The sequence below is a fragment of the Haematobia irritans genome, chromosome 2, assembly GCF_050003625.1.
Source record: "Haematobia irritans isolate KBUSLIRL chromosome 2, ASM5000362v1, whole genome shotgun sequence".
NCBI lineage: Eukaryota > Metazoa > Arthropoda > Insecta > Diptera > Muscidae > Haematobia > Haematobia irritans.
Genome location: NC_134398.1, coordinates 203216853 through 203288941, shown reverse-complemented (window position 1 = coordinate 203288941; position 72089 = coordinate 203216853). Strand labels below are relative to the sequence as shown.

Genomic DNA, 72089 nt, shown 5'->3' with positions numbered 1-72089 from the left:
AAAATATAGAATTTCTATAGAAATGAAGTAGTGCTAATGTTTTCTCTAGAAATAACAATTTTATTTCTATAGAAATAAAATTGTCGGAATTTGTAAAAAATCAAAAAAAAAATAAAATAATAAATAAAATTTTGCAAAATAAATTTCTATTGAAATAAAATTTTAAATAATTCTATATAAATATAATTGTCGGAATTTGTTTAGAAATAAAAATAGAAACAGAAATAAAATTTTGCAATATTTTTCTACAGAAATAAAATTTTGCAATTATTTTGTATATAAAAACCAATTTTTGCAAAAATTTTTATCGAAATTTTGCAAAAAACTGTTATAGAAATAAAATTTTTCAAAAATTTTCTATAGAAATAAAATTTTGCAAAAATTTTTTTTAGAAATAACATTTTCCAAATTAATTCTATAGAAATAATTTGTCAAAATTTTGCTTCATTTGTTAAAAAAAATAAACATTTTCAAAAAAATAAAATTTTGCAAAAATTTTGTATAGAAACTAAATTTTGAAAAAAATTTTTATAGAAATTACATTTTCGTTTGAAATTAAATTTTGCAAAAAAACTGCTATAGAAATAAAATTTTTCAAAAATATAGAATTTCTTTAGAAATAAAATAGTGTAAATAATTTCTATTGGAATAAAATTCAAAATAATTCTATATAAATATAATTGTCTGCATTTGTTTAGAAATAAAAATAGAAACATAAATAAAATTTTGAATTTTTTTTATATAAAAATCAATTTTTGCAAAAATTTTTATCGAAATTTAATTTTCCTTTGAAATTAAATTTTGCAAAAAATTTTTAATAGAAATAATATTTTTCAAAAATTTTCTATAGAAATAAAATTTTGCAAAAAAATTTTATAGAAATAACGTTTTCCAAATTAATTCTATAGAAATAATTGTTCAAAATTTTGCTTCATTTGTTAAATAAAATATACTTTTTCAAAAAAAAAAAAAATTAAATTATGCAAAATTTGTCTATAGAAATACAATTTTGAAAACATTTTCTATAGAAATAGAATTTGCAATAATTTTCCATAGAAATAAAATTTTGGAAAATTTTTCTATATAAATAAAATTTTGCAAGAATTTTCTAGAGAAATAAAATTTTGCAAGAATTTTTTATAGAAATAAAATTTTGCAAAAAATTTCCATAGAATTAAAATTTTGGAAAAATTTTCTTTAGAAATAAAAGTTTGTAAGAATTTTCTATAGAAATAAAATTGTACCAAAAATTTTCTATATAAATAAAATTTTGTAAAAATTTTCCACAGAAATAAAACTTTGGAAAAATTTTCTATAGAAATAAAAGTTTGCAAGAAATTTCTAGAGAAACAAATTTTTGTAAAAATTTTCTATAGAAATAAAATTTTGCAAAAATTTCTGTAGAAATAAAATGTTGACAAAATTTTCTATAGATATAAAATTTTGACAAAATATTTCTACAGCGATTAAAATTTTTTACAAAATTTATATATTTGTATAACATTTTTCGGTAACTTTCTGTAGAGGTAAAATTTTGCAAAAATTTTCTTAGAAATATAATTGTGAACAAATTCTATAGAAATAAAATTTTGTACAAATTTCCTATAGAAATAAAATTTTTCACAAATTTTCTGCTTTCTGTAGAAGTAAAATTTTAAAAAAATTTTCTATACAGATAAAATTGTGGCAAAATTTTTTATAGTGATAAAAGTTTCTATAGAAATAAAATGGTAAAAAGAAGCCCAAAACATATTTTTTTACATCGAAACATATGAAACACAAACTTTTTGGTCAATGTGCCTGTGGCGTTTGTTGAAAAATGGCCATTTATTTAGTATAGCCCTCATATAAACCGGTCTTCATATTTGATTTATTGAGAATTCGAGACTTGTATTCTCACGAAAATTTGTTTTCAATTGAATTTTTATGCCATCTTATGTAAACCGAATTTATGGCCATGTTTACCTGGTCATAAACAAAAATGAACTCTTAAAAAACAATTAAAATTTTGTTCATGTCGCTTAGCGAAAACTAAATACCATTTAGTTTTAATTAAAAATAAAATAAATAAAGCTGTCAAATAGTAAAAGATTTTGTCATGTTATAAAATCATTTTCACAGCTGCCTTTAAGGCTTGTAAAAAAAGCACAATCATTTGTGACAATCAACAACTGTTACATCACCAGGCCGCCATAACTATGGCCAAATGGCCACCGTATACGCATTTAGCTGACCAAGTGGTTCGTTCCACTAAGCATTTGTGAAGCACCACCAGCAGCCTGTCTATCAACTGTAGATGCTATGTGGGGCCATGGACATCTTTCTTAATTAGGAGCCGTTTCTTACTTTGTCAAAAAAATTAGACGGAACTTGTTTTTCCAATAAATAGCTGGTTTACAAACATAAAGTCGTAAAGGTGGTTCTATGGAGGGGTATGTATCACTGGTCGTGGTCGATACCATGAATTTATAGTTGGATGGATTAGTTAAAGTTTAATTTATTTTTTTATTTATTTACTTTTTTTTGCAACACCTTGTTTACGACTCGGACGTTTTATTTTTATTGCCTACTATTGCGCAATTGATTTCATCAAAAGCATCCACATTTGGGCTCAAAATAGATTCCAGTTTCTTATGGCCATTCACTAGTCTCTCTGCAATGTTTATTGGGGGCGGGGGGTTGTCATCAATTTAATCGGTAAATGTTGATGCGTTTTGTTTTCTTTCTTGGCGACCAATATTTTCATCAGGTTTTACAAAGCCAGTTGTGCGTCGACAACTACGACTTCGTACCAAAACTCTTTCATGCGAGTAAACAAGAAAAAAACGGTTATGCGAAAATATGATGAAAAATTATTTCCATGCTGCATAATTTTTATGGGAAATGTATGAGCTTATTTATAACGCATTAATGCCAAAGTCATCTCCAAAAACTGGTAAAGAAATGTAAAAATTTTCCATAGGAAATATGTCAAGCAGTTTTTTCATAGAATTTATCTTTTCAATGTTGTAAAACTAGAAAAACAATTTTTCGAAAATATTGTAACATGTTCTAATTTCACACATATTTTTACTTGGCATTTACACATTTATATTAATTTATATATACCAGAGATAATTCATGTTAAATACTCATTAGATTGTTAAGTAACCACAGCTATGCTAGTTATCATTTACATTAGCAAAGCCATTTACTCTTGCGCTTTAATTAGCGCTATGTTAAGCTCAATAAGATTTGAATAAAACTCCTGATACAAATGATGAGTATTTACCTCTTGCTCTTATATTACTCTCACTCGTGTTAACTTGTTTCACATGATAAATTACATTTACCAGAAATCATTCATGTTAAAGACTCATTAGAATGTTAAGTAATCACAACTATGCTAGTGATCATTTACTGCAGCAAACGCATTTACTCTCATGCTCTTTTGCTCTAATTAGCGCTCTATGTTAAATCTTTAGTAAGTTCAATAAGATTTGAATAAGCTCAATAAGATTTGAATAAAATTCGTGATACAAATGATGAATATTTACCTCTTGCTCTTCTATTATATTACTCTCACTCGTGTTAACTTGTTTCAAATGAAAAATTACATTTACCAGAGATCATTTATGTTATATACTCATTAGTTATGCTAGTGATCATTTACTGCAGCAAGCGCATTTACCCTCTTGCTCTTATTAGCGCTATGTGTAAAGTTTAGTAAGCGTAATTCGATTTTAATACAAATCGTATTCTAATCGAAACAAAATTTCGCCATCAAGAGGTCTATCTATCCATCCCTTTATCTCTTTATCCAAGTAAGAGTAGAATTTTATGACTTTCCAACAAATTTTTTAACAAGATTTTCTAATACATATATACGATGACTTTATAAAACTAATTTCCTTCTTCTTATGTTTTCAGGTAATTTTTTTAAACAAATAAAACGTGAGTAAAAATAGTTTAACTTAGAAATAATATTTTAGATTTTGTCTGGAATTTATTTTCAATGACACAGTTGGAAGTTCTTCCTAAGTCAATATTTTTGAAGTGTATCCAAAGTAATTCACTTCACAACAAACTGTGTCCCTTCTTCTAGAAAAATATAATTTCTTTCAAAGTCTTTTAGACTTTTTAGAAAAAATTTAAAATTATGCAAACATTTTGTAAAGAAATACAATTTTGACAAAATTTTCCAAAGAAATAAAATTTTGACAACATTTTCTATAGAAATAAAATTTGGCACAAATTTTCTGTAGAAATAACAATTTGACAAAATTTTCTATAGAAATAAAATTGTTCGTTTTGTTTGTTATTGTTGGCCTCTCTTCAATCGTTATTGTTGTTTTTGATCTCAGCTTAAAGCCATGCATTGACTAAACTACAAGTGTAGCTTAACCAACAGAGGAAAAGTAAGCTTGTCAAATTTATTTGGGCAAAGCCCTATAGACTGCAAGATGGTTGGATGGACGCACGTTCCGGAATTACCACATTCCTCATCAGCATCCTCTACTTGCAGCAAAACTATCAACCAATTATCAGAATAAATTCGGGTAATTCACTCAACCCAAAGTGAACTACACTTGAACCTTCCGAAAAAGGGGTTTGATAGTCGGCTACTGCCTAAACCAAATTTGCAAGCATATTTCTTTTCCTTTGCCAAACTCAAATCATCGATTTGAATGTAAATGGCTGGGTTTGTTTTTGAGCGTGCTTCCTCTATCTTCATTCGTTTTGTTTGTTATTGTTGGCTTCTCTGTAATCGTTATCGTTGTTTTTGATCTCAGCTTAAAGCCATGCATTGTCTAAACTACAAGTGTAGCTTAATTTTGCAAAAATTTTTCATAGAAATAAAATGTTTAAAAAATTTTCTATACAAATAAGAATTTGACAAAATTTTCTATAGAAAAAACATTTTGGCAAATTTTTCAAAACAAAAAAAATTATCAAAATTTTCTATAGGAATAAAAAGTTGACAAAGTTTTGTAAGAAAAAAAATTGGAAAAATTTTCTATAGAAATAAATTTTTTTAAAAATTTTCTATAGAAATAAAATTTTGCAAAATTTTCTATAGAACAAATTTTTTCAAAAATTTTTGTATAGAAATAAAATTTTGAAAAAATTTTCTATAGAAATAAAATTTTGCAAAACTTTTCTATAGAAATAAAATTTTGACAAAAATTTTCTATAGAAATAAAATTTGGGCAAAATTTTCTATAAAAATACAATTGTGCAAACATTTGCTATAGAAATAAAATTTTGCAAAAATTTTCTATAGAAATAAAAATTTGACAAAATTTTTTATAGAAATAAATTTTTGACAACATTTTCTATAGAAATAAAATTTTGACAAAATTTTCTATAGAAATAAAATTTTGAAAAATTTTTTGTATAGAAATACAATTTTGACAAAAAATTTCTATAGAAATAAAACTTTGAAAAAATTTTCTATAGAAATAAAATTTTGAAAAATTTTTTGTATAGAAATACAATTTTGACAAAAAATTTCTATAGAAATAAAACTTTGAAAAAATTTTCTATAGAAATAAAATTTTGCAAAAATTTTCTATAGAAATAAAAATTTGACAAAATTTTTTATAGAAATAAAATTTTGACAACATTTCCAGTGGGAAAAAAATTTGCCAAATTTTTTTTTATAGAAATAACATTTTGGCAAACTTTTCAATAGAAATAAAATTTTATAAAAATTTTCTATAGGAATAAAAAGTTGGCAAAGTTTTCTATGGAAAAACGTTTTGCAGAAATTTTCTATAAAAATAAAATTTTGCAAAAATTTTCTATAGAAATAAAATTTTAATAAAATTTCCTATAGAAATAAATTTTTGACATTTCCCATGGAAATAAAATTTTTAATAAATTTCCCACTAAAATAAAATTTTGACATAATTTTCTTTAAAAATAAAATTTTGACAAAATTGTCTATAGAAATAAAATACAATCCACAAAAATTGTATCAAAAGCTTCAAACTTAGATTTTTTAAAATTTGGTAGAGTTTTGATAATTTTTTTTTTAATGTTGGTAGATTATTTTTAACACGAAGGGCTATTATACCCAGCTTTACTTAAGCAAATTCAAATCGAGAATAACATGCAATTGATATATCTCTCAATTTGGGAATAAAATTGAGAGACACAAAATTAACACTGCATTTGTGAGAGAGTAACATTTAGTTGATCTATCTCACCTATGTTAACAAGGGATATAACATAAATACTTAATAACATTTATAAGGAGAAGATTAAGATGAACTAAAGATATTAATACTGTCAATGGTTTTGACTTTAGTACTCTTATTAATAAAGTAGTCATAATAAATAAATAAATAATAATAAAACTCTTAAGTTGAATCCTTTACGATTTGTAGGATTTCTTTGCCGTATAATATTTGTTATTATAATATTGTTAAGTTAAACTGTTAGACCCATACCTCAGCTGTGGTGGTTTTTCCCCAACCTCGAAAAATAGAAAAACTTCTCTCACAATTTCCCCTATACACCAACAGTCATTAGGTCAAAGGAGTAGAACTTAAACTAAAATTTATTCAATCAACCCCATTAGGGGTAGACAACAAGCTTTTTTTAGGAGTTCAAATGGAAAATGCTCAGAGTTCTTTCTTAGCTTTGGTTTCAACCCCAATTTTGGTATTTGGGAAATAGGATTACAGCAAATGCAAGCAAGCAAGCCAGCGAGTTAAGAAACAAATGGCATTTGAAATTAAAGGACAAAAGAAAAACCCCCAAGTCTTAACGCCACCCTCGAATGAAACCAAAAGACCACCACCATAATCATAAACAGCCCCCTAAATATGGAAGAAAACATTTCGTTAGATTCTTGTAAACGATTTCAAGGAAAATTCTCTGTCTTTCTTTATACCAAGGAAGGGGCTTGACAAAATAAAAGAAATTTAGAATGCTCGATGATTCTTTTGTTCTCCTGTTAAACGAGTGGAAGAAAAAAACAAAGAGTTTAAAAAAGGAAACACATTTTGGTTTTAGGCTTCAAGGTTTCAATTATTTTTTATCGTTTAAAGTTAAAAAGAAGTAGGGAATTGATAACCACTTTTGTTTCCACTCAAGAAACTTTAACTTTTCTTTCTTCCCCCGATAATTTTCCATGGAAGTATTTTGATTTGCTTTCTCCCTTATACACTTGACCTGTCTATGCCTTGTTTAACAAAAGGACCAAAACTCTCAAGTGTCATCAGTCGTCATATTATTTTTGTTTGCCATGTTTGTTCACTCAAGCTTCGAGTTTGGAGAATTTCTCATCTCATGTCAGCCATTTTGCAATGGAGCCAATTTCAAATAGGATATCAGAAATATTTAACAGCAGCTCTCACATATATGTAAATCCTAGAAATCTGAGAAATTTCCAATGATTTTTTGGTCCCTGCATTATGGGGAAGCAAGTGTGATGCAATGCATATGCATTGTTGTTGGCGAAGCCTTCTTTGCTTATACCAAAAACACACACACTCATACATTTACATGTTGCAACCAGAATATGCAATAGGTTGCTCTTTTTTTCAATGTTATCCATATTATAACCTCCCTCCCTTACTCTCACTCTCTGCCTTTGTTATTGGTTTTATGGGGATTTTTAGTTTACCATCATTGCTCTCATTAGTAGTCAGAGTAGCCGAGTAATACTATCACTGAGAAAATAGGTCAAGGTTTTTCTTTTGCAGCTCTTGAGTACTCTCAACTAGAGGTGTGCACGTGACACGAAATTGTCGTGACTCACGAAAATTTTCGTGACTCACGCGTGAGTCGTGAGTCACGCTCATGGCAACGGCGTGAGTGTGCGTGAGCGTGATTAACAAACCAAAATGTCGTGCGTGAGCGTGAGTCACGTAAATATTATTTTCGTGAGTGTGCGTGAGTAAAGATTTACGCTCACGAAAATATTGCCGCTCACCAACATAAAACGCTTAAGAGTTAAATTCATTTACAATTTTAGTGACACCTGGGATGTTAAGAGTGTAATAACGCTCTCGATTTTAATAGTGTTCATGTTTTCATACACGTCGCTAAGGTAAATTACTCAAAAAGTTTTTCGTGAGTCACGACATTTTTCGTGAGTCACGATATTTTTCGTGAGTCACGGTATTTTTCGTGAGTCACGACATTTTCGTGCGTGAGTGTGCGTGAGTACAAATTTTCTTTTCGTGAGTGTGCGTGAGCATGAGTCCTACCAAACAATATCGTGCGTGAGTGTGCGTGAGTAAGATTTTTCCGTCGTGAGTGTGCGTGAGCGTGAGTAAAATATTACTCACGTGCACACCTCTACTCTCAACTGTCCTGCCACACACCTACTAGGTCAGAGACTAAAAATAGGCTCCTGGCCTGATTATGAATTGCGTATTGTTATATCGGATATTATAAACAAAAGTGTTGTAGTTAGAGCTCTATATATAGAACACGTGGTTAGGGTCAAACAGAGTGTAGTTGTAGGGTCAGTGAGATGGAAAATACATAGTATACTCACCATTTTAACAGGTTGCATATATCCAACTATCTGCGATACCTATTAATAGCGATGATAATAGAAACAAGGCACATAAAATAAAAATAAAATTTCCATTTGTAATAAAATGTTGCAGATTTTTGTTTTATTTAACTCATTTTACAACCAAGCCGAAATGGCCATATACGGTTACAGGGATACTCAAAATAAAGAATTACATTAAATTTACTTAAAAAAAATTATAAAAATAATTAGGACTACAATCAAGGACTGCAAAAAGTTGACATATAATTACACCTTAATACTAAGTATATATTTTACTACTATATGTAGACTACATTACAAAAACAATTTGATATATAAATATAAAAATTTAGGAATTGATTACTACTCTCATAGAATTAAAATTAAAAAAAAAAAACATTGAAATAATAATTTGCACGATATAGGAAGAATAAGAGAAACAGGACTAATGCAATAAAATTTTCTGTAAAACTAAAAAACAAATCTACAAAAACAACATTTTCTAAAGAAATAAAATTTTCTTGTAAATTTCCTATATAAAGTGAAAGTTTTAGAAAATTGTCTATGGAAATACAATTTTTTCAAAATTTTCTAAATATATATTTTCTATAATGTTTCTATAGAAATAAAATTTTCCAAAAATATCTTTATAGAAATAAAGTGTTTCAGAAATTGTTCTCGAGAAAATAAATTTAAAAAAATCTAAAGAAATTAAAAAAAAAATATTTTCAAAATTTTTCTATAGAAAGAAAAAATTCTACATTTTTCAACAATTTTCTAAAAAATAAAAATTTTCTAAAAAATATTTTGAAAATTAGTTTTTTTTACTTAAATGTGCATAAATTTTCTAACAAAAATGCCGAAAAGAAAGTTTTATAGAAATCAAATATTCTATAGAAATAAAATGTTGCAGATGATTTCCTATAGAAATAAAATTTTTCAAAATTTTCTAATTAAATAACATGTTACAGAAAATTTTATATATAAAAAAATGTCCAAAAAAGTTCTATAGAAATAATTTTTTTTTCAAAAATCTGCTATAGAAAAGATGGAGAAATTTTTATAGAAACAAAATTTTCTAAAGAAATAAAATTTTCTCTATATATAAATAGAAATAATATTTTATAAAATAATTTATAGAAATCAATTTTTCCAAAAATTATCTAAGGAATTAAAATATTGTAGTTGTAGGGTTAGTGAGATGTAAAATGCCTACTAGACTTATCAGGCCGCATACTACCAATTATTTGAGACACCTATTAATAGTAAATAAAATAAACCAAAAATTGTCCATATACAATTAAATTGTTGCAGACATTTTTCCATAAATATAAGAATTTCGCAAAAATTGTCTATTTTAATAATTTATTTTTGCTACATTATTTAAGGTGGAGCTCAATTACATATTGGCCAAATTTTGTTTTTGTTTTTATGACTCTTTGTCAATAATTACTACATGCATTGTCATGTTATTAAACTCATGGCCTCCCCTATTCTCTTAGGAAAATTTTCTATTTTTTGTTTGAATAATATCAGCGAAATATTTCGAACAAGGTTTAATCGATTGTTTGCCTATAGACAATATTGGTGTCTTGTCATATCGTCATTATTTCCTTGTGTTGTTTTTCTGTTTTTATTGTATTTTGGCAAACATCTTCTATTACAGAGTAGGCGACATCGTAACCATGCACCAATAATACCAATATATTTATTCAAAATACACTGATGAAAATTTTTATATAGAAATAAAATGTTGACAACATTTTCTATAGGAACAAATTTTTGACAAAATTACTAAGAAATAAAATTATGATAAAATTCTCTATATAAATAAAATTTTTACAAAATTTTCTATAGAAATGAAATTTTGACAAATATTTCTATAGAAATAAAATTTTGACAAAATTTTCTATAGAAATAAAATTTTGACAACACTTTCAATAGAAATAACATTTTGACAAAATTTTCCATAGATATAAAATTTTGACAAAATTTTCTATAGAAATGAATTTTTGACAACATTTTCTATAGAAATAATATATTGAAAAAAATTTGTATAGAAATAAAATTTTGACAAAATTTTTTATAGAAATAAAATTTTGACAAAAATTTCTATAGATATAAAATTTTGACAAAATTTTCTATAGAAATAACATTTTTACAAAATTTTCTATAGAAATACAATTTTGACAAAATTTTCTATAGAAATAAAATTTTGACAAAATTTTCTATAGAAATAAAATTTTGACAAAATTTTCTATAGAAATAAATATTTTGACAAAATTTTCTATAGATATAAAAATTTTGACAAAATTTCCTATAGATATAAAATTTTGACAAAATTTTCTATAGAAATAAAATGTTTACAAAATTTTCTATAGAAATAAAATTTTGACAAAATTTTCTATAGATATAAAATTGTGACAAAATTTTTTATAGAAATGCAATTGTGACAAAACTTTCTATTGATATAAGATTTTGAGAAAATTTTCTATAGATATAAAATTTTGAGAAAATTTTCTATTAAAAAAATTTTTGACAAAATATTCTATAGAAATAAAATTTTGACTAAATTTTCTGTAGAAATAAAATTTTGACAAAATTTTCTATAGAAATAAAATTTTGACAAAATTTTCTATAGAAATAAAATTTTGACAAAATTTTCTATAGAAATAAATATTTTGACAAAATTTTCTATAGATATAAAAATTTTGACAAAATTTCCTATAGATATAAAATTTTGACAAAATTTTTTATAGAAATAAAATGTTTACAAAATTTTCTATAGAAATAAAATTTTGACAAAATTTTCTATAGATATAAAATTGTGACAAAATTTTTTATAGAAATGCAATTGTGACAAAACTTTCTATTGATATAAGATTTTGAGAAAATTTTCTATAGATATAAAATTTTGAGAAAATTTTCTATTAAAAAAATTTTTGACAAAATATTCTATAGATATAAAATTTTGACTAAATTTTCTGTAGAAATAAAATTTTGACAAAATTTTCTATAGAAATAAAATTTTGACAAAATTTTCTATAGAAATAAAATGTTGACAAAAAATTTCTATAGAAATAAAAATTTTGACAAAATTTTCTATAGATATAAAAATTTTGACAAAATTTTCTATAGATATAAAATTTTGACAAAATTTTCTATAGAAATAAAATTTTTACAAAATTTTCTATAGAAATAAAATTTTGACAAAATTTTCTATATAAATAAAATTTTGATAAAATTTTCTATAGAAATAAAATTTTTAAAAAATTTTTTATAGATATAAAATTGTGACTAACTTTTTTATAGAAATGAAATTTTGACAAAATTTTCTATAGATATAAAATTGTGACAAAATTTTTTATAGAAATGCAATTTTGACAAAACTTTCTATTGATATAAAATTTTGAAAAAATTTTCTAAAGAAATAAAATTTTTACAAAATTTTCTATAGAAATAAAATTTTGACAAAATTTTCTATAGAAATAAAATTTTTAAAAAATTTTTTATAGATATAAAATTGTGACTAACTTTTTTATAGAAATGAAATTTTGACAAAATTTTCTATAGAAATAAAATTTTGACAAAATTTTCTATAGATATAAAATTTTGACAAAATTTTCTATAGATATAAAGTTTTTACAAAATTTTCTATGGATATAAAATTTTGACAAAATTTTCTATGGATATAAAATTTTGACAAAATTTTCTATAGATATAAAATTTTGACAAAATTTTCTATAGATATAAAATTGTGACAAAATTTTTTATAGAAATGAAATTTTGGCAAAATTTTCTATAGATATAAAATTTCGAGAAAATTTTCTATAGATATAAAATTTTGACAAAATTTTCTATTGATATAAAATTTTGACAAAATTTTCTATAGATATAAAATTTTGACAAAATTTTCTATTGATATAACATTTTTAAAAAATTTTCTATAGATATAAAATTGTGACAAAATTTTTTATAGAAATGAAATTTTGACAAAACTTTCTATTGATATAAAATTTTGACTAAATTTTCTATAGAAATAAAATTTTGACAAAATTGTCTATAGAAATAAAATTTTGACAAAATTTTCTATAGAAATAAAATTTTGATAACATTTTCTATAGAAATAAAATTTTGACAAAATTTTCTATAGATATAAAATTTTGATAAAATTTTCTATAGAAATAAAATTTTTAAAAAATTTTCTATAGATATAAAATTTTGACAAAATTTTCTATAGATATAAAATTGTGACAAAATTTTTTATAGAAATGAAATTTTGACAAAACTTTCTATTGATATAAAATTTTGACAAAAAAATTCTATAGAAAAAAATGTTGACAAAACTGCCTATAGAAGTAAAATTTTGACAATATTTTATATATAAATAAAATTTTGACAACATTTTCTATAGAAATAAAATTTTGACAAAATTATCTACAGAAATGAAATTTTGACAAAATTTTCTATAGAAATAAAATTTTTACAAAATTTTCTATAGATATAAAATTTTTACAAAATTTGCTATAGATATAAAATTGTGACAAAATTTTCTATGAAAATAAAATTTTAACAAAATTTTTTACAGAAATAAAATTTTGACAAAATTTTCTATAGAAATAAAATTTTGACAAAATTTTCTATAGAAATAAAATTTTGACTAAATTTTCTATAGAAATAAAATTTTGACAAAATTTTCTATAGAAATAAAATTTTGACAAAACTGTCTATAGAAGTAAAATTCTGACAAAATTTTCTGCAGAAATAAAATTTTGACAAAATTTTCTATAGAAGTTAAATTTTGACAAAATTTTCTATAGAAATAAAATTTTGACAAAATTTTCGATAGATATAAAATTTTGACAAAATTTTCTATAGAAATAAAATCAGTTTCAAATATAATTTTTAAAGAATCTGATATAGATACTCTCTAAAGAAGATTTTCTCTAACTGTTTACAAATATACCACCTCCACTCCAATGACGCATATCCCATCAACAACGAATTTCAGGGAGGCGCATTTTGAGCATGAATCTATTGTCAATTTTGAGCTCATTGTTTGTTTAGTGACAAAATACACGATTTACGTTTTTATTGGCAATATAAATAGGTTCTCTGGGGGAAAACAATTTCCACATGGGTTTTCCGTCCAAATACTGCCATAGAAATTCTTCTTGTTCTTCTTTAACTAACTAACTGAGCTCTAGTTCATGTTGTTAGGCATCTGAGCTAAATCGACCAAGCAACCGACCTTCTTACATTATTAATTTGTCGTGTTTTTAATATTTTTTTTTATGTTGTAGGTTGTATTTTATCTTCAGTTTTAACACACATTGGCCCGAAAGCATTTCCCCGCACTTTTCATGGGGGTTTTCGAAGGACCCAACCAAAATTTACCGCCATGTCTTTTGGTTTTGTTTGAGGATGATTAGTGGCAGACAGACATGTTCATGGGAATGAGATACCCTAGAAACCACAAAGAATGAATTAATGACAACATGTTGCCTTATGAGTTGAAAATTGTGGTGGCTTGGATGATGGTAGCACACTGTGCAGCAGATTTGGAAATGATGGAAAATGTCAACCAAAATCTATAAAAGAGAAAGATTCGGTGAGGTACATTTTCAACCATAAACGGAATCAGGACAGAGCTGTAACGTAGGTAGTGCTTCAGTATAATACAAAAAAGTCCCCCAACATGGCAAAAAGGTGGCACAAAAGTGTAACAAAAATTCATCTAGTGGCTCTACACTGAAAAAAGAGGAAAATTTGGCACTAAACTGGAACAACAGAGTTGTAGATTTGTGGCTATAAGGCGAAGAAGGAAACTAATCTAAAAACTATTTTTTTGTAAATTTTCTATAGAAATAAAATTTTGAAAAAATTTTCTATGGAAATAAAATTTTGGCAAAATTTTCTATAGAAATAAATTTTTGAAAAAATTTTCTATAGAAATAAAATTTTGACAAAATTTTCTATAGAAATAAATTTTTCACAAAATTTTATATAGAAATAAATTTTTTACAAAATTTTCTATAGAAATAAAATTTTGACAACGATTTCTATAGAAATAAAATTTTGAAAAAATTTTCTATAGAAATAAGATTTTGCAAACATTTTCTATAGAAATAAAATTTTGCAAAAATTTTCTATAGAAATAAAATTTTGTCGAAATTTTCTATAGAAATAAAATTTTTCAAAAATTTTCTATAGAAATACAATTTTTAAAAAATTTTCTATAGAAATAAAATTTTGCAAAAATTTTCTATACACAGAAAAAAATTTCACGAAAATTTTTCCAATTAAAATTTTAATTGAGTTTAAAAAATTTTTCAATTACAAATTTAATTGATTCAAAAAATTTTTTAATTGAAACAAAAATTAATAGTATCAATTGGATCAATTTATTGTTTAATTGACCTTCAATTAATTTTTTAATTGATATTATCATTTCTGTGATTGAAGACATTTCAATTAAAAAATCAATTGGATCAATTAATTTCGTGATTGAATCAGAAAAAAATTTTTTGTGTGTAGAAATAAAATTTTGTCGAAATTTTCTATAGAAATAAAATTTTTCAAAAATGTTCTATATAAATAAAATTTTTAAAAAATTTTCTATAGAAATACAATTTTTACAAAATTTTTTATAGAGATAAAATTTTGACAAAATTGTCTATAGAAATAAAATTTTGACAACATTTCCTGTATAAAAAGAAATTTACAAAATTTTTTATAGAAATTAAGTTTTGCAAAAATTTTCTATAGAAATAAAATTTTGACAAAATTTACTATAGATATAAAATTTTAACAAAATTAGAAATAAATTTATTATAAACTAAAATTATGACAAAATTCTATATGGAAATAAAACTTTGACAAAATTTGATAAAAATAAAAAAAAGCATCTATATATTTTACAAAAGTTGCTATAGAAATAATATTTTGACAAAATTTTTCTACAGAAATAAAATGTTGACAAAATTTTTCTATAGAAATAAAATTTTGACAAAATTTTATACTGAAATAAAATTTTTATAAAATTTTCGATAGATATAAAATTTTGACAAATTTTTCGATAGATATAAAATTCTGAAAAAATTTTCGATAGATATAAAATTGTGACAAAATTTTCTATAAAAAAAAAACAATAATTTCTCATTTAATTTTTAAAGAATCTCCAAAGAAGATTTTCTCTGACTGTTTACAAATAATTGATCAAAATTAAAATTTTGAGAAAATTTTCTACAGAAATAAAATGTTTACAAAATTTTCTTAGAAATGAAATTTTGACAAAATTTTTATAGAAATAAAATTTTTCGAAAATTTTCTGTAGAAATAAAATTTTTCGAAAATTTTCTATATAAATAATTTTTTTTCTATATAATAATTTTTTTTGATAAAAATCAAAAAAAAAAAATCATCTATAGGAGTAATATTTTTACAAAAGTTGCTATAGAAATAATATTTTGACAAAATTTTTCTACAGAAATAAAATGTTGACAAAATTTTTCTATAGAAATAAAATTTTGACAAAATTTTATACTGAAATAAAATTTTCATAAAATTTTCGATAGATATAAAATTTTGACAAATTTTTCGATAGATATAAAATTTTGACAAAATTTTCGATAGATATAAAATTGTGACAAAATTTTCTATAAAAAAATAATTTTACATTTAATTTTTAAAGAATCTCCAAAGAAGATTTTCTCTGCCTGTTAACAAATAATTGATCAAAATTAAAATTTTGAGAAAATTGTCTATAGAAATAAAATGTTTACAAAAATTTCTTAGAAATGAAATTTTGACAAACTTTTTATAGAAATAAAATTTTGACAAAATTTTCTATGGAAATAAAATTTTGGCAAAATTTTCTATAGAAATAAATTTTTGAAAAAATTTTCTATAGAAATAAAATTTTGCAACAATTTTCTATAGAAATAAAATACTGACAAAACTTCGTATAGAAATAAAATTTTGACAAAATTTTCTATAGAAATAAATTTTCCACAAAATTTTCTATAGAAATAAATTTTTTACAAAATTTTCTATAGAAATAAAATTTTGACAACGATTTCTATAGAAATAAGATTTTTCAAACATTTTCTATAGAAATAAAATTTTGCAAAAATTTTCTATAGAAATAAAATTTTGCAAAAATTTTCTACAGAAATAAAATTTTGTCAAAATTTTCTATAGAAATAAAATTTTTCAAAAATTTTCTATAGAAATACAATTTTTAAAAAATTTTCTATAGAAATACAATTTTTACAAAATTTTCTATAGAAATACAATTTTTACAAATTTTTTTTATAGAGATAAAATTTACAAAATTTTTTATAGAAATTAAGTTTTGCAAAAATTTTCTATAGAAATAAAATATTGCAAAAATTTTCTGTAGAAATAAAATTTTGACAAAATTTACTATAGATATAAAATTTTGACAAAATTAGAAAAAAAAATATTATAAAATATAATTACAACAAACTTCTCTATAGAAATTAAATTTTGACAAAATTCTCTATAGAAATAAAATTTTGACAAAATTTTATATAGAAATAAAATTTTGACAAAATTTTCGATAGATATAAAATTTTGACAAATTTTTCGATAGATATAAAATTTTGACAAAATTTTCGATAGATATAAAATTGTGACAAAATTTTCTATAAAAAAAAATAATTTCACATTTAATTTTTAAAGAATCTCCAAAGAAGATTTTCTCTGACTGTTAACAAATAATTGATCAAAATTAAAATTTTGAGAAAATTGTCTATAGAAATAAAATGTTTACAAAATTTTCTTAGAAATGAAATTTTGACAAACTTTTTATAGAAATAAAATTTTTCGAAAATTTTCTATAGAAATAAAATTTTTCGAAAATTTTCTATAGAAATAAAATTTTTCGAAAATTTTCTATATAAATAATTTTTTTTCGAAAATTTTCTATAGAAATGAAATTTTGTCAAAATTTTCTATATATGCGGTTGTCACTGTGTACAACATTACCACTTTTCATGTATGGGTAGCATTGCACAAGCAAATTTACACCCATACACAATTAACCGTGAAGCTCACCACAGAACCGTTGCTGCTATTTGTCTTCTGTGGCACTTTATCTTATGGCATAATTATTTTCCCAACTATATTTTGAGTTGTGGCGAGGCGGTGTCAAACAAACAATCAAGCCGCCGACATAGCCACATCATAGCATCGTGGATAATGTCATAAATTTACAAATGTATCCAAATTTAAATGTGGTTTTATTTTTAATATTGTCACCTATTTTATTTTTATCAGTTACACTTTAAGCTATAAAGCTGCCTTTTTTAAGCGAAAACGGTAAACATAAAATGAAGCGACATCACGGTGCTGTTGATGGTTAGTGGTAAATGTTTGCAAAGTATCTGACTTGTGAGTTTATAGGATTGCAAACAGTTAGCCGTTTTCCCCTCATAGAGGAAGAGGAGAAATGTTTGTTGACAAACATGTTTTTTGTTTGATTTGCTTGCTTAACATTTACTTTTTCGAAGGCTTCTTTCAACATTTGAGTAATTGAGGTTGCAGTTTTTGTGAAAAAAGTAGGCTTTTTCCGATCTTCAAATTCAAATAATCAGTACTTTAGAAAACCGAGAACTGATAATTAGTCCAAAAGGAGAGAAACTCCCTGTAAATATGGATATCTTGTTAGTGTATCTTATTATGGCGCCCGAGCAGGTGGTTTTTTTCCAATACGAATTATCCTTGAAAATCCCATATGTAGAGGTAATCGGTTCATAGGTTGTATTGTAAAAGGTATTATCTGGGTATATCGAATTTTTCACTTTGTAAGTGAAGTCTCTGCATCTGGCGCCCGAGCAGATACCTGTTTGTAATAAATTTTTGTTTATTTGTTTTGACAACCAACTCTCACCTTCTTTTATTGTTGGCCAAACAAATTTCCACCAGGTGGTATGAGCTTTGTTCGTCCAGGAGACTCAAGAATAATGCACCGATATGGACCAATTTTTGCATGAAAGACAGAAATCAGATCTGGGGATCAGTTTCTATTATGGCTATACCTAACAGTGTTGCGCTAAAATATACAAGATGGCCGATGCGTAAATAAACACAATAGAGCACAATAGTTTATTCTTTTGTTTTTAATTTTAATGTCGAAAATTTGGAAGAAATTTTTATATAGAAATAAATTTTTGACAAAATGTTCTATAGGAATAAAATGTCGACGAACATTTTCTATGGACATATAATTTTAACAATATTTTCTATAGAAATATAATTTTGTCAAAATTTTCTATAGAAATCAAATTTTGACAAAATTTTCTATAGAAATTAAATTTTGACAAAATTTTATATAGAAATAAAATTTTGAGAAAATTTTATATAGATATAAAATTTTGACAAAATTTTCCACAGAAATAAAATTTTGACAAAACTGTCTATAGAAGTAAAATTTTGACAATATTTTATATATAAATAAAATTTTGACAAAATTTTCTATTGAAATAAAATTTTGACAAAATTTTCTATTGAAATCAAATTTTGACAAAATTTTCTATTGAAATAAAATTTTTACAAAATTTTCTATAGAAATAAAATTTTGACAAAATTTTCTATAGATATAAAATTATGACAACATTTTCTATAGGAATAAAATTTTTGACAAAATTTTCTATAGAAATAAAATTTTTGACAAAATTTTCTATAGAAATAAAATTTTTGACAAAATTTTCTATAGAAATAAAATTTTGACAAAATTTTCTATAGGAATAGAATTTTGACAAAATTTTATATAGAAATAAAATTTTGAGAAAACTTTCTATAGAAATAAAAATTTTTCAAAGTTTTTTATAGAAACAAAATTTTGACAAAATTTTCTATAGAAATAAAATTTTTGAAAAAAATTTCTATATAAATAAACTATATATTTTCTATAGACATAAAATTTTTCCAAGATTGTCTATAGAAATAAAATTTTGAAAGAATTTTCTATAGAAATACAATTTTTCCACAATTTTCTATAGAAATAAAATTTTGACAAAATTCTCTATAGAAATGAAATTTTGACAAAACTTTCTTAGAAATAAAATTTTGACAAAATTTTCTATAGAAATAAAATGTTTCCAAAATTTTCAATAGAAATAAAATTTTGACAAAATTTTCTATAGAAATAAAATTTTGACAAAATTTTCTATAACAACAAAATTTGGACAAAATTTTCTATAGAAATAAAATTTTTCCACAATTTTCTATAGAAATAAAATTTTGACAAAATTTTCTATAGAAATAAAATTTTGACAAAATTTTCTATAGAAATAAAATTTTGACAAACTTTTCTATAGAAATAAAATTTTGACAAAATTTTCTATAGAAATTAAATTTTGACAATTTTTTTTTATAGAAATAAAATTTTGTCAAAATTTTTTATAGAAATAAAAGTTTGTCAAAGTTTTTTATAGAAACAAAATTTTGACAAAATTTTCTATAGAAATAAAATTAAAAAAAAAATTCTATATAAATAAACTTCTAATTATATTTTCTATAGGAATAAAATTTTGAAAGAATTTTCTATAGAAATAAAATTTTTCCAAGATTGTCTATAGAAATAAAATTTTGCAAAAATTTTCTATAGGAATACAATTTTGAAAGAATTTTCTATAGAAATAAAATTTTGACAAAATTTTCTATAGAAATAAAAATTTGTCAAAAATTTCTAAGAAATAAAGTTTTGCAAATTGTTTTTTATAGAAATAAAATTTTGACAAAATTTTCTATTGAAATAAAATTTTGACAAAATTTGTTATAGAAATAAAATTTTAACAAAATTTTCTACTGAAATAAAAATTTGACAAAATTTTCTATAGAAAGAAAATTTTGACATAATTTTGTATAGAAATAAAATTTTGACAAAACTTTCTATAGAAATAAGATTTTGACAAAATTTTCTATAGAAATAAAATTTTGACATAATTTTCTATAGAAATAAAATTTTGACATAATTTTCTATATAAATAAAATTTTGACATAATTTTCTATAGAAATAAAATGTTGACAAAATTTTCTACAGGAATAAAATTTTGACAAAAAACTAATACGAAAAGGAATTGTGTCCTAAAAAATATCCTTACTCCAATTCTCCGCTTTATCGGCTATGAATCAATCAATCTTTGGAACCGGGCAACAGTGTGTTGGAAAGATAGTAATCTGACGTTGGTTGCAATACACATCAGCCACAATGTACATGGACTAATATGTTCAATAACTCACTACCTTTCCCAATTTTTTTTTATATAACATAGGACCCCCCTAATTAGGACCCAGCATATTATGGCTACAATTATCTTTGATCTTCTTCTAATTGTCTCTAAAGAATTCACTCATTTGTGTTATCCCTCAAAACAAAAAATTCCAATTGCCTTATATATTCTTTTAGAAAATAATACTTCATACAAACAAGTTGAAATGCGACTTTTTAGGTTTCACAATATTTTGTGACATAATTTCTTGGTTTCTACATTACTTTTCTCCTCGACAAAAAATGTTCCAAAAAGCAATGCTTTCAACAACCAGCTTAATTGAAAGAAAAACTAGGTTCTTTTTTCCATAAAAAAAATAACAAAACCATATACACTTGAATGAATGATACTTTACTTTTATTTTTTCCCCTCTGTGCCCATTTATGGCGCCTTAAAGTGAAGTAAAAAATAGCAAGGATGATTCCAATAATCAGTGCATTGCTATATGTCCTTCAAATGCTCTTCTAATGAGGTAGAGGCATATTCACATGCAATCCTAGCATTTGTTAGCTGGGTCAACAAAGTTTAATGTGTGGGGTAGGTGAGGTGTGAATACGAGTGTTTGTGTGTGTGTGTATTTGTATTAAAGACCTAAAGTGAAAGTGAAAATGCATTCTCATTCATTCATGAAGAAAATTGATTTCATAAGTGTTACAACAACAATAACATTGACTAAACACATTCCTCGACATACTACGAAAGGAAAGGAGAAAAAACGAATCATTGACACACGACTAACTAACTGACTAACCTAGAGAGAGAGAGAGAAGCGAGCAAGCCAACCAGTGTTGCCAATTTGGTGCTTTTAGCACCAAATTTAGTGCTTTTTGATTTCTAAAAAGCACCAAATTGTCTTTTTGGTGCCTTTTCAAAAAAAGCACCAACTTGGTGCTTTCTGGCATTTTCATTTAGTGCTTTTGGTGCTTTTTTTATTTTGAACAGTATTAAGTAATTGATACAAAAATTTTGATTAGACTTTCAAGAGCTGAAGACACTCAAATTTATTGCCAAATATAGAGTTTGATTGTTATGAAGTTGGTATTGATTATTTTTTAATTAATATTGTTATTTAGGATTTCTGTAGGAAAGTCGAATGATGAGTGCCGAATTTTTGAATTTGGTAAAGATGTCATTAAAAACGTTTGTATTAACTCCTTCCATATATTAATATTTTGAAAGTAGAAAAACATCACTGATCAAAATGAATTGGACGAAAGCATTAAAACTGATGAAGGTGTATACTCGAATAGCGGTTCATAATGGTGAGTACTAAGTTTGAGTTTTGCCGCTAAAGTGAAAACTATATCAGTAAAAATGGGCATAAAATTATGCTGCACATTTTATTATAACTTGATGGGGAATAGCCAAAAGGAAATTTTCACAAAGTTTGCATTCCTTAAAATCATTTATTAGAGAAAAGTAATTGTGAAAAAATGACTATTTTATATTTTAGCGGCTAAACTCGGTCTTAGTACCCACCTTGAAATTCACTTCACAAAAGTTCTATAATACATCTTCGGAAGTTTTTTTTTTTTTTAGTAGAGCATTTAACTTTCGATTTTGTGGTGGAAGGTGGTATGTTAGAATTTGAAATATTTTTTTTTGGTGCTTTTTGGCCTTGAGGAGTTGGCAACACTGAAGCCAACACTGAGTGCAGTGGCAACAACAACAACAATAAGGAAACTGATTAACCGATTATGGTGTCGTTTTCAACACACACATGAACCATTTTACAGAACTCACAAACACGAATATGTAGTTTTCGTTGTTTCCCGTACTAGCTTTCTGCAAACTATAAATCACTCGCTTTTGTTGTATATACGAATATGTGCCTTCAAACGAAATGTAGGTCACCAACGATGATTTTGCCTCTCCTTTTAGCAAAACTATAGTTTTTGCATAATACCCACCCATCCCCAATTACCCATCTTCCTAATTCTGTGTGTGCTGTATGAACTGGAAATTATGGTTTCACAGCAGAGTGTGAAAAGGGTCTAAAAACAAGGTAATGTTCTTTATTTTGCAAAAAAAAGAGAGGAAAAGAAGCACAATAGTTTTTTTTTCGAGATTTTCCACTCGATGTTAAATTGAAAGGAAAAAACAAACTGCGTACTTTGATAGAAGTGGAAGTAGTTAGATGATGATAAGTACTTGGAATTTATGCAATAGAAGAGGAAGAAAGAAAAAAAAAACACAGAAAAAATACATGCCACATGTTGCATTTTTTATACATATCTCTAATATTCTACTGCCTTTCAGCCGGCCTCCCAATAGCCTTGGTGAGATGATATTAGAGGTGGTCTTTGGTATGATAGCCATTGTTCGATGCTACCTTGTACGCTTTGGATATTGTACTCTTTTTTCGCCAAGATTGACAGTGGGATAATCATGTTTTATTGAAAATTGAAGACAAAAAAATTAAACTATAAAACAAATTATAGGAAGTCCAAAGATTGATTTTTTAAACTAAATTACTACATTTCATCAATCGACAAGGGATCTTAGACAGGGACGCCACTCGAGCCACAAACAATATACCAAAATTTGGAGAACATTTTGCCAAAAAACTACCACATAAGAAATCTTTAGTTATTTCTATAGAAAATTTATTCAAAATTTTATTTCTATAGAAAATTTTTGTGATAATTTTATTTCTATAGAAAATTTTGTAAAAATTTTATTTCTATAGAAAATTTTGTAAAAATTTTATTTCTACAGAAAATGTTGTAAAAATTTTATTTGTATAGAAAATTTTGTCAAAATCATATTTCAATAGAAAATTTTACCAAAATTTCACTTCCATTAAAAAGTTTTACAAAATTTTATTTCTATAGCAAATGTTGTCAAAATTGTATTTCTATAGAAAGTATAGTCAAAATTTTATTTTTATAGAAAATTTTGTCAACATTTTATTTCTATAGAAAATTTTATCAAAATCATATTTCAATAGAAAATTTTACCAAAATTTTACTTCCCTACAAAATTTTGTCAAAATTTTATTTCTATAGAAAATTTAGTCAAAGAAAATTTTGTCAAAAATTTATTTCTATAGAAAATTTTGTCAAAATCATATTTCAATAGAAAATTTTACCAAAATTTTACTTCCATAAAAAATTTTGTCAAAATTTTATTTCTATAGAAAATGTTGTGAAAATTGTATTCTATAGAAAATTTAGTCAATTTTTTTTTCTATAGACAATTTTTGTCAAAATCATATTTCAATAGAAAATTTTACCAAAATTTTACTTCCATAAAAAATGTCAAAATTTTATTTCTATAGAAAATTTAGTCAAAATTTTATTTCTATAGAAAATTTTTTAAAATTTTATTTCTATAGAAAATTTTTTAAAATTTTATTTCTTATATTTCATGTTAGCCTGATACCGAAACAGGCAATTGACGTCCAAATGCATTATATCTAATTATACAATTATTTTTCGAGCTTTATGGACAGATATGGATTAAGGAACCTGGTTAATAGAGCCATTGTATCTGGCGTTTTCTTTTCAATGGCTCTATTAACCAGGTTCCTTAATCTATATCTGTCCATAAAGCTCGAAAAATAATTGTATAATTAGATAAAATTTTATTTCTATAGAAAATTTTGTCAAAATTTTATTTCTATAGAAAATTTTGTCAACATTTTATTTCTATAAACAATTTTGTTAAAATTTTATTTCATTTAGTCAAAATTTTATTTCTATACAAAATTTGTTAAAATTTTATTTCTATAGACAATTTTGTCAAAATTTTATTTGTACAGGAAATTTTGTCAAAATTTTATTTCTATAGAAAATTTTGTCAAAATTGTATTTCTATAGAAAATTTTGACAAAATTTTATTTCTATAGAAAATTTTGTCAAAATTCTATGTCTATAGAAAATATTTTCAAAATTTTATTTCTATGGAAAACTTAGTCAAAATTTTATTTCTATAGACAATTTTGTAAAATTTGTGTATCTATAGACAATTTTGTAAAATTTGTATATCTATAGAAAATTTTGTTAAAATTTTATTTCTATAGAAAATTTTGTCAAAATTTCATTTCCATAGAAAATTTTGTCAAAATTTTATTTCTATAGAAAATTTGTCAAAATGTTATTTCTATAGAAAATTTGGTCACAATTTTATTTCCATAGAAAATTTTGTCAAAATTTTATTTCTATAGAAAATTTATTCAAAATTTTATTTCTATAGAAAATTTTGTCAAACATTTTTTTTGTCAAAAATTTATTTTCATAGAAAATTTTGCCAAAATGTTTTTCTATAGAAAATTTTGTCAAAATTTTATTTCTATAGAAAATTTTGTCAAAATTTTATATCTACAGAAAATTTTGTCAAAATTTTATTTCTATAGAAAAAATTGTCAAAATTTTATTTCTATATAATAATAAAGGAAACTGAAAATTTTGTCAAAATTTTATTTCTATAGAAATTTTTTGTCAAAATTTTATTTCTATAGAAAAGTTTGTAAAAATTTTATTTCTATAGAAAATTTTGTCAAAATCGTATTTCAATAGAACATTTTACCAAAATTTTATTTCTATAGAAAATTTTGTCAAAATCATATTTCAATAGAAAATTTTACCAAAATTTTACTTCCACAAAAATTTTGTCAAAATTTTTCATCCATAAAAAATTTTGTAAAAATTTTATTTCTATAGAAAATGTTGTCAAAATTGTATTTCTATAGAAAATTTTTGTCCAAATTTTATTTCTATAGAAAATTTTATCAAAATCATATTTCTATCTAAATTTTGTCAAAATTTTACTTCCATAAAAAATTTTGTCAAAATTTTATTTGTATCGAATATTTTGTCAAAATTTTATTTGTATAGAATATTTTGTCAAAATTTTATTTGTATAGAATATTTTGTCAAAATTTTATTTCCATAGAAAATTTTGTCAAAATTTTATTTCCATAGAAAATTTTGTCAAAATTTTATTTCTATAGAAAATTTTGTCAAAATTTTATTTCTATGGAAAATTTTGTCAAAAATTTATTTCTATAGAAAATTTTGTCAAAATTTTATTTCTATAGAAAATTTTGACAAAATTTTATTTCTATAGAAAATTTTGTCAAAATTTTATTTCTATAGAAAATTTGTCAAAATTTTATTTCTATAGAAAATTTTGTCAAAATTTTATTTCTATAGAAAATTTTGTCAAAATTTTATTTCTATAGAAAATTTTGTCGAAATGTTATTTCAATGGAAAATTTTGTCAAAATTTTATTTCTATACAAAATTTTGCCAAAATTTTATTTACATAAAAAATTTTATAAAATTTTTTTTCCATAGATAACTTTGTCAATTTTTTCCATAGAAAATTTTGTCAAAATTTCATTTCTATAGAAAATATTGTCAAAGTTTTATTTCTATAGAAAAATTTGTCAAAATTTTATTTCCATAGAAAATTTTGTCAAAATTGTATTTCGACAATATCAAAATTTGGGTTTATTGAGGTTTTTCATGGAGAGTTTGATTTTTAGGTTCGTCCCGAATAAATATGGCCAAAATAAATTTTCATAAATTATTTTTTTTGGGGTGGTCACGAATTACGTCCGTTTCGTTCTAGGGCGCATTCCGTATAAAATGTTGAATTTTCGAGGATTTTTATCGAAATTTTAATTATTTAGGAGTGGTCACGAATTAACGTCCTATTCGATTTAGAACGCATTTCTTATAGAATTTGAAATTTTCGAGGATTCTCATACAAAATTTAATTTTTTGACGGGTAGCCACTAATTTACTCTTTTTTCCCCTCTAGGCGCATATTTTTGGCCAAACTACGTTTTTCTTATAAAAGCGTATATATAAAATTTCATAGAATTTTTATTTTTTGAGGTTTAGTCTGGAATTAACATACTTTTCGCTCTAGGACCCATATTTAAGGAGATATGACAAAAATAAATTTTTCATATAAAAATTTTGGACAAAATAACATAAAGTTTTTTTCACAACTTAATCTGTGAGCTATCTAAAAAAAATGAAAGCAAAAATTATGAAATTTCTTATAATTAAAATTGCATTATCCCTCATATTAGGTCAATATTTTTTTCAGTGTAGATTTAAATTTTATCCAAAATATCTTTGTTTTAATGAATCATTGTCCTTGACACAGAACCAATACCAAAAGTGAAGGATTCAAATCTTTGAAGTATTTCAAAAAAAAAAAAAAAATTATTTATATGTATATTCTGTGCAAATTATGAAATTTCTATTACGAAATTATTCATAAAATTTCCAAAAAATCAATTGTCAAAAAGAAAGCAATTGAAAAATCATTGATAAAATGTTAATCACAGTTTCCATCCTGATTTATTCAGTTTCTTATTACCCTGTATTAAAGATTTTTTTCTCGCCTTTACACCACAGTGCAATTTCAATGATGATGTTTCCGAATGATGAAGGCCTAGTTAAATAATGGTTTTGTTTTTCTCCTCTCTTTGCCTGCGCAATGAAAATTGTTCTGGTTTTGTTTAGTTGTTGTTGTTGTTGTTGACGTTGTTTCCTTTTCATTTGTTTGGCAACTACCAACATTTATTGATTTCTCACTTATGTGGTTGCAACACCCAAGAGGCTCAACTGCAAGCAGCAACCTTCGGCAGCCAAACAACATCAAAGTGTGATTGGTGATGGTGGTGGTGATGGAGGTTGTTTGTTGCTCTGGTGAATATGTGACCATCATATGTACATATGTGGTGATGGTGAAATAAAGAGAGGCTGAATGCATGTTATTGTTATCATACAGCATTTGAACAGTGGTTTTGATGAATTAAATGGATTTTTTTTATAATGTAATTGCAAATGTTTTTTTTTAATAATTTGTGTTTTGTTTTGTTTTTTTTTTTTCAGGTAAGGATACACTCAAAGAAAAATTGAATTCATAGTGAAAGAAAATGTAAGTGAATTGTAGAAATTTTAAATAAACTTTATTTTGAACTCTGATATGGTAAAAAAGGTAAATATTTTTCGAAAAAATCAAGAAAATTTCAAAAACAATTTTTTTTTCACTTGTTAAAGAAAATTCGTTTATTGAAGGGAAATATAGGAATCAAACATATTTGTAGGGCCATACGAAGTTTACGGTGGAGATATATGTGTTGAAACATTTACAATTTTGGTTTTTGAAATTCTGAACTACTTTGTGGGAGATTCAAATTACCTTATACCCGTAACTTTTAGTACCCTTGAAATATGTAAGGTGGGTTGTAGTATTGATAGCCGCTGTGTGCATCCATGGTTCTTTGGACTTTTTTTATTTTAATTAAATTTAGAACCACTGTCCCATATTGTTGCTGTTGGTTCTATTCATACCTGGCGCATGCCGCCTGCATCCACCAGATATTTGAACGTGACTTTGCCTATGCAGTGACTTACGTTGTTCTTGCTATTTTCATCATTGTTTTTATTGTGGTTGTTGGAGTGGTAGATGTTAGTTTTTCATTTCGTTTTTTTTTTCTCTACATTTACAATTTTTGTTTTCGGCTGGTTTGATTGCAAAATTCCACATTCCTTGATAGAACCAACAAAACAAACTACTAGGGTCGTTACAGAGAGAAACTTGGAATATGTCAGTATTTTCATACGATTCAAAACTGAAACAACAAAGACACGCCGCAAATGTGTGAAATTCAAAATTACATATTTTCGCATAGCGAAGCTGGATAGACTATAAAACTTAAAAAAACAAAACAGAAACACACAAAATAAGGAAACGTGGCGGGAACAATCGTTAGGAATTTCGAATTTAACAAAATAGAAAAATCTAAAAACTAAAACGAAATTAAAAATAAAACAAAGAGTAAAAAAAATAATTTAAAAAATTTATAATAATAATTAAAAAAAAAAAACAAAAAGTAAAAAGTAATGTAAAAAATAAAAACAAATTAAAAAATATAAAATAATAATAGTAACAATTTGAAACATATGTGAGTGTAGGATTTCAATAGTTATCCATTTTGTTATTTAAAAAAAATAATAATAATTATAATAAAAGAAAATTTTTGTAAGGCCTGAAAACTCAAAAACTCTCGAAAAAACACAAAGAAGAAATTCCATCTTACCTTTGGGAATTTTGACTTGAAGTCAGATTTAAAAACTATATTTTGAAAATGTTTAGCTTAGTTTAAAGGTTAAAGTGGCACCCCGATTTCGTTTCAGGCTCACTTAGACTATTCAGTCCTTGGTAATAAAAGTCAATAAGGTCGGAAAAATCAAAAAAAAAAAAAAAAAATCAAAAAGCTTAAAAACTCAAAAAAAAAAAAAACAAACAAATATATACGGCGGTAAGTTCGGCCAGGCCGAATCTTATGTATCCTCCACCATGGATTGCGTAGAAACTAGACGTGTGCGCGTGACACGAAATTCTCGTGACACGCGTGATTCACGCGAGAATCACGTGAGTCGTGAACAAAATCCAAAGCAAGTCTCGTGAATGTGCGTGAATGGGACTAAAATAAATATTTCGTGTGTGAGAAATAAAATCGGTTCGTGAATGTGCGTGAATAAAATTTCTGCAAAATCACGCTCACGAAAAAAATCAAGATTTAATTCATATTCGTATTTTAACTGAAATTAATTTAGCTCTCGAACTATATTCTAGTTTTGAAGTTTGTTACCTTTGCAGATTTCCGTTTGGAAAATGTCGTGAGGTTCGTGAATTTGTCGTGAATCACGGGAATTGTCGTGAATCGTGCGTGAACGTGAGTCTTTAAAAGTAGTTCGTGGGTGAGCGTGCGTGAGTACTGGTTTTCATTTCGTGAATGTGCGTGAGTGGGATTGGCTACAACACGTATCGTGCGTGAGCGTGCGTAAATAAACATTTTGTTTCGTGAATGTGCGTGAGTGTGAGTGAAATTTTAGTCACGCGCACACCTCTAGTAGAAACTTCTACTAAAGGCAGTCATCATCCACAATTAAATTACTTGGGTTGCGGCCGATGGCAAGGGATCTTAAAACTTCTTAACATCATCTTCTACATTGTAAGTTAGTCCATGCGGGATATATATTAGACAAAAGAAAGGTCGATTAAATATGTATATATTCAGTTCTTGACCGGTATATATAGGGAAGAAATAATTATCCCCGATATGAACTTTTTTGCTGTAATTATAGAGCCAAAATTGAAATATGGGGGTCGCTTTATATGGGCGCTGCATACAATTATGAACACGAGTCTACCAAAAATTGCAGATTTTTTACTGTTTGGTAGACTGGTAGAATTCTTGATGTTTTGGAAGATTTTGCAAAATATTCCTCTCCAACTATGAAATACTTCATAGAAATAAAATTTTGACAAAATTTTCTATAGATATAAAATTTTGACAAAATTTTCTACTGAAATAAAATGCTGACAAATTTTTCTATAGAAATAAAATTTAAAAAAAATTGTTTATAGAAATAAAATTTTGACAAAATTGTTTATAGAAATAAAATTTTGACAAAATTGTTTATAGAAATAAAATTTTGACAAAATTTATAGAAATAAAATTTTGAAAAAATTGTTTATAGAAATAAAATTTTGACAACATTTTCTATGGCAATAAAATATTGGTAGATTATTTTTGGCTCGAGCGGCAATCGTGATTTTTCTGTGATTGGGAATCGGTTTATTTGGGGGCTATATATAATATAGTTCGATACGGACCAAGTTTGGTATGGTTGTTATTGCCATGCACAAGCGAAATGTACCAAATTTCAACCGGATCGGATGAATTTTGCTCCTCCAAAGGGCTCCGGAGGTCAAATCTGGAGATCGCTTTATATGGAGGCTATATGTAATTATGGACCGATGTGGATCAATTTTTGCATAGTTATTAGAGACCATATACTAACACCATGTACCAAATTTCAGCCGGATCTGATGAAATTTACTTCTCTTAGAGGCTCCGCAAGCCAAATCCGGGGGTTCAGTTTATATGGGGGCTATATATAATAACGGACCGATGTGGACCCATTTTTGCATGGTTGTTAGAGACCATATACCAACACCATGTACCAAATTTCAACCGGATCGGATGAAATATGCTTCTCTTAGAGGCACGGGAGGTTAAATTTGGGGATCGGTTTATATGGGGGCTATATATAATTATGGACCGATGTGGATCACTTTTTGTACGGTTGTTAGAGACCATATACCAACACCATGTACCAAATTTCAACCGGATCGGATGAAATTTGCTGCTCTTAGAGGATCCGCAAGCCAAATAAGGGGGTCCGTTTATATGGGGGCTATACGTAAAAGTGGACCATATGGCCCATTTGCAATACCATCCGACCTACATCAATAACAACTACTTGTATCAAGTTTGAAGTCGATAGCTTGTTTCGTTCGGAAGTTAGCGTTTTTTCAACAGACGGACGGACGGACATGATCGACTCAGAATTTCCCCACGACCCAGAATATATATACTTTATGGGGTCTTAGAGCAATATTTCGATGTGTTACAAACGGAATGACAAAGTTAAAAATAAAAAAACATTAAAAAAAGCATCCTTATTTTTAGGAATTTGAATTGAAGTCAGATTTAAAAAACAACAAAATCTTAAAAATTAAAATCAAACAATAATACATAAATCGGAAACATATGTGAGGGTAGCATTTCAATAACTGACCGATGTGATTGATTTTACCAAAAAATAAAATAAATAAATAAATAAAATAAAATAAAATAAAATAAATAAATAAATAATTAATTAATAAATAAATAATTAATTAATAATTAATAATATGTAAAAAAAAATCGTAATAAGGCCTGAAAAAACAAAAGAAATCTTGGTCAAAACACCAGCGTATGAAAAATCTAAATAGTTACAAATAAACAATTTAAACTTCCTTTGGAAATTTTGAATTGAAGTCAAATTTAAAACAAATATGAAAAGCTTTAGCAAAATAGGGATACAAAATCTAAAATATAAAAAACAAAGTTAGAAAAAAATCTGAAACATATGTGAGTGTAGGATTTCAATTGTGACTGTTATTTGAAAAAACAAAAAAAAAATTATAAATAAAAAAAAAAAACAAATCATAGTAAGGCCTAAAAAATCAAAACACATGAAAAATCTAAAAAAAAAATAAAAAAATAATGAGAAAATTCTTCCTTTAAGAATTTTGAATTAAAGTCAGATTATTACAAAAAAAAAATCTTAAAAAATGAAAAAAAACAAAAACCAAAAAAAAATCTTAAACATTCCTGAATACAAGATTTCAATAGCTAACCATTGTGAATAATATTTGCCAACAAAAAGAAAATAAACGCAAATTTTGATAAGGCCTTAAAAGTCTAAAAACATGAACAAATGAAACCTTTAGCCATCTTCATCTTTAGGATTTTAGAATTAAAATTAGAAAAAAATAATGAAAATGGTAGGACTTTAATAGCTAGCCATTGTGAATGTTATTTGCAACAAAAAAACGAAAAACTTAAATAAATAAACTAAAATCAAATCTTAGTAAGACCTGAAAATTCAAATAACCAGCACATAACAAATCTAAAAAATCCAAAAAAGGTGAAGAAAATTCCTCTTATCTTTAAAAATTTTGAATTGAATGAAGTCAGATTAAAAAAATGCAAAGCTTTAGAAAAGTTGGGAAACAAAGTTTTAAAAATTAAAAATTAAAACAAAAAAAATAAATCTTAAACATATGTGAGTACAGGATTTCAATAACTAGCCATTGTGAGTGTTATTTGCCAAAAAAAAAAAAACTATATAAGGCCTTAAAAATTTATAACGTCAGTTCTTAAAAAAATCTAAAAAATTAAAAATTTTTTTTCTAAATTAAGAAAACATTGAGAAAAATTGGAAACATATATCACGACATTATCGCTATAGCTAGCCATTGTGTCTATTATTTGTAAAAACATAAAAAATAAATACAAACAAATCTTAATAAGGCCCGAAAAGTCAAAACGCCACTGCATGGAAAATCACAAAATTTTCCTAAAAAAGCAAAAACACGCCTAGAACAAGAGCAATGCAGTAATACGTCCAATACGATTTTATTTTTTGTGTTAGTTGTGTTTTATTTTTTGTTGTGTTGCCCCAACACGACCGGGTGTTGGTGGAAATGACCATTTTTGTGGTTGATGGCTGTTAGTTTTTTTTTTTGTTTTGCCATTTTTAACTTGAGTTATTGTTGCAATTGATTTTTACGCCAATTCTCAAACAAAAAAAATCTATACCACTGGACTATACACGCAAAAAAATAATTCTTTCCTCCCAAACGAAATTTTAGACAAACAAAGTTCGTTTCTCATTTGCTTTTCGCTGTAAGGAAGTGTATTTGGAAGAAAAGTATATACTTTTTGTGGTAAACGTTTATTCTTTTCCAGGATGTAAAAACAATTTCATAAAGACTAGCTCAAAAAAAAACATTATTTTCTTGCTAATTGCATTGTCCCTCACATCTTTCTCACATCCACGAGGATTTTTAGTTCTTAACACCTTTTCCTGTAATACCAACAATGTAGAAGAAATTATACGATTTTATAAATTTTTAAAATTTTTTTTTACCTTTCGCCTGGACGGAGAATCGAACCGCGGACCATGCACATTGTAAGCCAACACACTAACCACTGAGCTATGTACCTGTTATGGTCATCAATAGATAAATATCCATATAAGTTATATTTATATAGCATAGCTTGCGGCGCCCACGAACCGAATAAACAAAGTTTATTTAACAGAAACAAACATTTAGTTTGGCACCGTGGAGCAGTGGTAGCTACGTCCGACTCTCATGCCAAGGGTCGTGGGTTCGATCCCTGCTTCGGCCAAAGTTTTTTTTTTTTTGCTTTTGTTTTTTTTTTACATATATTCCAGATATATTCGGAAGATTCCGAAAAAATGTTCACCATTACATTGTACTATATTAAATTTTGAACTGTAAAATGTGTCTTATTAAAGACCTAAAGTCAGAAAAGAACAGTGTTTGATATAAACGAAATGGACTGTGTTGTTATTTCAAAAATAACTTTTTTTATTGAAAAAATAAAAATTTTGTAACAAACGAATTTTTTTGGTGATAAAAGTTTAAAATTTTCGAAGCAATTCAAAAAACTCTAACAAAAGAAAAACGTTTTCGGTACACGTTTTCCAAACGTTTTTTTTCTTTGCGTGTAGTTTTTCTTCAAATTCAATTAAAAGCAAATGTTAGGCTTGTGTGTTTTTTTTAATTTAGTGTAAATAATTTGATGAACGTGTTAACAACGCAACTCTTAAAAGATTTCCGATCGAGTTTTCCCACAGTATTAAAAAACTATGTAAATAAAAATAAAACAAACTAAATAAAAACAATATTAAAAAACCTATGTAAATTAAAAAAACACATTAATTTAATTTAATTTCCTTTTCCGCTTGAGTACGTAAAAATTTCAACATATACGTGTGTTTTTTGTGAACTTCGAAAACTATGACAAATCGTACAACAATATCATCAGATATATTAAATCGCATGAAAATGTTTGAAAGTGAGTGTAAGTGGAAACTGTAGCAAACTTAATACAAATACATATTTCTTACAATTATATTAAGTCTATAAATAAAAAAAGAAAATCATTAATACAATACAAATATGCAAATAAATGCACAGAAAAAATAACAATAATATTCTTAAAATCTGTGTTGATTTTAAGAAAATATTCAATGGAAAATTATCATTTTAATTAATTTAATAATTAAAAATTTTAAAATATCTATCATAAAATTTAATCACATAAATAAATTAAATTAATAGACATTTCAATAGAATTCAATCATTTTTAAGCAACTCATAACTCATTTGTGATTGATATAATTTTAATTAAAAAAATATTTCTGCTGTTCGTTTTGCATTGTTATCTATGCTCTATGAATTAGAAGCCCTAAATGCTATACATATATACAAATAAATACACAGAAAAAATATTAATAATATGTTTTTTTTTCATAAAATATGTATTGCAGTTAATAAATATTCAGTGATAAATAAAGTTAAAAAAATATTAAATGAATAAATCAATTTAAAAAATTATTTTAATAATTTTTTAAACATGTTAAAAATCAATAAAAAAACTCATACAAATAAATTAATTAAATTAAAAAACCTTTTAATTCGTTCGATAATTTTTTAATGGATTCCCGTTAAAGGTGTTATCATTTTTGTGATTGAAACAATTTCAAATAAAAAATAAATGCATTAATTAATTTTGTGATTAATAATAATAGTGTGAGTTAAATGTATAATAAACTTCCCAGGAAAAAAGCTTGGAATTTAATATGGGCTTGTCATAGGTCGGAAGTCCACTATTTCCACAGTCGTTGCACTGAATTTGCATCACTTCTTAAGCTGTGATTCGAATTAAGTGTTTTAGATGTGAATTTCAAAAATTTATGATATTTTGCCAAATAAATAATATTTTATATTTTATAATATTTTATATATTTATGCACTCCAACGCTTGCCTGAAACATTTGACCTCAAATATTTCCGCAATTTTTCTAGAATGGATTAGCATTTTTTCCATTTTATTAATTCTTACTCTGTTTTAAACATATTTGAAACAAAAAAATAAATAAACTTATTTAGAAATATGAACTTATAAAAAATTGAATTAAAAGAACTTCCTGAGTAATTAAAATAAAGAAAATTTTTATTATTATTACTATTTCAATTCTTTACATGGGTAAGGTTTGCCCCAGCGCCACTTGGACATTATTGGGGCGAGTTGGCATAACAACCTAAGTTTTTATGTACAAAAAAAAAATTAAGCTATATGTATCTGTATATACAATCCAATTTGATATATATTTACATATTTACAAATTTACAAGTTTGTACAAAAATATGATAAAATTACTACGAAAGAAGCATTTCTAAATTTTGTAACAATAAGTTTTTATATTTTTTTGGAGAACACTTTTGGAAGTACTTTTAAAGTTGTGCTCTTAGAAGTACTTCTAAATTTTTTGCTGGAATGGGCTTGCCATAGGACCGTCCAACGTTTCAACAGCCGTTGAACTGAATTTGCATCACTTTTTAAGGTGCACTCCGAATTCTGTGTTTTGGATGTGAATTAAAAAAGTTTGTGATATTTTGCTAAATATATAGCTTTTAGATTTTTTTGATTTTTAATGCATTCTAACGCTTATCTGAAACATTTGACCTCGAATATTTTCAAAAATACGCCATTTTTATAGAATGGATTTAGCATTTTTTTTTTTCAACAAAATTTAAATTATTTGTCACCAAATTTTGTTAATTCTTACCCTGTTTTTAACCTATGTGAAGTAAAAAAAGTAAAAATTACATACTAAAGAAAATGAAAAAACGAGTTATTAAATATTTATTTAAAAGAACTTCTGCAGTTAAAATAAAGAACATATTGTTGTGCCTTTAGAAGAACTTAAAATTTTTGTTTGTTGGTTTGGTGATTTGAGGTATAGAAATAAAACTTTCCGAAATATTTCTACAGAAATAAAATTCTCCGAAAATTTTCTATAGAAATAAAATTTTCCGAAAATTTTCTATAGAAATAAAATTTTCCAAAAATTTTCTATAGAAATAAAATTTTCCAAAAATTTTCTATAGAAATAAAATTTTTCGAAAATTTTCTATAGAAATAAAATTTTCTTAAAAAATCAGAGAAATAAAATTTTTCGTATATTTTCTATATGCATAAAATTTCCGAAAATTTTCTATAGAAATAAAATTTTTCGAAAATTTTCTATAGAAATAAAATTTCCGAAAAATTTCTATTGAAATAAAATTTTCCAAAAATTTTCTATAGAAATAAAATTTTCCGAAAATTTTCTATCAAAATAAAATTTTCCTAAAATTTTCTATGGAAATAAATATTTCCGAAAATTTACTATAGAAATAAAATTTTCCGGAAATTTTCTATATGAATAAAATTTTCCGAAAATTTTCAATAGAAATATGATTTTTCGAAATATTTCTATAGAAAAAAAAATTATTCGAAAAGTTTCTATATGAATAAAATTTTCCGAAAATTTTCTATAGAAATACGATTTTTCAAAATATTTTTATAGAAATAAAATTATTCGAAAATTTTCTATATGAATACAATATTCCGAAAAATTTATCCATTTTCCGAAAATTTTCTATAGAAATAAAATTTTCCGAAAATTTTATATAGAAATATAATTTTCCGAAAATTTTCTATAGAAATAAAATTTTTTCGAAATTTTTCTATAGAAATACAGTTTTCCGAAAATTTTCTATCAAAATAAAATTTTCTATAGAAATAAATATTTCCGAAAATTTTCTATAGAAATGAAATTTTCCGGAAATTTTCTATATGAATAAAATAAATATTTTTATAGAAATAAAATTATTCGAAAATTTTCTATATGAATACAATTTTCCGAAAAATTTATACATTTTCCGAAAATTTTCTATAGAAATAAAAGTTTCCGAAAATTTTCTATAGAAATAAATATTTCCGAAAATTTTCCTATAGAAATAAATTTTTCCGAAAATTATGTATAGAAATATAATTTTCCGAAAAATTTCTATAGAAATAAAATTTTTCGAAATTTTTCTATAGAAATAAAATTTTCCGAAAATTTTCTATCAAAATAAAATTTTCTATAGAAATAAATATTTCCGAAAATTTTCTATAGAAAGAAAATTTTCCGAAAATTGTCTATAAGAATAAAATTTTCCGAAAATTTTCTATAGAAATACGATTTTTCGAAATATTTTTATAGAAATAAAATTATTCGAAAATTTTCTACATGAATAAAATTTTCCGAAAATTTTCTATAGAAATAAGATTTTTCGGAATATCTCTATAGAAATAAAATTATTCGAAAATTTTCTATATCAATAAAATTTTTCGAAAATTTTTTATAGAAATAAATATTTCCGAAAATTTGCTATAGAAATAAATATTTCCGAAAATTTTCTATAGAAATAAAATTTTCCGAAAATTTTCTATAGAAATAAAATTTTCCGGAAATTTTCTTAGAAATAAAATTTTTCGAAAATTTTCTAAGAAATAAAATTTTCTGAAAATTTTCTATAGAAATACGAATTTTCGAAATATTTCTATAGAAATGAAATTATTCGAAAATTTTCTATATGAATAAAATTTTCCGAAAATTTTCTATACGAATAAAATTTTCCGAAAATTTTCTATATGAATAAAATTTTCCGAAAATTTTATGTATGAATAAAATTTTCCGAAAATTTTCTATAGAAATACGATTTTTCGATATATTTCTATATAAATAAAATTATTCGAAAATTTTCTATATGAATACAATTTGCCAAAAATTTCTATAGAAAAAAATATTTCCGAAAATTTTCTATAGAAATAAAATTTTCGTAAAACTTTCTATATGAATAAAATTTTCTGAAAATTTTCTATAGAAATACGATTTTTCGAAATATTTTTATAGAAATAAAATTTTCCGAAAATTTTCTATAGAAATAAATATTTCCGAAAATTTTCCTAAACTTTTCTATAGAAGTAAAATTTTCTGAAAATTTTGTATAGAAATAAATATTTCCGAAAATTTTCTATAGAAATAAAATTTTCCGGAAATTTTCTATAGATATAAAATTTTCTGAAAATTTTCTATTGAAATACGAATTTTCGAAATATTTCTATAGAAATGAAATTATTCGAAAATTTTCTATATGAATAAAATTTTCCGAAAATGTTATATATGAATAAAATTTTCCGAAAATTTTATGTATGAATAAAATTTTCCGAAAATTTTCTATAGAAATACGATTTTTCGATATATTTCTACATAAATAAAATTATTCGAAAATTTTCTATATGAATACAATTTGCCAAAAATTTCTATAGAAAAAAATATTTCCGAAAATTTTCTATAGAAATAAAATTTTCGTAAAACTTTCTATATGAATAAAATTTTCTGAAAATTTTCTATAGAAATACGATTTTTCGAAATATTTTTATAGAAATAAAATTTTCCGAAAATTTTCTATAGAAATAAATATTTCCGAAAATTTTCCTAAACTTTTCTATAGAAGTAAAATTTTCTGAAAATTTTGTATAGAAATAAATATTTCCGAAAATTTTCTATAGAAATAAAATTTTCCGGAAATTTTCTATAGATATAAAATTTTCTGAAAATTTTCTATAGAAATACGAATTTTCGAAATATTTCTATAGAAATGAAATTATTCGAAAATTTTCTATATGAATAAAATTTTCCGAAAATGTTATATATGAATAAAATTTTCCGAAAATTTTATGTATGAATAAAATTTTCCGAAAATTTTCTATAGAAATACGATTTTTCGATATATTTCTATATAAATAAAATTATTCGAAAATTTTCTATATGAATACAATTTTCCGAAAAATTTCTATAGAAATAAATATTTCCGAAAATTTTCTATAGAAATAAAATTTTCCTAAAATTTTCTATATGAATAAAATTTTGTATAGAAATAAATATTTCCGAAAATTTTCTATAGAAATAAATAAAGTTTTCGCAAAAAATTGATGCACTCATTAATGTTAACAGATACACATTTAATAAAACATATATTGATTTTAATTTCCTATAAAAGTTCATAAAGTGTTTTTTCCATCCTCTCTTTTTCTATCTACTTAGACATCCATGCAAACATTTATCCATTTTATGTCAATGTCATAGAAAAACTTGTAACCTCAAAGTGATTCATTTAAAGGTCAAATGCCATCTGATTTGCCAATGTGTCTGTCTGTCTGTTTGTACTCTTTGCAGAGGATTCCATTTTATTTCCTCTTTCAAGGTCATCTTTATTGAAGAGCCTCTGAGTAATTTATGAGATAAAATCTCTTCAACATTTGTGCAAGAAAACAAAAAAAATACCAAGGAAAAGTATAGAAAAAAAAAAACAAATAAAAAAGCAAGGATGCATTACAAAAGCAATAGCAAAAAATAAATGGTAGACAATTTTTAATGTAAAGACCTTTAGAAAATCTTTAAAAAAATGCAAAATTTTTCTAATGCAGGAAATAAAATATGAAATAAAGAAATTGTTAAAAAATATGGTATTGAAATAGAAAATGAAGCCGGCGCATACAATTTTTGGCCTAGTCGACAAAGCCACCGATTAGGTCGGCATTTCTAGTTTGAAATATAGACAATAATAATCGGAAGAACTCTTCAAATTCTTGCAATATTTTTGCCCAAAAAATTTTATCGTTTACCCAAACTATTCCAATATAAAGGCTGCAACAAAAAATATTTTAAAATAAATTCGTATGTACTGTTCATTATGGCGCTTACTGTACATTGTCTATCGTATATACAAATTTCCCCTTTTTTTGATTAAATTGCATATACGATTTTACTTGTGTTTGCCTCGTTTTCATTAGGCAAATTAAAGACGAATAAATTCTATTCTACGAGCCAACCACAATTTATTTAGCTTAAATGTTTTAATTAAAGGATTTATTGTAAAAGTGAAGATTAACTTGTTATTTGTGTCCCCGCTCACATTAATTGGCATCTGCATAGAAGACCTCTTGATTGCAGTTATTTGCGTTTTGCATTGCCATCATCATCATCAGGAATCCTTAGTAATGTCCCTCAGTTTACTGTGATGACCTCAATTCGTTGTGTTTTCGGTTGCCTTAAGCCAATTGTACGCAATCGTTCGTCATGTTGTGATGCTCCCATCTTTTGAATAGTAAGCAAAAATTTTGTCATTACAAACCATCAGGCTTACAAAAATCCAGTTGTAAATAATTTGTATAAAAAAAACAACAACAAAACCAACAACTGTAGAGACGTCTTCAAGTCTATGCTATTTAGTTTTTTTTTAACGTTTTTCGCTTTTCTTCCGCTTTTATGTTGTTTTTTTTTCTTTATCAGTTAAAGACTTTAGAAAAATACCCAGCTATTAAAGACTAAGCATAACATCATAAGATATGGTAAAAAGTAGGGATGCCAATGTCGACATTCAGAAATCCCAATATTTTGCATATTGATTTATGATTTAATTTAAATAAAATTTTCCGAAAATTTCCCATAGAAAGAAATTTTTTCCGAAGGTTTTTTATTGAGTTAAAATTTTTAAATAATTTTCTATAGAAATAAAATTTTTCGAAAATTTTCTATAGAAATAAAATTTTCCAAAAATTTCTATAGAAATACCAATTTCCGAAAATTTTCTATAGAAATAAATTTTTTTAGAAATAAAATTTTCCAAAAAATTTCTATATTTTCCAAAAAAAATTCAATAGAAATAAATTTTTTCCGAAAATTTTCTGTAGAAATAAAATTTTCTATAGAAACACAATTTTCCGAAAATTTTCAATAGAAATAAATTTTTTGGAAAATTTTTTTAGAAATAAAATTTTCCGAAAATTTTCTATAGAAATAAAATTTTCTATAAAAATAGAATTTTCATAAAAATTTTATTTTTATAGAAGAAATACAAATTTCCGAAAATTTTCTACAGAAATAATTTTTTTAGAAATAAAATTTTCCAAAAAATTTCTATAATTTTCCAAAAAAAAATTCTATAGAAATAAATTTTTTCCGAAAATTTTCTATAGAAATAAAATTTTCCAAAAAAATTCTATAGAAATAAATTTTTTCCGAAAATTTTCTATAGAAATATAATTTTCCGAAAATTTTCTATAGATATAAAATTTTCCAAAAAATTTCTATAGAAACACAATTTTCCGAAAATTTTCTATAGAAATAAATTTTTCCGAATTTTTTTTTTGTAGGAATAAAATTTTCTATAGAAATAAAATTTTCCGAAAATTTTCTACAGAATTAATTTTTTTAGAAATAAAATTTTTATAATTTTCCAAAAAAAATTCTTTAGAAATCAATTTTTTCCAAAAATTTTCTATAGAAATAAGTTTTTCCGAAAATTTTCTATAGAAATAAAATTTTCCGAAAATTTTCTATAGAAATAAAATTTTCCGAAAATTTTCTATAGAAATAAAATTTTCCGAAAATTTTCTATAGAAATAAAATTTTCCGAAAATTTTCTATAGAAATAAAATTTTCCACAAAATTTCTATAGAAACACAATTTTCCGAAAATTTTCTATAGAAATAAATTTTTCCGAATTTTTTTTTTAGGAATAAAATTTTCTATAGAAATAAAATTTTCCGAAAATTTTCTACAGCATTAATTTTTTTTTAGAAATAAAATTTTTCAAAAAATTTTTATAATTTTCCAAAAAAAAAATTCTATAGAAATCAATTTTTTCCGAAAATTTTCTATAGAAATAAAATTTTCCAAAAATTTTCTATAGAAACACAATTTTCCGAAAATTTTCTATAGAAATAAATTTTTCCGATTTTTTTTTTAGAAATAAAATTTTCTATAGAAATAAAATTTTCCGAAAATTTTCTATAGAAATAAGTTTTTCCGAAAATTTTCTATAGAAATAAATTTTTCCGAAAATTTCCTTAGAAATAATAGTTTCTATAAAAATAAAATTTTCCCAAAATTTCCTATAGAAATAAAAATTTCCAACCAACAGAGGAAAAGAATATTTGTCAAATTTATTCGGGCAAAGCCCTATAGACTGCAAGATGGTTGGATGGACACACGTTTCGGAATTACCACATTCCTCATCAGCATCCTCTACTTGCAGCAAAACTATCAACCAATTATCAGAATAAATTCGGGTAGTTCACTAAACCCAAACTGGCGAAGGAAAAGAGAAATGTTTGTCTAAAGATTTATTTCGGCAAAAGCCGACTATCTTTTCGGAAGGTTCAAGTGTGGTTCACTTTGGGTTAAGTGAACTACCCGAATTTATTCTGATAATTGGTTGATAGTTTTGCTGCAAGTAGAGGATGCTGATGAGGAATGTGGTAACTCCGAAACGTGCGTTCATCCAACCATCTTGCAGTCTATAGGGCTTTGCCCAAATAAATTTGAAAAACATTATTTTCCTCTGTCGGTTAAGCTACTCTTGTATTTTAGTCAACGCAATGGGTTTTAAGCTGAGATCAAAATAACAAATATGATTGAAGTACAAACGAACAATAAAAAAAAATTAATTTTCCGAAAATTTTCTATATAAAAACTTTTTCCGAAAATTTTGTATAGAAATAAAATGTTTCGACAATTTTCTTAGAAATAAAATTTTCCGAAAATTTTCTATAGAAATAAAATTTTCCAAAAATTTTCTATAGAAATAAATTTTTCCAAAAATTTTCTATAGAAATAAAATTTTCTATATAAATAACATTTTCCGAAAGTTTTTTTATAGACATAAAATGTTTCGACAATTTTCTTAGAAATAAAATTTTCCGAAAATTTTCTATAGAAATAAAATTTTACCAAAATTTTTCTACAATTTTTTTATAGAAATAAAATTGTCCGATAATTTTCTTTTCGAAAAATTTTCTATAAAAATAAAATTTCCGAAAATATTCTATAGAATTAAAATTTTTAAATTTTCCCCGAATTTATTCTGATAATTGGTTGATAGTTTTGCTGCAAGTAGAGGATGCTGATAAGGAATGTGGTAACTCCGAAACGTGCGTCCATCCAACCATCTTGCAGTCTATAGGGCTTTGCCCAAATAAATTTGACAAACATTATTTTCCTCTGTTGGTTAAGCTACTCTTGTATTTTAGTCAACGCAATGGTTTTTAAGCTGAGATCAAAACAACAAATATGATTGAAGTACAAACGAACACTAAAAAACAAAAAATTAAATTTTCCGAAAATTTTCTATAGAAATAAAATGTTTCGACAATTTTCTTAGAAATAAAATTTTGCGAAAATTTTCTATAGAAATAAAATTTTCCAAAAATTTTCTATAGAAATAAAATTTTCTGAAAATTTTCTATAGAATTAAATTTTTCCAAAAATTTTCTATAGAAATAAAATTTTCCGAAAATTTTTTATAGAAATAACATTTTCCGAAAATTTTCTATATGAATAAAATTTTACCAAAATTTTTCTAAAATTTTTTATAGAAATAAAATTGTCTGATAATTTTCTTTTCAAAAAATTTTCTATAAAAATAAAATTTCCGAAAATATTCTATAGAATTAAAATTTTCAAAAAAAAAATTGGAAATACTTTTTTTTTATAGCCGAGTCCGAACGACGTTCCACATTACAGTGAAACCATTTAGAGAAGCTTTGAAACCCTCAAAAATGTCACCAGCATTACTGAGGTGGGATAATCCACCGCTGAAAAACTTTTTGGTGTTCGATCGAAGTAGGAATCGAACCCACAACCTTGTGTATGCAAGTCGGACATGCTAACCATTGCACCACGGTGGCTCCCACGGTGCCATAGATATTTATGATTTGATTTAAATGGAATTTATATATATATATATATATATATATATATATATATATATATATATATATATATATATATATATATATATATATATATATATATATATATATATATATATATATATATATATATAGTTATAATAATTTTATTAAAATTAATTTAATGTAATTTTCAGTCATTTAATGTTTGTTTTTTGTTTTCGTTTAAGTTGCTAAAATTAAGTAGCTAAAATTTAAAGATGCATTCCAGTCCTATAGGGTTCCGCTAGATGGCGTTAAAGAGATGATATTTCGGGCTTAGGTGAAGTCTTAAAAAGTGGCTGAAAATTTGAATCGCCTTTATGGTATTGTAAATTTAAACTAGTTGGAATTGAATTTTATTTCAATTCAATTTCAAATTTTTAAACTGCCACAATTATTCCTGTTTCTGTTGTCATCCCTATGCGAAAGACATGGATTGTTGCAAACGACTATACACAACATGTCTTGAAACAAAAAAAAATATTTTTAGGTTAATATGACAATTTAGCAGAAAAACAGAAACAAGTTAAATGTGAAGTTTATTTACAAATGTTTTGAATTAACAAAATTCATGAGGCATATGAGTGAGAAAAAAAAGAAAATAATTTCTACTACTAAATGATGCATCTAGTTCTCATCGTTAAAGACTATCCAGAGAAAAAGAAAAATCAATAAATAAAAAAAAATTTGTTTTAAAAATATTTTTTTTTTATATTTTGTTTTAATAAAAAAATTCCAAAATTTTCCACAGTAGGGATATAAAAGTCGAAAATTGGTTTTTCGTCCTACCGATTGTTGGCAAAAAAAGTCCAGTAGTCAAAATCGACTTTTTAGTAAAAGAGCAGCATATCATTTAATCTACTTTTGATTTTTCTGAAATTCGACTAATGGATTTTATATTATGGCTACAATATAAGAACATTAAAAATGTCGAAAATACGAATTTTAATTGAAAGAGAAATGTGAGTTAGCTTTTGTATGCTGAAAATTTATTAAATTATTTTCAAATATGATCCTCTTCCAAAGTCGACTTTTCAACAATTGTAAAAGACGAAAGTAAATTTTTTAAATTTAAAAAAAAAATTGAAAAATTAATTTTTCCTATTTTCAAAAAAAAATCGAAAAGTCATTTCTTTGTTTTGAGTAATTTATCTGGAATAGGCCTTAACCTAGTGTTAAACGAAAAAAATTAATTCTATCATTTGGTTCGTATTTTTGTTTTGTCTTCCAAAGAAAGTGGAAGCTACCATTTTTCGATGTCGCTATTTGTAAAGTTGTATTGCTATTGTTGTAGTAGTTTTTTTTCTTTCTTAATTTCTTAGTAACTTTTTATCCAATAAAGAAGAAACCACTAGCTGAAAAAAAAAATAAAAACTAACCATAGAAACCATAAACGACACTCTTAAATGACCATACCATGAAAGCATGACCCGCTTGATAGGCTACTTTAGTCCCATCATATGAAAATTGACATAATAACCTCTCTTGTAACACAATAAACATTCTCTAAGTTAGTGAAGAAAGCAAAAAAAAACAGAAGACTCGCAAACAACGGCATGAATGACAAAAAACCACAGACGGAGACCATCGCCTGAAAACACACACTCTTACACAAAACAATGAACAAATGTAGGCTTTAAGTTTTCCCTTTTTCTTTTATTGTAGATGATGGGCATTATATGGGGAACTCCATCATGAAGTTGCTGTTATGTTTTGAATTGAAAGTAAGTAAGGGCAATTGATATTTGGGGTCTGCATAGTGGGAGATAAACGTTGAATAAAAATAAAACTCTTTTGTCACTTTCTAAATTCGTTGATGTGATATATCATTGTATACAACAAGAGAGCTATAATTCTATCAGGTTTTAGTACATGTAAATTGATTGATTTGTGAGACAAATTCAGAGAGAGAGAGAGAGATCATAAACTCAATAGATTGTAATGTGTATGCCCTGTAGGCATATGTTAATTTTATTTGAGACATCGATAGATTTCTTGATCTTTGGTGCAACAACAATAGTATTTAACTGTTATAACAATACATTTTCGCTCTCTTTTTTTCTTTCCTTCTCTGTAGAACTAACACAACAATGACATGGCATAACTTCTATAATGTAAATGCTATTAACACAAGCTTATAAGATGCAATATAACTCCTGTTGTCACACGGAATTTTATTCAACATAAAACGAGTTACCAGAGAGAGAGAGAGAGAAAGAGAGATAACAGATATGGTACATAATTGAATTCGAATTCTGTACAAAGATTACACCCAGCAAAAATAATTGGAAGTTCTTCCAAAGGCACAACTTTAAAAGCACTTCCAGAAGATGCACTCCCAATGATGTTCTTTATTTTAACTACCCAGGAAGTTCTTTTAAATCAATTTTTATAACTTGGTTTTTTCATACTTTTAATGGGTAATTTTAACTTTTTTTGTTTCAAATAGGTTAAAAACGGAGTAAGAATTTATAAAATGGTACAAATCATTTAAATTTTGTCGACAAAAATGCTAAATCCAATCTGAAAAAGTTGCGAATTTTTGAAAATAGTTGATGCCAAACGTTCCACACAAGCGTAAGAATGCATTAAAACTCATAAAAAATTTTTAAAAATTAATAATTTTTCAAAATATCACAAAATTTCTTAATTCACATCCAAAACATTGAATTCGGATCACACCTAAAGAAGTGATGCAAATTCAGTGCAACGGCTGTTGAAATGGAGGACTTCCGTCGCTTCTGCGTCAATTTTGCACCACTTCCGGATCCAAAAAGAACATTTTCATTACTTTTTTGGCGATGCTTTTTTTGCTGGGCAGTGTATCAAATTTGATTAATTAAATGCCAGACAGACAGACGAACGGACGTCAATACCTACTTAAGGTCCGCAAATTCTCTATATAAAGGGTGATTTGTTAAGAGCTTGATAACTTTTTTTAAAAAAAAAACGCATAAAATTTGCAAAATCTCATCGGTTCTTTATTTGAAACGTTAGATTGGTCCATGACATTTACTTTTTGAAGATAATTTCATTTAAATGTTGACCGCGGCTGCGTCTTAGGTGGTCCATTCGGAAAGTCCAATTTTGGGCAACTTTTTCGAGCATTTCGGCCGGAATAGCCCGAATTTCTTCGGAAATGTTGTCTTCCAAAGCTGGAATAGTTGCTGGCTTATTTCTGTAGACTTTAGACTTGACGTAGCCCCACAAAAAATAGTCTAAAGGCGTCAAATCGCATGATCTTGGTGGCCAACTTACCGGTCCATTTCTTGAGATGAATTGTTCTCCGAAGTTTTCCCTCAAAATGGCCATAGAATCGCGAGCTGTGTGGCATGTAGCGCCATCTTGTTGAAACCACATGTCAACCAAGTTCAGTTCTTCCATTTTTGGCAACAAAAAGTTTGTTAGCATCGAACGATAGCGATCGCCATTCACCGTAACGTTGCGTCCAACAGCATCTTTGAAAAAATACGGTCCAATGATTCCACCAGCGTACAAACCACACCAAACAGTGCATTTTTCGGGATGCATGGGCAGTTCTTGAACGGCTTCTGGTTGCTCTTCACTCCAAATGCGGCAATTTTGCTTATTTACGTAGCCATTCAACCAGAAATGAGCCTCATCGCTGAACAAAATTTGTCGATAAAAAAGCGGATTTTCTGCCAACTTTTCTAGGGCCCATTCACTGAAAATTCGACGTTGTGGCAGATCGTAAGTCTATTCATGATGAAATGTCAAAGCATACTGAGCATCTTTCTCTTTGACACCATGTCTGAAATCCCACGTGATCTGTCAAATACTAATGCATGAAAATCCTAACCTCAAAAGAATCACCCTTTATATTATTTCCTATCTGTTTCGCTCTCTCCTCGTTATCCTATTAAATAATCTCAGTTAATGTCAGTGAGAAAAAAAATTAATTAATAGCAAATTTTTTACTTACCAAAATGATACAAAAATTGTTATATTTTATTTATTTCGTCACCCACTGTTAAGGTCACAATCTATTTGAATGTTTGTACATGATGATGATTTTAATGTTTTGTTTTGAATGACGGAAGAGATGAATGGTTGGATGGATGGCTCTTTGACTGTTGTATTCCATAAAATTGTAGACCTTTCTTTAAATTATTTAAACTAACCTTAATTTGTTGGCTTAATTGAATTTATGATTGGTGATGTGCATGAGCTCAAGTTTTTCAAAGTTGCTGTCGAAAGGGGGGAAAAAGATGAAAGTTTTCAACTAACTGCTGGTAGAATTATTGACAGTTCACTTCATACAATACGATTTTTTTTTTGGAAAAAGTTATGCAGGTCGAAATCATCAAAGAAAATAGCAAATAATAAAACAATAAACTACCAAAAAAAATATTTAGGGGAACATTTGTCCCATCATGACCATGTGCAAATTTGCATTTAGGCAAACAGATCTTCACACACATAAAATTATTTTAGATTTTCAATTTAAGCCAAGTCGGATAAAATTATGCTTTCTATGTGCTCAAGAAATCGGTAGATCGGGTTATATGGACCGATACACACCATATTCGGCACACATCTTGGTGTACTTCCATTTCCGACATCACATGGGAGATTGGTCTATATAGGGACTCTACTAAAATATGGACTGATATAAACCAAATTTAACATAGACCTTTATGGACTTTACATACCACTAGATTTCCAATTTTCTGGTAAATCTCAGGTCAGGTTAAGTCAAAGAACGACTTAACTATTCAGGGAGCTTGAACACCTTTATATTTCCAAATTCAATAGCAGATTCCATGTTCAATGATAACTTACACTTACAGTCAATTCCTACTGTACTGTTAAAATAAATGTTAAACTAATAAGAAAAATGTTAAAGCTCTCTAGTATCTCTAGTATCATCATAAACCCATTGTTTGTCTGCACTCCGCAATGGCGCCTCTTCTTCTGTAAAATAATAATTATCAATTTGTCTTCAATTGTTAGTGTCCTTCCTTAAAAAATATTAACTCTTATTAAATGCAAATTGGTTGATTTGTATGTCAGTCCTCTTTCTCCCAACAGAAATTGAGTGAATCGCATGCGCCCATGAGTATAATGTAATCTCATCTTAGACAAATAACATCAATGTTAATTTCAATTGAGACTTCTACATTGTTCTTGGTATGGTATCAATGTGATGATGATAAGACCAGACTTTGAAAAATATGCAAATTTCTTTACTTTTTTTCAGAAAATCTTTCCATAATACCAAAACTAATTCAGTAATGTATATATATGATACCTTATAGCGGGTACACCCACTAATTTAGCTCCTTCTTACATGCTTGAAAATATCTACGCCTTAATTTCCTCTCTCTCCCTCTCAATTTCGTATCAATTTTATTATTTTCTACTGTAATTATTAACAAAGTGTTTTAATTATTATAACCCGCATATAATAAAAATCAGTAGCCTCTTTCCATATAAAGATCACCAGTCAATTGTATTCAATTCCCTTTAAATTACATATCAACACTATAAATATAATGAATTGAAAACAACGACAAAAAAAATTATAGCTCATTTTCTCATTTTCATTTGTCTCCACCAAAAAGAAAATTATCATAATCCCAAGTCAATGAAATGAAATGGAAACAGAAGAAAAAGACCCGCAGTTTATAACATTCAGACTTACATCAGCGATTTAATCTTAATTGCCTAAAGTGCTTTATCATGATTAACCATGTTATTGCCATGACTATGACAATGATTGTTACAATTGTGCTCTCTGTTCCTCTCGCTCTCTCTCTTAGTGTCATTACACCAAGTATTATAATAATAATTGTCTTTACAATTTATGTTAAGATTTTCATGTTTAATTTTCGATAAGCATCAACTGTTAATTACAGAAGTTTGTGAAGACTTTAGAGCGTCTGTCGGTTATTTCACCATTACTGATTGTGTGGTAGGGGAAGGGGCTTAATGATAACTTTTGGATCACTAATCATCACTAATTATACATAAATTGGAAATATAAACCCTCATTATTTTATTCCTAATTAAACGGAAAAAGAAATATATATTTTTTTTTAATTATTGAATATTGTACATTTAAATTTTTTTTAAGATAACAAGTCTTCTTAAAATTAAAATTGGATCAATCCTCATTGGTTAAAAAAAAAAATATATTTATAAATTTTTAAATATAATTAAGTAACAGAACATCAATACTAGTCTTCAGAATATGCGTCACAGCAGACACCAAATCATTATATGATTGTACAATTTTTTTAAGGATTATATTTCTTACAAAAATGAAATGAGATTTCTTCTTTTCATCTTATTTATTTATTCGGAAACCAAACCAGCAATGAATTATAGAACGTCACTGTGTACAAAGCTAATTTCTGATTTCGTAACATTTAAGTAATAAAGAAGAAATTTATCATAAGAGATGTATATATTACTAACATAGAGAGAGAGAGAGAGAAAGAGAGTCATGTTAGCTGATACAAATTTTTAAAACACAGCGAGCACTTATTTCAGAAGGAGGAATATATTGTAGCTTGAAATTAAAATGTGGCCTCTCTTTTAATGGCTGAAATTATCATTGAGTTTGTGAGATAGAGATAGCCAATTGAGAATCGAAGGCAATGATAATAACAGTTAAGAATAGATGTCTTAAATTGTGTTAACAGAAGTGCCCATGAAATGAAGACCATAGGCGTTTGAAGTAAAATTAACAGTACACTAGGAAACAGATATATACATATCGCATATACACTCAAAAAAAAAAAAAACAAGTATATACGGTCGTAAGTTCGGCCAGGCCGAATCTTATGTACTCTCCACCATGGATTGTGTAGAAACTTCTACTAAAGAATGTCATCCACAATTAAATTACTTGGGTTGCGGCCTATGGCAAGGCATCTTAAAACTTTTTAACATCATCTCTAAATTCTAAGTTAGTCCATGCGGCATATATAGTAGACAAAAGAAAGGTCGATTAAATACGTATATATTCAGTTCTTGACCGGTATATATATGGGGAAGAAATAATTACGAACCGATATGAACTTTTGTGCGGTAATTATAGAGCCAGAATTTAAATATGGGGGTCGCTTTATATGGGGACTATATACAATTATAAACACGAGTCTACAAAAAATGGCAGATTTTTTACTGTTTGGTAGAATTCTTGATGTTTTTTACTGTTTGGTAGAATTCTTGAGATTTTGCAAAATATTCCTCTCCAACTATGAAATTTTCTATAGCAATAACATTTTGACAAAAGTTTCTACAGAAATAATTTTGAAAACATGTTCTACAGAAATAAATTTTTGACAAAATTTTCTATAGAAATATAAAATTTTTGGGGGCTAATAATAATATAGATCGATAATATAGATCGATACGGACCAATTTTGGCATGGTTGTTATCAGCCACACACTAGCGAAATGTACCAAATTTCAACCGGATCGGATGAATTTTGCTCCTCCAAGAGGCTCAGGAGGTCAAGTCTGAGGATCGGTTTATATAAGGGCTATATACTGACCGATATGGACCACTTCTGGCATGGTTGTTAGAGACCATATACTAACACCATGTTTCAAATTTCAGTCGGATTGGATGAAATTTGCTTCTCTTAGAGGCTCCGCAAGCCAAATCTGGGGTTCGGTTTATATGGGGGCTATATATATTTGTGGACCGATGTGGGCCAATTGTTGCATGGTTGTTAGAGATCATATACCAACATCATGTACCAAATTTCAGCCGGATCGGAAGAAATTTGCTTCTCTTTGAGGCTCCGCAAGCCAAATCTGGGAATCGGTTTATATGGGGGCTATATATAATTATGGACCGATATGGACCACTTCTGGCATGGTTGTTAGAGACCATATACTAACACCATGTTTCAAATTTCAGCCGGATCGGATGAAATTTGCTTCTCTTTGAGGCTCCGCAAGCCAAATCTGGGAATCGGTTTATATGGGGGCTATATATAATTGTGGACCGACGTGGGCCAATTGTTGCATGGTTGTTAGAGATCATATACCAACACCATGTTTCAAATTTCAGCCGGATTGGATGAAATTTGTTTCTTTTAGAGGCTCCGCAAGCCAAATCTGGGGATCGGTTTATATGGGGGCTATATATAATTGTGGACCGATGTGGACCAATTGTTGCATGGTTGTTAGAGATCAAATACCAACATCATGTACCAAATTTCAGCCGGATCGGATGAAATTTGCTTCTCTTTGAGGCTTCGCAAGCCAAATCTGGGAATCGGTTTATATGGGGGCTATATATAATTGTGGACCGACGTGGGCCAATTGTTGCATGGTTGTTAGAGATCATATACCAACACCATGTTTCAAATTTCAGCCGGATTGGATGAAATTTGTTTCTCTTAGAGGCTCCGCAAGCCAAATCTGGGGATCGGTTTATATGGGGGCTATATATAATTGTGGACCGATGTGGACCAATTGTTGCATGGTTGTTAGAGATCAAATACCAACATCATGTACCAAATTTCAGCCGGATCGGATGAAATTTGCTTCTCTTTGAGGCTTCGCAAGCCGAATCTGGGAATCGGTTTATATGGGGGCTATATATAATTGTGAACCGATGTGGGCCAATTGTTGCATGGTTGTTAGAGATCATATACCAACATCATGTACCAAATTTCAGCACGATCGAATGAAATTTGCTTCTCTTTGAGGCTCCGCAAGCCAAATCTGGGGATCGGTTTATATGGGGGCTATATATAATTATGGACCGATGTGGACCAATTTTTGCATGGTTGTTAAAGACCATATACCAACACCATGTACCAGATTTCAGCCGGATCGGGTGAAATATGCTTCTCTTAGAAGCTCCGCAAGCCAAATCAGCCGGATCGGATGAAATATGCTTCTCTTAGAAGCTCCGCAAGCCAAATCTGGGGATCGGTTTATATGGGGCTATATATAATTATGGACCGATGTGGACCAATTTTTGCATGGTTGTTAGAGACCATATACTAACATGTAACATGTACCAAATTTCACCCAGATCGGATGAAATTTGCTTCTCTTTGAGGCTCCGCAAGCCAAATATGGGGATCGGTTTATATTGGGGCTATACGTAAAAGTGAAACGATATGGCCCATTTGCAATACCATCCGACCAACATCAATAACAACTACTTGTGCCAAGTTTCAAGTCGATAGCTTGTTTCGTTCGGAAGTTAGCGTGATTTCAACAGACGGACGTACATGCTTAGATCGACTCAGAATTTCACCACGACCAAGAATATATATACATTATGGGGTCTTAGAGCAATATTTCGATGTGTTACAAACGGAATGACAAAGATACATCCCATCCTATGGTGGAGGGTATACAAAAGATTACTTGGATCCAAAGATTTCCTTAAGGATTTTGGTATTGATTCCAAGCCAAAGAAGAGGCTTCTTTAAAATATAGACATTATATCAACCTAGGGGGCGACCCTGTGCATTGATGCCAAATACACCTGTTAACACGTCTCCTACTGGGTGTAGCCAACATATGCACTAACTATAATACCCTGTTCCACAGTGTGGCGCGATTATAAAAAAGAAAACTATGAAAAAATATAGCGCTCTTTATTTGTTGTATTGCATATTAGCCACCTTGTGACGTAAAACTATATTTTTGGAGTTTTTTCGGATTCTCTTTTCAATTACAAAAGCTAGTTTTTTAAGGGTTTTTTGATAAGTTGTTTTTATTTTAAAAAATTAAAAAAAAAAAAAAAAATCTCACCATTTAACTTGTCTTCATATTACTGTTGTGTGTTTTCAGCCTTATCAAGAGAGAGTATTTATTCAGATTTTGAGTAGTTTTAAATTTTAAGAAATTACATTTAATAGAATCGTAGCTAACATACATCTCTCAATGTGAAAGTTGGGAAATTGGGATGCCACAAGATATCATTGTGTTTGTGAGATAATGGGGACAGTGATAATAACATTTCTGATAGATCTCTTAACGTATGTTAACATTACAAATAACATAAATTCGCAATGATAGCAATGAGAATAGAAGACTTATGAAATAATATAAGTACATACACAACAGTTACAGTAAACAGCTTAACATGATATTAAAAAACATGATAATGATGTTAAAACAACAGACATTAATTAGCACTGCTACAATTTGATTTGATTTAATTGAATATCATTAATTTAAATGTCATTTAATCTAATCTAGGAGAATTTCTGCTATTAGTTTCATAGTGGAGGCTACTCAAGCCAAAAATCCATAATGATACCATTGATATCAATGGTAGCACTACAATTTATTGCTCATCCCACTATTATTTTTGATTTTAAAAAGATTTTGTTAAATAGTCACTAAACGTTATTCACTCAATGTTATGGTCTTCACCTTTTGTTCAAAATATATTCCCTTGTCTATTATTTGAATAATGGCTTTTTATTTTTTCTTTCAATCAAAATGCAAATATAACTCCTTTCCAAATAAATTTTGTCTAATCATTTAAATTTGATGACATTTGTTTTTATCTATTTGTTGATTATAAAGACTGGTATCCATTAAAGAGATAAAACTTCCAGATGTCTCTGTCTTATACACCAGAGGCGACAATGGTGTTATCTTATTAGCATAAATAGAATAAATCGACGTCTGGAAGTATTGATAAATTTTGTGAAGTTTTTTAATCTGCCGTTATAGTTAACTTATCCATCAGTCAGTCATTGTCATTTCTTTCCATCCTTCACATCTACTCGAGAAATTTTGTAAAGCTTTCAGTATATGGAGGGTTTTTTTGCGCTTTGTGAAATCGCCAATGAAAGATCATTTGTCATATGGATGTGCTCTTTTGATTTGAATGATCTGAGACACTGTAGAAATTTTTTTAATGGGGAACCTAATTTAAGGGAAAAATGTTTATTTTAATTTACCATACGAACAGCGTTGCCACAATGAATTGTTATTTTGGACCAAGATTTTTCCAAAATTGGACCAAAATTACTAACAGCGGAACATTTTTCCAAGTTAAATTGATATTATTTAAAAAAAAAATTTCCAAAATTTTATTTCGATTGAAAATTTTGTCAAAATTTTATTTCTATAGACAATTTTGTCAAAATTTTACTTCAATAGAAAATTTTGTCAAAATTTTATTTCTATAGACAATTTTGTCAAAATTTTATTTCCGTAGAAATTTTGTCAAAATTTAACTTCAATAGAAAATTTTGTCAAAATTTTATTTCTATAGAAAATTTTGTCAAAATTTTATTTCTATAGAAAATTTTGTCACAATTTTATTTCTATAGAAAAATTAGTCAAAATTTTATTTCTATAGAAAACTTTGTCAAAAATTAATTTCTATAGAAAATTTTGTCAAAATTTTAATTCTATAGAAAATTTTATCACAATTTTATTTCTATAGAAAAATTTGTCAAAATTTTATTTCTATAGAAAATTTTGTCAAAATTTTATTTCTATAGAAAATTTTGTCAAAATTTTATTTCTATAGAAAATTTTGTCAAAATTTTATTTCTATAGAAAATTTTGTCAAAATTCCTATCAACGGAACATTTTTCCAAGTTAAATTTATATCATTTAAAATTTAAAATTTTTCCAAAATTTTACTTCAATAGAAAATTTTGTCAAAATTTTATTTCTATAGACAACTTTGTAAAAATTTTATTTCTATAGAAATTTTTGCCAAAAATTTATTTCTAAGAAAATTTTGTCAAAAATTTATTTCTATAGAAAATTTTGTCACAATTTTATTTCTATAGAAAAATTTGTCAAAATTTTATTTCTATAGAAAATTTTGTCAAAATTTTATTTCTATAGAAAATTTTGACAAAATTTTATTTCTATAGAAAATTTTGTCAAAAATTTATTTCTATAGAAAATTTTGTCAAAAATTTATTTCTATAGAAAATTTTGCCAAAATTTTATTTTTATAGATCATTTTGTCAAAAATTTTATTTCTATAGAAAATTTTGTCAAAATTTTACTACTATAGAAAATGTCAAAATTTTATTTCCATAGAAAATTTTGTCAATAAATTTTTGCCAAATTTTTATTTTTATAGAACATTCTGTCAAAATTTTATTTCTATAGAAAATTTTGTCACAATTTTACTACTGTAGAAAATGTCGTCAAAAATTTTTTTCTATAAAAAATTTTGTGAAAATTTTATTTCTATAGAAAATTTTGTCAACAATTTATTTCTATAGACAATTTTGTCAAAATTTTACTTCGACAGAAAATTTTGTCAAAATTTTATTTCTATAGAAAATTTTGTCAAAATTTTATTTTTATAGAAAATTTTATCAAAATTTTATTTCTATAGAAAACTTTATCAAAATTTTATTCCTATAGAAAATTTTGTCAAAATTGTATTTCTATAGAAAATTGTGTCAACATTTTTTCTGTAGAAAATTTTGCCAAATTTTTATTTTTGTCAAAATTTTATTTCTATAGAAAATTTTGTCAAAATGTTACTACTATAGAAAATGTCGTCAAAATTTTATTTCTATAGAAAATTTTGTCAATAAATTTTTGCAAAATTTTTATTTTTATAGAACATTTTGTCAAAATTTTATTTCTATAGAAAATGTTGTCACAATTTTACTACTGTAGAAAATGTCGTCAAATTTTTTTTTATAGAACATTTTGTCAAAAGTTTATTTCTATAGAAAATTTTATCAAAATTTTATTTCTATAGAAAATTTTGTCAAAATTATATTTCTATAGAAAATTTTGTCAAAATTTTATTTCTATAGAAAATTTTGTCAAAATTTTATTTCTATAGAAAATTTTATCAAAATTTTATTTCTATAGAAAATTTTGTCAAAATTTTATTTCTATAGAAAATTTTGTCAAAATTTTATTTCTATAGAAAATTTTGTCAAAATTTTATTTCTATAGAAAATTTTATCAAAATTTTATTTCTATAGAAAATTTTGTCAAAATTTTATTTCTATAGAAAATTTTGTCAAAATTTTATTTCTATAGAAAATTGTGTCAAACATTTATTTCTATAGAAAATTTTGTTAAAATTTCATATCTGTAGAAAATTTATCCAAAATTTTACTTCTATAGAAATTTTAGTCAAAATTTTATTTCTATAGAAAAAAAATACCGATTTGACGAAATTGGACCAAAATTAGAAATCAATAACTTTTTTGGACCAATTTTGGTCCGATCGGTCCACAATGGCAAGCCTGCATACGAAACTTTTAATCGTGATTATAATGCCTGTCAGAGTTTCCAATTTTTTTTTTAACAGTCTACTTATACTTATAGGTCCTTATATCGCATTTATATACATATTTAACCACAATTTTTTCTTTGTGTAGTTGTCATAAATTATAGTTATTATATTTTATCTTTATCGTTTTTTACATATTTTGAGAGACTTCGTTGTTGTATGTACCATATTGAGTTCTTTTGACTGTCTATGGCGGCGATTTTCTCCTCGTCGATTATTGTCTTGATTTGTTGACTAATTTTGTGTTTTTTTTTTGCTTCTTCTTTTTGATTTTGCAGATTCTGAAGAGCAGACTCAACCGACCGCCGTTCACATTGTTGAAGGTTTTGCCAACAGAAACGAAGTTGATAGTCTTGGGTACGGTTGTGAGTTGAGAGAGAATTTAGGAGTCAATATGATGATGCCAACGCCGCCACCACCACCACCACCTGGAGTACAAACAGATGCCAATGGTCTAATATTGCCAAAGAAATTAATTAATCCCTGTCTCACATCAACGGATCGAAAACAATTGCATCGAGAATTAAAATTCAATACAAAAATGTAAGTTGTGAATGAATTACAAAAAAAAAAACCGAACAAATTTTACATGAGCCGACATTTTACACAGTGAAAGAAACATATCGCATACTATAAATTTTTATATATTAGGTTTGTGAAGAAAATTTAGTGAACATTTTTTCGTTGGAAAAGCTCGAGAAAGGAATACCTTGAAAAAATTACAATGATCGTGTTTTATATTTCGATAGAAGCTTTATAGAAAAAAATTATCACCGAGATGTTTCTATTAAACATAAAAAATTGATAAAAAAAATTGTTATTGACTCATAATAAGTTGAGTCAATAACAATTTTTTTTATCAATTTTTTATGTTTAATAGAAAAATCTCGGTGATAATTAATTTATTATTTTTACTTATTTAATTAATTTATTATTTTTTTTAATAAAAAATTTTAAATGTATTTTTTGAAAAAATAGACCAAATTGTAAAGCCAGCTTCTAAACTTTTTTCTAAAACTATTTAATGGCAATTTGATTTGAAAATTAATATAAACTATTTTAGTTATTTTAATTTAATTTGTTTAATTTTATTTTTATACCCTCCACCATAGAATGGGTTTGTCATTCCGTTTGTGACACATCGAAATATTGCTCTAAGACCCCATAAAGTATATATATTCTGGGTCGTGGTGAAATTCTGAGTCGATCTAAGCATGTCCGTTCGTCCGTCCATCTGTTGAAATCACGCTAACTTCCGAACCACACAAGCTATCGACTTGAAACTTTGCATAAGTAGTTGTTGTTGTAACAGTTTTTAATGTAGTTTCATCCATTTTGTTCTTGCTTGTGTAGTTCAGCTGGTAGCCAGATCAAGGAACTCTTCGACAAGGATGGGGTGTGTCCAGAGTGATCTGGTAGTGAGACGGGTAGGCTTAGCTGGGCAAGCAAAAAGGTGACGAGTGTCATGTGGCCCTTGATTACATATGAGACACACGTCAGCTACGCTGCTATCAATCACTGATAAGTATGAATTGAGGCGGCTGCACTTGCCTGATCTTAGTTGGGTCAAAACTACCCTTGTCTGCCGTGGGAGGTCTCTCTCCTCCGGTGCAATGGGCGGCGGTCGAACTCCGAGAACAGGATTCACCTTGTAGCTTCTCATCGCTTCAGCTACAGTATCATCATGAATCCTGTTCAGACCTGTCTGGTATGCTGTCTGATTTAGAGAAGGTGAAGATCAACCCTTACATTCCTGGGTGGAGGTTGTCTATCCACAAGATGGTGATTCGGATGACAACTTCGATGGCAACCCAAGAGGTACTGCTTTGACAACATGTAGTTGTGTCGACGCACTGGGATGATCTTGGTCTCCGCATAAAGGTGATCCACTGCGGAGACATCCTGTTGCGGTTCTAAGGGCAGCGTTCTGACAGGTCTGTATGTTATTCCACTGCGTATCGCTCGTTTGAGGTGTCCACACTGGCGCTGCATAGTTTACCACTGACCGGCCAATTGCCTTATATGTAGTTAACAAGGTTTCTTTGTCCGCACCCCAAGTGCTGCCGGCAAGCGACTTGAGGACCTTGTTTCTACCGCGGAGCTTATCACAAATTGCAGTGGCATGGGCGGACGACTTATAAAGGCTGTCGAATGTGACCCCGAGAATCTTTGTAGGAATTGTTTCGCCATCGACTCTGACATTCAACTACCTGCGTACTTCCGCCGTCCATGTAGTGAATAGTGTGGCTGAGGATTTGGTGGGAGATATCCTCAAATTTTTTGCAGTGAAATAACTGGTCAGATCAGCGAGGTAGACATTTAATCGATCGCAAATGTCATCAACAATGGGCCCGGATGCCATGATTGTGCAATCGTCCGCATAAGACACAATCTCGACGCCGCCAGGAGTGGGGTGGAATCGAGGACAGGTAGAGGTTAAGCAGTGCCGGAGATATCACCCCGCCCTGGGGAACTCCCTGTTTAACTCTACGCGGTTTTGACTTCTTGTCCCTGAATTCCACGCACGATTGGCGTCCACACATATAATTCAGAACCCAACGCTTCGTTCCTGCCGGTAGGGACGTGTTCTCGATGTCCTCGAATAATGTGGCATGCTTGACCATATCGAACGCTTTCGATAGGTCAAGCGCCACGAGGACCGTCCTATGACACGGCTTGGGCTGATTAAGTCCCCTATTGATATGTGTCGAAATGGCATGTAAGGCTGTCGTCGTACTGTGTACCTTACGGAATCCATGTTGATGGTGGGCAGCTGGAAAATTCTCCACAAGGCTGGGGAGGAGTAGTGCCTCAAGTGTCTTGGCTACTGGCGAGAGATCCCTTCGGCCTGTACGATTCACCTTTACTCGAATCTTTGCCTGGCTTCAGTAGTGGAATCACTCTTCCCATCTTCCAGACATCGGGTATAATGAGTGATTCCAAGGACAAATTGAGGAGTCTGGTCCGGTATTCAACTCCCAGTATTCCCATATGCTTCAGCATTAGCATTGAAATTCCGTCGGGGCCCAGCGCCTTAGATGGTTTCGCACGCTTCATGACATTGGTAACTTCGGCTGCTGTAAATTGTGGTGTGTCGTCGGCTCGGAGACCACGTATGCGACGAGTGGCTCTCCTTTTCGCTCTATCACTCTCGGGATGCTCGACAAACAGTCGGTTGAAGTATTTGGCGCATCTCTTCGGATCAGTCACAGTCACGTCGCCAAAGGTGACTGAAATCCCATTATCCCTTATAGCGGGGTTCGAGAGGGCTCTCACTGTTGACCACAATTTACCAGTTCCTGTGCCTAAGTTACATTGCTTCAGGTGCTCTAACCAAGTGTTCCTCTTGTGCTGGTCGACTATCTTACTAATCTCTAGATTTAGTTCTCTGATTCTAGGATCAGCAGGGTTAGCACGACGGCGTTCATCACGCTCGTCTGCGAGTCCCGCCGCTTCGGCTGGGAAGTTGGGCCTCACTTGGGCAATTCGACCAGCGGGTATGAAGCGAGCGGCTGCTGCGTTGATGATGTCCCGAAACGCCCTCTGGGCAATATGAACATGAGAGGGGGACGGGAGCTCACTGAAGCGGCGATCGGTGTATTCTCTGAAGCCTTCCCAGTTGGCTTTATTTTGATTGATAAACGTCCGGCGTTCAGAGGTTATGAAATCGGAGGGTCGGTTAATGGTGAGAATTATGGGGGGGTGGTCCGATCCCAATGAAATGACGGGTTGCCAGGAAACGTCATTTATCAGACCAAGCAACGCTAAATATAAATCTGGCGAACTGCTGTAGTCACCCATAATTCTCGTGGGTTGCATAAGTAGTTGTTATTGATGTAGGTCGGATGGTATTGCAAAAGGGCCATATCGGTTCACTTTTACGTATAGCCCCCATGTAAACGGACCCCTAAATTTGGTTTGCTGAGCCTCTAAGAAAAGCATATTTCATCCGATCTGACTAAAGTTTGGTACATGGTGTTGGTATATGGTCTCTAACAGCCATGCAAAAATTGGTCCACATCGCTCCATAATTATATATTGCCTCCATATAAACCGATCCCCAGATTTGGTTTGCGGAGTCTCTAAGGGAAGCAAATTTCATTCGATCCGGTTGAAATTTGGTACGTGGTTTTAGTATATGATCTTTAACAACCATGTCAGAATTGGTCCATATCGGTTCATATTTATATATAGCCCCCATATAAACCGATCCCCGATTTGACTTGCGGAGCCTCTAAGAGAAGCAAATTTCATTCGATCTGGCTGAAATTTGGAACATGGTGTTGGTATATAGTCTCTAACAACCATGCAAAAATTGGTCCATATCGGTTCATGATTATATAAAGCGATCCCCAGATTTGACCTCCGGAGCCTCTTGGAGGAGCAAAATTCATCCGATCCGGTTGAAACTTAGTACATAATGTTGGTATATGGTTTTTAACAACCATGCAAAAATTGGTCCACATTGGTTCATAATTATATATAGCCCCCATATAAACCGATCCCCAGATTTGGCTTGCGGATCCTCTAAGGGAAGCAAATTTCATACGACCCGGTTGAAATTTGGTACATAATGTTGGTTATGGTCTTTAACAACCGTGCAAAAATTGATCCACATGGGTCCATAATTATATATAGCCCCCATATAAACCGATCCCGAGATTTGGCTTGCGGAGCCTCTAAGAGAAGCAAATGTCATCGGATCCGGCTGAAATTTGGTACATTATGTTTGTATATGGTCTTTAACAACCATGCAACAATTGGTCCACATCGGTTCATAATTATATATAGCCTCCATATCAATGGACCCCCAAATTTGGCTTGCGGAGCCTCTAAGAGAAGCATACTTCATCCAACCCGGTTGAAATTTGGTACGTAGTGTTGGTATATAGTCTCTAACAACCATGTCAGAATTGGTCCATATCGGTCCATAATTATATATAGTCCCTATATAGACCGATCCCCAGATTTGGCTTGCGGAGCCTCTAAGAAAAGCAAATTTCATTCGATCTGGCTGAAATTTGGAATATGGTGTTGGTATATAGTCTCTAACAACCATGCAACAATTGGTCCACATCGGTTCATAATTATATATAAAGGGTGATACGGTCAAAATTTGGTCAAGGGACAACGCGTGTAAATCGGTGAAATCGTTTATTTAAAAAATCAAATTAAATTTCTTTTTCAAGTTCAATTAGTATAAAATTCAGGAAAAATATTCAGTTAGGCTTTCGCTTTTCCAAATCCGAATTGCCGGGCCTCACGCTTGACACCTGCCATCAGATTTTGTACAGCCACCTTGTCCACCTTCTTCGCCGCCGAAAGCCAGTTTGCCTTGAACTGATGCTCGTCCTTAACAGTTTTTTTGGTCTTCTTTAGGTTCCGCTTGACAATTGCTCAGTATTTCTCAATTGGGCGGAGCTCTGGCGTGTTGGGAGGGTTCTTGTCCTTGGGAACCACCTGCACGTTGTTGGCGGCGTACCACTCCATGGCCTTTTTACCGTAATGGCAAGATGCCAAATCCGGCCAAAACAGTACGGAACAACCGTGTTTCTTCAGGAAAGGCAGCAGACGTTTATTCAAGCACTCTTTCACGTAAATTTCTTGGTTGAAGGCTATGAAAATGCTGCTTTTAAAGCCACAGGTACAGATGGCTTGCCAAACCAGATATTTCATTGCGAACTTTGACAGTTTTATGTGCTTGAAAATATCTGCTACCTTTCCCCTTTCTTTTGCCGTATAAAACTCCTGTCCCGGAAGCTGCTTGTAGTCGGCTTTGACGTAGGTTTCGTCGTCCATTACCACGCAGTCAAACTTCGTTAGCATCGTCGTGTACAGCCTCCGGGATCGCGCTTTGGACGTCGTATTTTGTTTAGCATCGCGATTTGGAGTCACTACCTTCTTGTAAGTCGATAGTCCGGCTCGTTTTTTTGGCTCGATGCACGGTTGTAGACGATACACCCAGCTTATTTGCGGCATCTCGGAGAGAGAGTTTAGGGTTTCGCATGAAACTACCGGCAACTCTCTTTGTCGTCTCAGCGGCTTCCGGTTTTCGATTTCCCCCCGATCAAGACTTCCTGGCTGTCGACAAACGTTCCCCAAACACTTTAATTACATTTGTAATGGTTGATTTGGCAACTTTTAGCGATTTTGCCAGCTTTGCGTGCGAGTAGCTCGGATTTTCGCGATGCGCGAGCAAAATTTTGATACGCTGCTCTTCTTGCTTGGACGGCATTTTGACAACTGAAGAGTGAATTCCAAAATCAAAATAGGAGCAACATTCTACACACACACACCTTCAAAATGAGGGATGTTCAGGTTTTTTAAATGCAAATACGTCAAGTTTATATTGACCAAATTTTGACCGTATCACCCTTTAGCCCCCATATAAACCGATCCCCAGATTTGGCTTGCGGAGCCCCTAAGAGAAGCGTACTTCTTTCGATCTGGCTGAAATTTGGTACATGATGTTTGTATATGGTCTTTAATAACCATGCAAAAATTAGTCCATATCGATCCATAATTATATATAGCCCCCATATAAACCGATCCCCAGATTTGGCTTGCGGAGCCTCTAAGAGAAGCAAATTTCATCGGATCCGGTTGAAATTTGGTACATGATGTTTGTATTTGGTCTTTAACAACTATGCAACAATTGGTCCACATCGGTTCATAATTATATATAGCCCCCAAATAAACCGATCCCCAGATTTGACCTCTGGAGCCTCATGGATGAGCAAAATTCATCCGATCCGGTTTAAATTTGGTACATTTCGCTAGTGTATGGCCGATAACAACCATGCCAAAAATTTGTCCGTATCGATCTATATTATATATAGTCCCCAAATAAACCGATCCCCAATCATAGAAAAATCACGATTGTCAATCGAGCCAAAAATAATCTACCAAAATTTTATTTCCATAGAAAATTTTGTCAAAATTTTATATTTCTATAGAAAAATTTGTCAAAATTTTATTTCTATAGAAAAGTTTGTCAACATTTTATGTCTTTAGGAAATTTTGTCAAAATATAATTTCTGTACAAAATTTTGTCAACATTTTATGTCTTTAAAAATTTTGTCAAAGTGTTATTTCTATAGAAAATTTATGAAGAATTTCATAGTTGGAGAGGAATATTTTGCAAAATCTTCCAAAACATCAAGAATTCTACAGTAAAAAATCTGCCATTTTTGGTAGACTCGTGTTCATAATTGTATATAGCCCCCATATAAAGCGAACCCCATATTTCGATTCTGGCTCTATAATTACAGCACGAAAGTTCATATCGGTTCGTAGTTATTTCTTCCCTATATATACCGGTCAAGAACTGAATATATACGTATTTAATCGACCTTTCTTTTGTTTACTACTATATATCCCGCATGGACTAACTTACAATTTAGAAGATGATGTTAAGAAGTTTTAAGATGCCTTGCCATCGGCCGCAACCCAAGTAATTTAATTGTGAATGACCTGCTTTAGTAGAAGTTCCTATGCAATCCATGGTGGAGGTTACATAAGATTCGGCCTGGCCGAAGTTACGGCCGTATATACTTGTATTTAATTTCATTAAATTTTTTTTTTCAATATAAGTTAAATAAATTAAATTAAACTAATTTATATTAAATTTCAAATAAACTGTAATAAATTAATTTGAAATAAATTTTAATTAGAAAATTGATAAATTATCAAAAAAAAAAAATTACTAGACCATATATTTGTTTAATAGTCCTTCGGTATTGGTACTATCATTTTTTTTTGTTAAAGAAATTTTAATTAAAAATTAATTGAAATTTCTTTAATTAATTAATTCATTTATTCAATTTCGTGATGAATTCAATTAATTAATTAAATTTCCTGATAGAAACCAGAAATTTTTGTTTTTCATTTTCTTTTAGTAATTCTCATCATATTTTGTTTTTGTTTTTATTTTCATTTCAGGGGCATTAGTGTCCTCAATCAAAAAACAGAATTACAAAGAGCCTATGAGAAACGGCAACAGCATCATATGGATCAACAGCCTCCCTCACCTACATTTGGCCTTAAAAGTGAACTCAATCGTGTGATAATGGAACGAGCTCAAAAACATGAACAAGCCCGCCTTCAAAATTTGGAAAATAATGACGATGACAAACAGTACGTCAATCCAGAATACCTAAATGCGAGAGCAAAGCTGCGGGCGGGACAAAGGACTGAATTGAAATAAGCTTTTTAAGGATAAATATATAAACAAAATATATAAATATGACTACAAAAAATAACATAACAACAACAACAGAACCTACATACACACAAAAAGAAACCAAGTTAACCACCAATACACACACACATACACATAGATACAGACAAAAATATATACACTCTCTTAAGAAAGGAAGGACTTCTCGAACATATTTGTTTTTAAATTTTATTTAAGAAATTTAATTGTTTTACTTTTTTATGTAATTTTCTTTGTGTATTTAAAACAAAAAGGCAATGACCTTTGCCCAATGCAGTTAAGTAAAATATATATATAAAAAAAAAAAAACAAAAAATCAATTAAATTACGTATGTATGTGTATTTAGTAAACAACCTTTATTTTATTATAGTAAATAAATATAATTGAGAGAAAATTTCAGGTTCTAAAAAAGGTATCGAAGAACTGATTAAAATATTGTTAGTTTAGAGTGAAAAAGGACTAAGGTTGAAAATTTTAATAATATTTTGATGGAAGCATAAAAACATATTGTTTTTTTATCATCAATCCAGGAATTTATATTTAATTCACAGAAAGCAAAAAAATCATGAAAATTTTTCCAAATAAAATTTTAATTGAGTTTTAAAAAATATTCAATTAAAAATTGATTCAACAAATTTTTTAATTGAAATAAAAATCAATCACAAAAATTATTAGTACCAATTAATTTTTTAATTGATACTATCATTTCTGTGATTGAAGACATTTCAATTAAAAAATTAATTGCATCAATTAATTTCGTGATTGAATTAGAATTTTTGTTTTGTGTGTTGCCATATAAAAGGCAAATTGATCCAATTAAAAAAAAATATTTGAAACAATTAATTAGTGCGAATGATTTTTGTTTTGATTTAAAAATAAATTGAATCATTTAAATTTTTAATTAAACATTTTTGATATGAAATTTTTATTGGAAATGAATGTTTTATTCACAAAAATTATTAGTACCAATTAATTTTTTAATTCATACTATCATTTCTGTGATTGAAAACATTTAAATTAAAAAATTAATTGGATCAATTAATTTCGTGATTGAATTAGATTTTTTTTTGTGTTGTCATATAAAAGGCAAACCAATTAATTGATCCAATCAAAAACTTATTTGAAACAAATTATTAGTGCAAATGAATTTTGTTTTGATTTAAAAATAAATTGAATCATTTAAATTTTTAATTAAACACGTTTGAAATGAAATTTTTATTAAAAAAATTGTTGATATTTCTTCCTATACACAAAAAAAATTTCACCAAATTAAAAACTTTTCATATGAAATTTTCACTTGAAATTTTTTCTACAGAGAAAACATTGTCATCAAACTATTTCCAATTAATAGTTTAATTAAATGTTCAAAAATATTCAATTAAAAATTTAATTGATTCAACAAAATTTTCATCAAACTATTTACAATTAATAGTTTAATTGAATTTTCAAAAATATTCAATTAAATATTTAATTGATTCAACAAATTATTTAATTAAAACAAAAATCCATCACAAGAATTAATAATATCAAATAAATTTTTTATTGGATCAATTAACTGTTTAATGGACTTTGATGATTGATACCAACATTTCTGTGATTGAAGACATTTCAATTAAAAATTAATTGGATCAATTAATTTCGTGATTGAATCCAAAAATTAATTTTTTGTGTAAACGCAATAAATCAAAAAATTTTTATATTAATTTTTTCTATTGAGTATTTGTAATTTCACCATTAAGTTGAAAAAGGTGCTAAGTCCTATAGTTAAAAGAATGTTCACAAGAATATTTTAAAAACTATATATAACCTATGTTCTCATATAATATCTCAAAAAATTTTTAAGGATTACATATGAATCTATTAAAATTTGATATTATTGAGTTAGTCCTTTCTTTTACTCACTCTATCCTAGCAATTATAAAATTATCCCCCATTTTCATGAAGTTCCGTTAGTGGTACGTTAGCTAACGAACTTTTAAACTGTAATATCTACGTTTCTGTCATCTTGCGTATATATTCCATATGCCAGTTAAAAACTTAAATGCTGATAAGTTTTCAGTTAAAGATAACCGGAGAAAATATATTTCCACTTTTCTTTCTGTTAACTGGCAGTTAAAGCCTAACGGAGCTACATGAAAATGGCCGTATGTGTGTGAAATTAATTTTCAAACCACCTTATACCAAAACCAACGATATTTCAGTTTATATTGATCTATAGAATCGAATGACTTTTTACCAAATTTTAAAAATAGATTTTTTTGTTTTGAGACTGCTATAAATCTATGGGAAAAATATAATTTTCAAATGCTATTGTATTTAATATTTTGAGAAAATTTTAGGAAACGGTTTTACGATGGACAAACTTAATTTGGACTATTTTTACAAACAATACAATTTTGGAAAAAAATTAATTTAAAGTTACATTAAAATTAAATAAACTAATTTAAGTTATTTTATTTATTTGAAATTTAATTTATTTATTTGTAAATAAATAAATTAAATTAAAAAAAAATATACAATATTAATTTAAAAAATTAAAGTAAAATAAATTAAATTAAAATAAAGCAAATGAAAGAACTAAATCAAAAAAAAGCAAATTTTTCATTAAATTTCGAAAAAATTATACAAAATTAATTTAAAAAATTAAAGTGATATAAATTAAATTAAAATAAAGCAAATGAAAAGAACTAAATCAAAAAAAAAAACTAATTTTTCATTAAATTTCAAATAAACTATACAACATTAATTTAAAAAAAAAATAAAGTGAAATAAAATTAACTAAGAGACATAAAAATAAATACATTAAATTAAAAAAAAATTAAATTACAAAAAAAACCTTCTTTGGCAATAAATTAATTTTAAAATAAAATTAACTAATCTAAAGTTTAATTAAATTTCAAATAATACCAAATTAATTTCAAAAATTAAAATGAAATAAATCACAAGAAAAAAATATATAACAATAACCGGCTTCAAACAATAAATATTTGAATGATTAAATTTATAATTTATAAAAACAGCCTTCTCTCTAAAATAAATGACAATACAAAAAATTTAATTCAAATTGTTTTAATATAATTTTTTTATTGTTATTTATTTTAGAGAGAAGACTGTTTTAGTACCAATTAATTTTAGAGAGAAGACTATTTTTATAAATTATAAATTTAATCATTCAAATATTTATTGTTTGAAGCCGGTTTCAGAAGGCCGGTTGTTGTTATATATTTTTTACTTGTGATTTATTTCATTTTAATTTTTGAAATTAATTTGGTATTATTTATTTGAAATTTAATTAAACTTTAGATAAGTTAATTTTATTTTAAAATTAATTTATTGCTAAAGAAGGTTTGTTTGTAACTTAATTTTTTTTAATTTAAGGTATTTATTTTTATGTCCCTTAGTTAGTTAAGTTAGTTAAAATTAAAAATACCTAATTTATGGGCAAAATATAATTTTCAAATCCTATTGTATTTAATATTTTGAGAAAATTTTAGAAAACGGTTTTACGATGGACGAACTTAATTTGGACTATTTTTACAAACAATACAATTTTGGAAAAAAAAAATTAATTAAAAGTTACCTTAAAAATAAACAAACTAATTTAAGTTTAATTTAAAAAAATAAATTAATTAAAATTAATTAAAAAACGTAAAGTGAAATAAATTAAATTAAAATAAAGCAAAAGAAATGAACTAAATCAAAAAAAAAACTAATTTAAATTAAATATCAAATAAATTATACAAAATTAATTAAAAAATTAAAGTGAAATAAATTAAATTAAAATAAAGCAAATGATAGGAAATAAATAAAAAAAAACTAATTTGAATTAAATATCAAATAAATTATACAAAATTAATTAAAAAAAAAATAAAATAAAATAAACTAAGATACATAAAAATAAATAAATTAAATTAAAAAAAATAGAATTACAAAAAACATACTTTAGGTATAAATTAATTTTAAAATAAAATCAACTAATCTAAAATTTAACTAAATTTCAAATAAATGATACCAAAATAATTTCAAAAATTAAAATGAAGTAAATTAAACTAAAATAATAAATCACAAAAAAATTATATTAAAACAATTTGAATTAAATAAATGAAATAAATGAATAAATGAATTTATTTATATTAATTATCAAATTAAATTGCTACTAAATTGTTTTCAAATATTTTAGGGCCGGTTTTATAATGGGCACTATCGCACAATAAAATTTCGGATCAAATTTATTAAAATTTATTTAAAATTTAATTAAAATTATTCGTTGCATAAAATTAAAACTAAAAGATATCAAAATAAATAAATAACATTAAATTCATTAAATTTCAAATAAATTTTGCAACATTATTTTAAAAAATTACCAAATTTAAAAATAGAATTTTTTGTTTTGAGACTGCTATAAATTTTCAGTCTATGGGAACAATATAATTTTCAAATCCTATTGTATTTAATATTTTGAGAAAATTTTAGAAAACGGTTTTACGATGGACAAACTTAATTTGGACTATTTTTACAAACAATACAATTTTGGAAAAAAAATTAATTTAAAGTTACATTAACATTAAATAAACTAATTTAAATTTAATTAAAAAAAAATAAATTAATTAAAATTAATTAAAAAACGTAAAGTGAAATAAATTAAATTAAAATACAGCAAAAGAAATGAACTAAATAAACAAAAAAAACTAATTTAAATTAAATATCAAATAAATTATACAAAATTAATTAAAAAATTAAAGTGAAATAAATTAAATTAAAATAAAGCAAATGATAGGAAATAAATAAAAACACTAATTTGAATTAAATATCAAATAAATTATACAAAATTAATTAAAAAAAAAAAAATAAACTAAGATACATAAAAATAAATAAATTAAATTTAAAAAAAAAATTGAATTACAAAAAAACATACTTTAGGAATAAATTAATTTTAAAATAAAATTAACTAATCTAAAGTTTAATTAAATTTCAAATAAATAATACCAAAATAATTTAAAAAATTAAAATGAACTAAATTAAACTAAAATAAATCACAAGAAAAAAATTATATTAAAACAATTTGAATTAAATAAATTAAAAATAACTAAATTTATTTATATTAATTATCAAATTAAATTACTACTAAATTGTTTTCAAATATTTTAGGGCCGGTTTTACAATAGGCACTATCGCACAATAAAATTTCGGATCAAATGTATTAAAATGTATTTAAAATTTAGAATTTAAATTAATTAAAATTATTCATTGCATAAAATTAAAACTAGAAGACATCAACATAAATAAATAACTTTAAAAAAATTACATTAAATTATTAAAAAAAATAATTTTGGAATAAATTAATTTTAAAATTAAATTAACTCAAATAATTAAATTTCAAATAATCAATACCAAATTAACTTAAAAATGAAGTAAATTAAAATGAAATAAATCACAAGAAAAAAATATATAACAACAATGAAATAAATCGCATCAAATTAATTTAATTTTGAATTTAAATTAATTACAATTATTAATTTTATAAAATTAATATGAAATAAAATAAATTAAATTATATAAAAATATAATAATAAAAAAAATTGCACTAAATTAACCAATATAATTTAAATTAAATTTCAAATAAACAATACCAAATTAATTTAATAATTAAAATGGAATAAATCACAAGAAAAAAATATATAACAACAATGAAATAAATCGCATCAAATTAATTTAATTTTGAATTTAAATTAATTACAATTATTAATTTTATAAAATTAAAATGAAATAAAATAAATTAAATTATATAAAAAAAATAATAATAATAAAAAAATTGCACTAAATTATTTTAAATTGGTTTAACAAAATATAAAAAATTAAAATTATATAAATTAAAATAATTTAAACAAATTAAAATAAACTAATATTCACATTAAATTGTTATAAATATTTTTTTTTGTTTTAATTTTGTGAGAAGCCGTTTTTATAAATTATAAATTTAATCATTCAAATATTTATTCTTTGAAGCCGGTTTTAGAAGGACACTCTCACGTCGAACTATGACATTGATTGTCCTTCTACAAAAGAGGCTTCAAGATGGACTAATTTTTCAAAAATACAATTTCGCTATTAATTTTAAACTAAATTTTTAAATATTAAATGAATTGCAAAACAATTAAGGTCCAACAAATTAAGTTTATTTCAATTATATGTTAAATAAAGAAAGAAATAAAAGTTTTTTTTAACATAATCCAGTTTGACTCTTTAAAACAAAAAAATAAAAATAAAAATTTTATATCAAATTAATTTGAAATTAAGTTCATTTAAATTAGTAAATTCATTTAAAAAAATTAAGAAAAAAATTATTTAAATAAAATTTTCAATAAATTGTACTAAATTAATCAAAAACAATAAATATTTAAGTGATTAAATTTATAAAATTAAAATGAAATAAATTAAATTAAACTATTTTAAATTAAATTTTAATAAATTTGTAATAAATTAACTTAAATTGGTTACTAACTATGAGATTGTCCTTCTAAAAAACCGGCTT

At 26.6% G+C, this 72089-nt stretch overlaps 1 protein-coding gene across 2 annotated transcripts; it reads left to right on the top strand.

Annotated features, from left to right (window-relative positions):
* The first annotated feature begins 33942 nt into the window (after positions 1-33942).
* LOC142226951 (protein FAM107B) lies at positions 33943-65809 on the top strand. Of its 2 annotated transcripts, none has more exons than XM_075297214.1 (3): positions 33943-34276; positions 57617-57881; positions 65280-65809. In XM_075297214.1, exons 1-3 carry the CDS (start codon positions 34213-34215, stop codon positions 65542-65544), a joined length of 594 nt encoding a protein of 197 aa, XP_075153329.1. In that variant the 5' UTR covers positions 33943-34212; the 3' UTR covers positions 65545-65809. The 2 variants fall into 2 exon arrangements, with proteins under 2 accessions (XP_075153329.1, XP_075153330.1); XM_075297215.1 differs by having other exon boundaries at positions 33946-34270.
* The last annotated feature ends 6280 nt before the right edge of the window (positions 65810-72089 follow it).

Excerpts from the sequence above, each read along its gene's own strand:
- LOC142226951 (XM_075297214.1), top strand. The coding sequence starts at position 34,213 with ATGACAAATCGTACAACAATATCATCAGATATATTAAATCGCATGAAA. Across the intron at positions 34,277-57,616 it reads GAAAATGTTTGAAAGTGAGT|ATTCTGAAGAGCAGACTCAA; the intron begins GTAAGTGGAAAC and ends TTGATTTTGCAG. Across the intron at positions 57,882-65,279 it reads TTAAAATTCAATACAAAAAT|GGGCATTAGTGTCCTCAATC; the intron begins GTAAGTTGTGAA and ends TTTTCATTTCAG.